At 42.3% G+C, this 72,089-nt stretch overlaps 4 protein-coding genes across 4 annotated transcripts in view; 2 read left to right on the top strand and 2 right to left on the bottom strand.

The window, feature by feature from the left end:
- The first annotated feature begins 29,103 nt into the window (after positions 1 to 29,103).
- ccni2 (cyclin I family, member 2) lies at positions 29,104 to 37,242 on the top strand. The gene is made up of 7 exons (XM_079171509.1): positions 29,104 to 29,328; positions 30,181 to 30,337; positions 30,537 to 30,671; positions 31,064 to 31,138; positions 31,296 to 31,436; positions 34,578 to 34,877; positions 35,524 to 37,242. The coding sequence occupies exons 2-7, from the start codon at positions 30,224 to 30,226 to the stop codon at positions 35,851 to 35,853; spliced, it is 1,095 nt and encodes a 364-aa protein (XP_079027635.1). The 5' UTR covers positions 29,104 to 29,328; positions 30,181 to 30,223; the 3' UTR covers positions 35,854 to 37,242.
- A 2,484-nt stretch (positions 37,243 to 39,726) lies between these two features.
- On the bottom strand, positions 39,727 to 63,383 carry septin8a (septin 8a). The gene is made up of 10 exons (XM_079171508.1): positions 63,248 to 63,383; positions 55,035 to 55,149; positions 54,702 to 54,897; positions 53,417 to 53,603; positions 49,410 to 49,571; positions 48,393 to 48,489; positions 43,398 to 43,566; positions 43,168 to 43,300; positions 42,731 to 42,900; positions 39,727 to 40,851 (listed from the first exon to the last, which is right to left on the bottom strand). Exons 1-10 carry the CDS (start codon positions 63,275 to 63,277, stop codon positions 40,848 to 40,850), a joined length of 1,263 nt encoding a protein of 420 aa, XP_079027634.1. The 5' UTR covers positions 63,278 to 63,383; the 3' UTR covers positions 39,727 to 40,847.
- A 1,244-nt stretch (positions 63,384 to 64,627) lies between these two features.
- Positions 64,628 to 67,080, top strand: sowahaa (sosondowah ankyrin repeat domain family member Aa). The gene has a single exon (XM_079171213.1). It carries the CDS (start codon positions 64,731 to 64,733, stop codon positions 66,144 to 66,146), a length of 1,416 nt encoding a protein of 471 aa, XP_079027339.1. The 5' UTR covers positions 64,628 to 64,730; the 3' UTR covers positions 66,147 to 67,080.
- Positions 67,081 to 69,964: 2,884 nt separating this feature from the next.
- Positions 69,965 to 72,089, bottom strand: part of shroom1 (shroom family member 1) — a 10,664-nt gene continuing 8,539 nt past the window's right edge. The window contains exon 8 of the mRNA XM_079172360.1: positions 69,965 to 72,089. This exon is cut by the window's right edge and continues 569 nt beyond it. The gene's annotated coding sequence lies outside the window, so the exon portion shown is untranslated.

Genomic DNA, 72,089 nt, shown 5'->3' with positions numbered 1-72,089 from the left:
TCTGTCAAGCCACCATTTTGGTCCAGACTGAAATATCTCAACAACTGTTGGATGGATTGAACTTTGGTCCTATCTATCCTACTGACTTTAGGTGATCACCTCATTTTTATCTAGCAACGCCATGCGGTTGACATTTGTGGTTTTTGCATGTGAAGAAATACACATTCCTGCCAATGTTATAACGTCGTTCCACTGATCATGAGATAACAGTAATATGCCCAACACATTATAATGCTGCACTGTGCCAGCAAAAGGCAGGGAAGAACACAGTTAGAAAGTGAAAATGGAGAAACATTAACAATGCATTTTTTTAAATAAATTAAAAAACCATTGCCAAGAGGAACGTGGAAGGTCAGGACATGCTCTACCAGTCCCTCAAGCTAACCAACGGCATCTGGATCTTAGCTGAGCTCCGCATTCAGCCCGGCAACCCAAACTACACGGTAGAGGATTATTACACTATTGGGCCTTCAGCTGTGCTTCATGCTTGTTTGATGAATATCTGTGTCCAGGTGACATCTACAAGGTTTAATGTAGAATTCCAATGCAGCTCAGTTGGTAAGAAAGGGAAAGAAAATAACAAAGAATTTAAAGTTTTTGTTGTTGTTATTTTTATTGATCACAATTAAACCTGGACAAACATTTTTGAGTGATTCGTGGTTGTATTTGGTGAAGTGCCTGCATGTAGTAGATTATAGCTGCGTCTCTGATAGGTAGTGAAACAGGTTTTTAGGTTTTATATACATATATTTAGTGTTTAATGGCTTTTTAATGTAAAGTAGATTGAGTTCACTTGTGCTATATAATGAGAAGAATTGGAACCAGAATTTATTCCACAAAGGACTACAACAAACATTTATTTATTTAATTTTCGATTTATTTATCAATGCTGTTTTTGATTAATAGGTTGTTAGTCTATAAAACAACAGAAAGTAGTCAAAATTAATATTCACTCTCTATTTCACTCTCTGGGATGTGAATAACATTTGGTTCAATTCAGGTTAAGGTTGGGTTATCTCCAGGAAATAAATGCAACGTCTTCCTGTGTGTGTGTGTGTGTGCGTGCGTGCGTGCGTGCGTGCGTGTGTGTGCGTGCGTGTGTGTGCGTGCGTGTGCGTGCGTGTGTGTGCGTGTGTGTGTGTGTGTGTGTGTCATGATAGTCCTTTCTCACAGCGGACATTTTGGTTTGTCACGGCAGGAAAAAGGCACAGGTGTAATTATACCATCAAAAAACGACAGGTGAGCTGTACTTCTACGGTTCTGGGATTGTACATTCTGGCTCACTGTCATGGCTTCCTGGGACACTTTTTTAAATGTATGTGTTTCAACTGTGCTTTTTCTGCTACGGCAAGTCAACATGTTTACCGTGGAAAAGGTCTATCATATCTGTGCTGCACTGAATGCATTTTTAGACTAATGGCCCACTGGAGCTAGCTTGCATGTGCTTTTGAGCACCAAAGCAAAAGATCTACCAGGGACACATGAATGATTTCGGTGGGTGTGTTTTTGCTGCTTACTTGACAGGCAAGGTGACCAATCAGAGCAACCTTTATGCATTTGCAATCATTTAACATGTTTCGGAAAAACGTTCAGACCACCTCGTCAATCTCAACCCGAACACCACATTTCCGTCCCGCCTCCCCTTTGTCCTTCCGCCTCTGTGTCCTTTTCTTCGGGTATCTTGTCGGGACTTTGAATGTTAAAGATTGCTAAAATGAGACAACCGCCCCGCCCTCTGTCTCGTCTCCTTGAGTACCCAATCCATTCATCCTCCATGCAGCGCACCCAACTTTCATTAATTTCATAACGCCATCACACCCCACTTTGCAGAGGAAATGATTCAGTAATCGCTTGAATCACTTGAAGACCAACACAACACGAGACACACATGTCAGAAGTTTGATACATTTTGTTTTAAAATGCAAATATCAAAACACAGGTGCTGCCGTTGTACTATACAGATCAATCTGTATCAACACAAGCTGATGGAAGCCATCCATCATTATGAAACTCATACATAACCATTGGATAAGTCGGCACAAACAATTTTCTCGAACAACACTTGCCTTCATGTATATGCAAACATGATGCACGGTTCCATATCCGTGCATCATGTATTGCACATGACTAATGAGCAGCAGCAGGAACTCCCCACTCTGCATTTGTCGTTCAGTGCTCTACTTCCAAATTCCTTTCGTTCTGCTCAAGGTTAATTGTTTTCTTGGGCACACACAAATGACTTGCAAGTAGCATGTTCATGCAGCCGTTGGCACATGTTTATGTGTGTTTGTGTGCATGTATACCGCTGTCAAACCGAATCAGCGTCACAATTAATGTAAAATCGTAAATAAAATAGGCGAGCATATGTTTACCCACCTCTTGTGAGTATAGAGTATACACAGTGACAAACACACACACACACACACGCACACAAATGCATTCTGTAAGTAAATGCTCAGCTGTGTTTTCGCATGAATAAACAATCAGTCCACGTCAATCCGTCAGACAGAGACATACAAAGAAGAAGCACATGTTGCTTTCAGCAGTGATGAGGCCAGTGTGAAGGTGAGGATCCAGGTTAGGGAACGAATAATGAGGTAGCAGTTCACCCACTTGCATAAATATTATTTGCATTTGTACATGCACCAAGTACAGTTTGGTGTTTTCTGATGTAATGCCACTATTGAACAGGACAACATTGTTTGTGAATGCCTTCCAAAACCTTTACAGAAATTAATAATTGTTAAGATCTGACAATATGTTTAAGGTTTGATTGGCTTGGTTAGGTTGAGGTTAAGGTTGTGGTTTATGTTAAAGCCACAACTTTAAGGCAAAGGATGGCTCATTGTTACAGCAATAAACACTTGGTTAAAACTCTTTTATTCGTCTCGTTTACCTGCATGGAATAACTATCTTTAGATATGTCTGTAGAGGACTCTGAGTCATGACTTTTGACCAAAATCCAAACTATTAATACCAGATGCAAACTGATACCGTGTTAAGTGGCTGTTCAGGACACTGCATCAGTTAATTAACACAATCTTAATCCCAATATTCCTTGCAACTGCATCAAAAAAGATATCAAATAGATAACCGTTTTCATTGTATGCAGGAGTGTCAGAAGTGAAGTATAGATGCAGCATTTAATGTAGCATCTCCATCCTAGCAGCACTCGTGTTTTTAATCAACCACCTTAGTGCGACTGGATTGCCTAGAAACATGTTTCCGAACACTCTACTCTGCAGGGATGAAAAGCCTGTATCAAAAGAGTGAAAATGGTCCATACATGTAGGTGCTATGCAGCCTGAGGGCAACGGCACACTATGAAAGGAAAAGTCATGCTTAATAATCAAATCCACTGAAAAGCTAACGGCGTCACATGTGAGAAAATGTTTATTGCAGCTATAAATTGTAGAAAACGTTTGATTCCCCAGTGTGAGTTAGTATCCTTTTGGCGTTGATGCTTTCAAGAGAAAATGAAAAAGTTGACGGTGCTACCAGATTGAACAGCGTTATAAATACTGTCGAGGGATATTTATTTCATCAGGAAGCCTGAATCTCCCCTGAAAGAACAAGACAAAATGTGATGAAAAACCAGAATGTGCTGAACAGAGAGAGCAGTGTAAATCAGCTCTGTACTCCACGTTTAATATTACACTTTCAAATCGCATTCGTTCTGTTCAAGGTTAATCGCAATCCGGGGCAGTCACAACCGGTTTTGTAACGGTGCGTATACTTGCAGGTAGTTAGTGTTTGTTTGTGGGTGTGTATGCCTGTCACACCAGATCTGCGTCACAATTAATGTCAAATTGTAACTAAAACTGACATAGGGGTGTGTGCCCTTCTCCTATTCATACACACACATAAGAGCAATGAAGGCAGTTCGCCATCGGCAGGGCTGCCTGGAGCAATTATTAGGTTGTTGTGGCCCGGTGGTGACTGGCACAGAAATGGAGCTCCTGTTTGGGGACTCAATCGACAGGTGAACTCTTTATTATTTTAACTGCTGGTTACCGCAGTCAAACAAATAAACACACACACACACACACATGCACACACACGTGCCCAGACTGCCCAGGCTGGACCTGACAGCCGTCTATACCCTCTGGTCCCCCGCCAGGTCAGACTCGTTAACTGTTTTCCACAGCCATTTAAAGCCACTTAGTGCGGGAAACAATTCCCTCACTCACTCCCTCCGTCTCTCCTGTAACTCGCTCCATCGCTGGCTCGTTTGCTCTCTTGCTCTCTCTACCACTCTTCATTTGTTTTATGACAGACTCACTGGGTTCTGGCCATTTAGCAAAGCCTATTAGAGTCCATTGTCTTGTGGGAGCAATGGCCAGTCCAACCAGCGCGGCCTATTTAGAGTGCAGAGAATTCATCACAATCTTAAGGGAAGTGAGCTGTTGAAGCCATTTGTTTTTCTCTCGCGCTGTTCAAGAGGCAAAAAAAGCGCACGCAGCTCAACCACACAGCTCCACGGAGACGGAGATAAAACAGGGAATTGTCAGGCCATTTCGACTCACACGATCATAAATATACAACTGCCACACTCCCAGAACTTGTCATCAATCACATTTAAGCTGTTAAGAGTATTACAAGCAATTGTTCCTGAATTGCTTCCTGATGCGCAGGTCATGGAGGGACGGATTAGCATAATATGTGCACGTGGCTATCAAAACGAAGCACTATTTTTTTTTCAGCGCCAGCCGCCACATCTGACGCGCAGACACTTAAATTGATTTGATCATGCCAATCAGTCACGCAGGCAGTCAGTTAGTCATTTAAACACAGATTAATTGCTGTGACGCCAGACAGAAATCAGGTCAGCGAAGTGCAGAGCCAGCAACTCTCTAATACCTGAACAAGACAGGAAAGTGCCACAGAAGACACTGAGTAGAAAACACGGAGGAGTCGGGTAGAAAGTCCACATGCTGATAAAACAACCAGTCATTTATTAATTCAGTCATCAAGACATCCTTTTAATCAACCGAGTTTGATTTAATTTGACAAATGGATGAATTAAAACTTAAATGTGGCCAAATGAATGGAGCTGACAGGCCCGTTTGTCTTGGTTTTGATTACAGGATGCTCAATTGCTTTTCATTATGAATGTAATTTGTTCTCTAATTTGATTGAATGGGCTGTAAACTTGGGGATGGAAACCTTTTTGTTTGTATTATCTAGAAAACACTTTTGAACAGCTGAACACATTACAGAGTGATGATTTGTCTTAAATTGACTTTTGTGTCAAGAAGTTTGTTGAAATCTATGCGACCACCTATATGGTAAATCATCGTATTATATGCAGAGTTAATGTTTCAATACTATCCTATTCCAAAGTCAGACAACTCACTGGGACTGGGTGACTACAAAACATGTAAAGGGCTGATATTTGGCCTCAAGGCTCTGACCCCTTCACCCGCCACGTGGTCTCAACCAAGCACGGCAACATTATCAAACACCAGTTATTATGCAGAATCTAGTATGTGGGCCAAACACCAATTATCATATTGCATTTCCCCAATCAAATCACCTCCAATCATCATGGGAAGTGAAATGAAACGTGTTCTACAGCGTGAGCATTAAAAGTTGCAGGTTCAGGTCGTGCAGGAGGCTCATTAAAACACAAAGTCATCTGCTCAGCTTAAGACACATCAGTTACGCAGCAGATAATAAATCAACTAAAACTAATTTAATCACTAAGCAAGTCGAGTGTGGCTGAGTGTAAAGCATAAAGCAGCAGAAGCTCAGGAGTTCATACTTTTTAAAGTACTTCTTTTTTATATGAACAGTAAAGACAGCGGTCATGTAAACCAGTTGCTTGTGAGCTTTGCTAATTTTGAAATGTGTGAAGAAAATGTGAACATGACAAAGCCAGGCTGAGAAGCCAAATAATGAAGAGAATGCTCTGTGTGCAAGATAATTACTTGTTAGGTTTACGTCCCTACACCAATATACAATAAACTCTTGGCTGCAGCTTGTGGTACCAGCAGGAAACGGTCCACTGAAAGAAAAAAACAATGGCAACAACCAAGGAACAAATGAGTTATTCAAAACGAGCCCAAAACACTGAAAATACTTAAACATGGGTATAGTGGCATTTCATCACTGACAACGTGAACGCATCATGAGTCACATGCAAAACAACCACCAGAAGCAACGTTAGCGAAGGCAAAGTCTCACTATATAATATCAACAGGCCTTTTTCATGTCAGATATTTTGACATGTAGGAAAAAACACGTGTGCACAGTAAGTAAGCCAGCATGTAGCTTTACCAGTTTCATTCAAACATGACTTTCTAACGCACAGTTATAAGGAATTAGTTTTGGCTATAGGCGTGCGTAATAAACTGGCAGCTGAGCGTAAACACAACCCGGGGGTAAATATTCTCAAAAGCTTAGTAGCAGCTCTTACCTTTCCGGGTATTTTCATGCCAACAACCACCAACTGAACCGAGCCAGGACAAACTCATACACACACCTGTTGGCACGAGCAGCAGACACTTACCTGGTGAAGGGATCCCTTGTGTCCGCTCAGTGAGGAAGAAGAAAGCCGCCCTGTGGAGAACCTCAGGCAGACCGAAAAACCTCCGACGTGTTTGAAAACACCAGCTGACAAGACAAACACCCAACAACCGTGCTCACATCTCAGTAATTGAGCTCACACACAACTATTAGCCTGCGACGTCCAACGTGTTCAAGTTGGGACTATTTAGTTGGGTTTCTTGTTAACAACAGGGCTTTTTCACCTCAATCTGGCCTAAAGAGGATCTGTTACTTCACAGTTTAAATGTCTTTATTTTTACTTTTGCATAGCCTACATTATGTCCAGTTGTTTTTCACAAAAAAAAAACATTTGAAGGTTATCAAAGATCAATTATGTCAACTAGGTGTATTAATCAAACAGAGGCTATTGCATTATCCAGACACATTATGAGTAATCTTTTTACGTGGCTGCTTTATGACACTCAAATTGAATCAAACACACTATCAAGGGACAGACCGGCCAGATTAGAATAATGGAGAAAGACAGTTGGCAGCTTTCCCTCCCTTTGCAGAGCAGGATGTAACAGGAAAAAAAACAGGTTTCCTCTAAGTGCATTTGCTGGAAAGTCTGTTCTCTCCCATAAAGACTGATTCATTCCAATATCCTCGATACACCTAAATATCCCTGGCATCCATGCTGTCTCTGTTGCACCCCCAGCAAGGTCATTTTATTCGTCTTTTAGATCAGTAAAATATAATACAAAGGAACTCCTCCTTACAGAGCCGCTCTTCAATCATTTAAGTGGTGGTGTGCCTGTGTGATACTGTATTGATTGCCTTTGTTTTTTTCCCCCTGTAATTGTTGCATCCATAGCAAAGGTTACACTTTAGGTTCGCTTACAACATGTCGCCCCCTGCAGCTGATAAGGATTCATCTGTACACAGGCTATGATTCATTCCCATAAGTCCACCAGCAAGGGTGGCTGCTGCTTGTAGCGAAGCCTGATCCCAGGCCTGCTGTGGAAAGGATGGTGTGAATTGCGGATATTAGATACTGGAAAATGTCCTAAACTCAAAAAGGATGCCGATAAAGCTTTGCGTGAGTTTTCCAAAGGTCCCAGAGAGCAGAACTTCCCGCTAGGCATATATGCTTATACTTATAAAGCGCGGTGTCGTGTGATCGATAGAACTGTAGAGCTGTGTTGTTTACAGTATGTGTGTGTGTGTGTGCATGTGTACTTTCTGGCTTCTGGAGTAGGCCTAGCGTGTGCACATGTTAGTCAGTCATTTTCATTTAGAGAGAAATTACATTCATGCAGTTTGTAACAATTAGCATATTTTTCATTTGTGGAGTAACTGTGCTCCTCAGGCAATTATATCAAGCTCTACATTCATTATGGGACTATCTTGCATTAATTTGGGGGAAAGACGCAGTTTTAAAAGCTCTAAAGCTCCGGGGCGGGGGGGGGGGGGGGGTGACAAGTGAGCTGTGATGTAACAGAAACGTGAACAGAGATGACGCAAGTGGGAGCCTTAATGGTGTCAATGAAGCAATACCTCATTTATATGTAGTGATTAAGTGAGTATGTTTTATCAGATTAAGCAAGCTCTGTTGTTGGGAAAGAAAAAAAAGGAAACTTAGACCTGGCCCATAGCTCTGATGCTGCATGATTAATTAAAGAAAATGCAATCATAAAACAAAAAAAAAACAGGATCACTTAATCGCTTCACCTATGGTAAACATCTCTAAATGAGATGAAGCCACATAACATGGCTTATCATCTAACACAGCGGTTCCCACTCAGCGTGTGACTATTTCATAGTTAAACGATGTCACCTCACAGCCCCTCTTCACGTTTTCTATGAGCTGTGAGTTGTAATGTATCCATCTCAGATTGTTTCATTGTTTAACCATTTTAGTGGGGGGAAAATCCAATATTTCACCAGAATTTTATTATAGAATAGAATGTGTAAGCTCTATGTCAGACTGCAGACGTGCACGTCAGACACCACAGATCCTCTGGGGACAGTCCCGTCTCCTTTTCCTGTTCCCCCTCTGCACCTGAGACATCATACCACAACACTCCATTCTCAGATGAATGTTATTGTGTGGGGTGTATGAGTAGGGGAGAGGTTTGTCGAGGAGTGTGTGCTAAACCACGTGCAGCTCAACATCGCTAAGAAAAAGGAGTTTTGAATGCAGATGCCAAGACTCAGAGACAGACAGGGTGAGTCAAAGTTTGCATTCACTTGTGGTTCAAAAACAGGCAAAAGTCAAAACCAGGCCCGATGAAAAGAAGGCAAATTAATAAGTTAAAAGTCAGATAGTCTGGGAATCTGACAAAGGGTGAATGGGAATGGGCTGGTATATGTACCGCATGGCTGATGGGGAACGTGTGAACACTTTCTCTGTCTCTTCATGTATCGACTCAAAGGTGGTTGAAGACTACACACACCCTGTAGTCCACTTTGACTACCTTTATCCTCCTTTAAGCCTTTCTGGATGAACAAAGGAGCACCTTTAGCACCTTTAGCTGACACCGACAAGGGTTATCATCACGGACCGTCATCATGAACCTCCAAATCAATCCACCGCTGTTGACTCCTATTTCTGCTCGAACATTTGACGAACAAGGACAACACCATCAGCTGTCGTGTGGCGATAATAGTTTATTGATTATGAAACGTATCGGAGAAGTAAGAAGCGGGTGGGAACGGTTGGAGCAGGATGACGGCTGCGATGTGGAGAAGGCTTCGGGGCTGTGGGAGAGGAGAGAGAGAGAGAGAAAAGGGGGAGGGAGCGCGGGGTGCGGAAAACGAGAACAAACAGGCATTAACTAAAGCTGTAACACAGTGACACAAATGCACCTTTCTGAACTTTTTTTTATTGCTTATCATTTATTACGCTGTGACCTGTACACCACACTTGTATTCCAGCACTGCAGCATCATTTGTCATTTGCACCTCCCTTTGTTCTTTGTATGTATCGTATATATATGATCATATATCTAACTATGCTTTATGGGAAGCGTACTGTTGTTTGTCTTGTGTTTTTTCTGAGAACATTCAGCACTTTAATGAGATGAGATCATAGCAACCGCTGCACTGCTTGGCAGCTTACGACTTCCATAAATCAGGGCACACTGGGAAAGGCTGCCCTCAAACATTTGGGACATTTTCGTCCGCTTTAAATTCACAGACATTTATAATGTTTCAAGGACATTTTATCCTCAAGCCTCATTAATTTTGGACTGTCAGCCAGGGTGCAACTTTTTTTTTCCTTCCCCCTACCGACTGTCTCCACCAACTTATTAGTAATCAGAGAGCGGAAAAGGGTTCACTTCTTCACAAGACGCACAGATTCAAACCAAAGTACACTCAACAATGTATCAACCGTTTCATTGTGCCTCAGTGACAGCTTCAAACCTACACAACACATACCCATCCACATGAGCATTCTGTGCAGGCCTCGCACATTTCCTCGTTTCACATCATTCATTCAAATGTGCTCATCTGTTCATTAATATTCTGAGAAGTGGGAGACCTTCGCATGCTCTTTATTCTCCTCTTACGTTGACTTTAATGATGGCGCTGGTGGTGGCAGGTAATGATTTTAAGCAAACAATATCATGATTGCTTTTTTTCTCATTAGTATTCATCCCGGGCGAGTCATTCCATAGCATTTCCCTATTTTCAATTGTTCTATCAGATAATTGGAAAAAATTGCAGAGAACGCAAACATTTCTTCAGCAGCAAACAGAAACACCCCAGTCCAGTACTGATGGAAAGTGTATAAATGATCTAAAATTCTTATTCAGAGAATATAACAACATGAATGCGTTAACAGAAAGCAAGTTATAAAACCTCTGCTTGAGATTCCAGTCTCAAATTAGGACGAACGTGGTTCTTTTTGAAACGCTGTCAGGAAATAAAGCTTCATTAAATGTCAGAAAAGAATTCCTTCAACCCAAACGCTCCCCGGTTGCTTTTTAGAATAACACAGCACCTCTGCAGCTGCTTCTCAGGCACCACGGAGACAGAGGGAGGGAGCAGTTTAAATCATGGACTATTTAAAACACAGGCACATTGAAGGCTGGCTGAAGCTCGCTTGCCGGATAGTTGGCAGATATTTTCCAAATCCTAAGCACTGACAACAGCGAGCTTTGGGAGGAAGACAGAAGGACAGAGGGAGAATAAAAATGAGATGGAGATAGAGCACCGATCTAGAGGATGATAATGCCCAGCAGTCAAACATGGGGAATGTGCTTGTAATTAAGAAAGCTAATTTATTTTATCACGCCAAAATGTAATATTGGTAATCTGCACTGTAATAACTTGTTCTAAAGCCCCATATCACAAGTCGTATTATTATAGCAAGCTACAACTTGTATCTTGAGCAACATGTTCGTCAAATTCTCAAATACACTGTAAAAAGAAATAAAGTCCCCTTAGATGACTAACCATAGAAAATAATCATCAGCAGATCTATTTGATCACAAGAAGCATGCAAAAGGAGGCTTTAGTCATGCTCCCGAGGTCATTCAGTATTCATATTTGGCAGATGAAACAGCTTTTAACCTCAACATGAAATCCAATGACGACACTTGTGGCTCTAACAGCAAAAACAAATGCCCAATCACAAGGTCATGATGACACCCCCCCCCCCCCCCCCCCCCCCCCCCCTCGCACAAACTCCACACGTGCAGATGTGTAGTCAGCGAACAGGCCCAGCACCAAGTGAATAAATCATCAAACAAATGTACATGGGACGGAGAACATTCCACTGACATGAAATTAGGTTTAGCCAGTGCTGTTGAATATTGTATTCTGCCACATGAAGTGGAAATGATGTTCACTGGTCATGTTTTCTTTTCTCTGGAGGTTACACTACAATGGGCTCCTGCAGTGTCCCATTTATTGCTTTAAATATTGCTATTAGTGTGAACGTTACCTCGCACGTTGTCCTACGACAGAATACATCTTGCTGTTTAAAAGGTCAAACGCCACAACTTCAGAACTACCACCACAGAGCACAATCCTGTCTCCTCGATATCATGTTCATGTAACGCTAATTTGCAACAGCACATTACAAGAGAAAGTATCGTCACCCAAATTACTCAGGAACAATATCACTATTCTAATGAACATATCTGTCGGAAAGTGTTACTGAAGTTATGAGTGAAAATGTTCGCTGACAATGTGTTTCATCTTATGCAAAACCAGCTCATAGCAACTTAAGCATGATTAATGTATTGTGGAAGCACAAAGTGGACATATTATCATGTTTAAAGTTGACATGGTGAACTCATCACCAAACAGTTGCTTATTTATACATGCAGCAGTTACAGAGCAACATTATGATTCATTATTCTTCGCATTCTGGCCGTCGATGAATGTAATGTAAGTCCAATAGTCACTCTCCTTTTAGCTCTGTTTTGGTCTGCACGAGCTCCTGAGGGAAATATCGGTTTCTTTAGTTGCTAAATGCTCCACTATGTTCACCACATAGTCACAAACTGTGTCTGTCTGCTGTTTGTTGTGACGCAAACCCCGGCTGTCAATGTCCTGTACTTTGTACACCCACCACCTCCACACAGCTTCTGTGTGGTTCACACTTCCTTTACTCAAAATATTATACATACAGTATGAACATAATAGAGCAGCAAATACATGTCTTAAAAAAAATGGATTTGGTGGATCGAAACTGTAGTTTCGGGAGACATGGTTGCATAAGTCATACATGTTCCCCAAACAAGTTGGCATCTCAGCAAATAAGTTGGCATCTCAGTTTTGTTTTGTTTTGTTACTCTTGAGAAAATAAATTTCTCAATAAAAAGAAATACATTCAAATTAATTAATCAGCAAAAGTTAAAATCCTTCTGAGCTTCCCAGATGGGTTATTATGACAAACTTACATATCGGAGAGCAGGGAAGAAATCCTAACTCCCGGGAACACAAATCCTTAAATTTATTCCAAAAAGCTTCACAGTGTTCTCACAAAATCAAATCCAAAATGCATAAATGATTTAATGGATGTAGTTTCTATGCATAAAGAGGCAGGTCTGTTTCACTTGTCTACCAGAAAAGAGAAACAGAAGGTCTTTCGGTCTTTCTTCAAGCTAAGATGGAAGGCAAGTATCTGGTCACTGGAGAAAACAACGTGGGACGATTATGTTCCCGCTCACCTCACACGGGGTTAGCGTGAGGACAAATCCAGCAGGGAGAGCATTGTGAGTTTATGCTGCTGGCAAGTCACTGTGAGTTCATTTGCATATGTTTAAGTCATGTGGGCCTGAAACTTTGAGGCAAAGGATGAATTAAGCTTTTACCAAAAGGGATTTGCAGATTTAAATCAGATAAGAGATGTACGGGAGGCTGGTTTGATGTGGACAACACACGAGCTGTTTAATGATTCATTTGTCATCATGCATCCTGATGCGCTCTACTTTAAACACTTCCTCTTGCAATGCTCACGTTACAACTTACAACTATCAAAGGCAGCCCGTGTGCATTGCAGCAGGGACAAACATGTTACAATGTGGCTGACAATATGAATGCCAAAATATCAGAATCAACGTGGTGAATTTTGTTATAGACAACCCGTGTTGACGACCTCAGATCCCACACACACACACACACACACACACACACAGTGATGAAATTTGTCGTCAAAAAACACACAGCCACCCCTTCAGAGCGTGTTTTTGGTTGTGCTCTGAGTGAGATGTTGAAGCAGATGTTGTAAAGCAATGACAACTTCCTGATAAATAGACAGGACCAAAGCTGTTCATGCGTACATTATTACTTGTGCTGAGTAAAACTGATTGAAAAGATAGACTAGAATCAATGTTGGTTGAGATTAACTAACCCAGACAATATTTTAAAACAATTTTGAGGTCAACCAGAGACTATTTGACACCCTGTCACTGAAAACTATTTTCTGACTCGTAGCACAATGTCGCTATTTTTGCCTGCATGACACATGGAAGCCTCTTGCACACAAAAGTGTAACTTTTAGCCTCGAGTCTGGGAAATGAATCATTAGTCACATCATCTCCTCCCCTCATTTGGTCAAGTTCAGGCCCCACACTTGTCATTCACTGTGATGAGCTGTCTACCTCGCCTACGGCATCCTTAAAGCTGCCATAAATGTTGGAGAAGGGATTCTTCAAGAAGACTAATGCTTTTTTAACACATTTAGTGACCTGTACACCCTGGGCCAAATACAAAGACACACTGGTGGCCTATTACACATCCTAATGTCTTGTCATTTTGAGGGGAGAAGTAACTATGTTGCAAAATAAAAGATGACATTGCATATACGCAATCTCTTTGATGAAAGTCAAGTATTAGGTTTATCAAAAACCTTTTAGAGCTATCTGCTGAGTTCTAGTTGATTTTTAGAGGTAGATTATTATAAGACTGTTCAACAATAAACTAATGCCTGTGTTACATGGCAGTGACATAAATATGTATTTATTTATTAACAGAACATCTCATCGAACATCTCTACATTGAAATTCAGCCTAATAAAGAATAAGATTGGCAGGCCATATATATGACATTATAGGATGTAATACAAGTGTAGATTAAAGTATGGATGAAAGCCTGTTCATATGAATGTAATTTGCTAATGTAGAGTATTATGTGCAACCGAAAGGCTGATTTAAAAGAAATGCAAGACAGGATTCTGTCATGTATTAATGACGGATTGTGAACACAGAGTTTATGCACTTTGGTGCACCGCAACAGATGTGCTTTAAACCAACATGCCGAACAGAAACATCAATTAACGCATTTGGTTATGTGTGTGGGCTCAGGGGAATCAGACTCCTTCAGTTTCGGCACCGAGCATCCTTCTTTGTGCAGACCCTTGCTCCCTTTTAATTTCCCCAGCTTCCAAATCCTTTGAACCAAGTGATGGTTAATTCATTAATATGTATTTCCCTTTACATCACTTTGATGGTGGAGCCTTTTAAATGTTTAATTTGGTTCAGCGCCATTAAACAGTAATGCCGGAGTCTTTAAATACTAATGTACACATTATGGCACAGCCTGAATACAGGCTGTGGGGGGATGACCTGTATACTTGTTCCCTATTCTCTAGGTTGCTCTGTGCCTTTCTTATGTGAAGCTTTGAATTGCCTTGATGTTAAAAGGTGCTCTGCAAATAAGTGTTTCTTGTTGTCTCAAAGAATAAGATACTTCTTCAGTCTGAGCTTCATAGAATATTGTCATCATAGCTGTTTGTTACTTAAATTCAGGAAGGGATAGTGTCTCCATGTTCGAACAAACACCAGTAAACGTGTCCTCTTGGATGCCCCTAAGGCAGATAAAACTCTAAGATGCCCTTCCAGTGGAGAAAATGTGATGAAGTGCCCTCTATGGTGAAGAAAATGGTTGTGAAATACGCCACCGGTTGTGTTTACCTGGATTTACCTCAAACTGTTTCAGGCCAAGCGTAAAACGGTAAATGGATTTGCATTTACAGAGCGCCTTTCTGGTCTTTTTAATTAACCACTCAAAGCACTCAAAGCACCACTACATGTCAACATTCACCCACTCACAAACACATTCATACACTGATGGCAGGTGTGCCGTACAAGGTACCAAACGGCTCATCAGGATCTCAACTAAATGCTCCTTCACTGGATCTTAAAACCACACGGTACCACAAAGACCTGAGACATATACAATCTATTTTTTATGGTTTTAACCAACTAGGCATATCAGCTCTGACGCAAACACATAGACAAAGCTGCCTGAGCTGCTAGTTCTAGAGTTGTCTAGTGTGTATGTGTGTGTCTGTGTGTGTGTATCTAGTTTGTGTGTACGTCCTTCAGGTAATACAATCTGTCTGCTGCCTTCCCTGTTCCCCAATTACCACAGGTAATTCCCCGACCCATGTGACCACATCGAACACATGTCCCATTAGCTCCCTGTTAGCCCTGCTCACACTTAGTCCCACGTCTCTCTCTCTCTCTCTCTTTGCAACAAGTGTTCTTCTCAGTTCTTCTCTATTTCATTGGATTATTTGCTCTAGTCCATCAGATGATGCAGACATCGACTGAAGTCCAAACATTACAATTGATAAAATGCTGTTCAGGGGAGAGAGGAGCAAGAATCCTTTCACGGGAGGCTGCAGCGAGGTCACACAAGTCCATCACACTTAGAGGGGCACTCATATTAGTCTCATGTGTCAGACTGAGCTCAGAGAAGGGAAAGCCTGCGCTTTATACTGTGGGTGTGCATTTAGAAAGACAAGTGTGGTCTGGCGAAAGAGGCTGTCGCGACACTGCATTATGGGAAGTTTATAGAACCCACTGTTGTTGGATATTGTCCCATATTAGGGACTAAAAAGCCAGTGCATCGAATTAAAGTCTGGGCATTTTGTTTGTTCATAAACCTCAGAGACTTTCAAAGAGATTTTACTTTTGGAAGTGGGTCGAAAAGTGAAAACAGTCATGTATGTCAACATGAAAGGATATATTAATTCTCCACTTTCATATCTGGCACAATTGAAAGCCCTTTTTCTAAAGTTAGACGTTAGACTCACAATGAAGGCATATGTTTTATAGGTGATCAATAATATTGGAATGGAAAATCCCACCACTGGGCAATGTATGTTTTATGACTTAGTTCAGAGGCATCAGATGGCTAAGGGCTGGAAATCTGCTCAGTAATTGGATACTGGAGCTAATCTGATGGGACAGTAAAATGATGATATAGATTTAGCAACATCAATAACATTTTAAATGTGCTTAAATCAAATAGCATATCTATTTGAGCTTGTGGGATAACATGCAATCATTGGGGCGTGTGAAATAAACATTCAAATCATTTGATTGATCTTGTGATTTCTATATCGCTGTTTGCTGTTCATGTGTGGATTTATTGGACGCTGCATGTCATATTGTTCAATTTAAAGAGACGGCATGCAGTGTATTTCACATCTTATTTTCATAACCGATCTGCACCACAGGAGGAAATTACTGAATGCAATTTGGCTTTTAACACACAATAGTGCATCTCCAGTGGTGGAAGAAGTAATTGGATTATTTACATAGTAAGTAATACTCCAATGAGAAAATAAACAGGAGTGAACCACATTAGCATGGAGGAGGCACCAGCACTGGCCAACATTGTATCACATCAAACGTGTACGTGTGTGTGCATGTCTTTAGCAATGGGCACATACTTGTCTTTTTAGCCCACAGGTCCAAACCGAGGTTGTAGCTCGCGGGGTCCCTTGGCTTTATTGAGGAATGCTAATAACACTATTACTCCGAACATGAGGTGCTTGGTCTTAAAATAAGCCAAGAAAAATGTAAAATGTCAAGGCACAATATTCTATTAGCAGTTATACTGACAGGCATGAGCAAATGTACGAGGATATCGACATTATAAATGCTTCTAATATTCTGTTCTTTTAATTCTGACAGTGTTGGAATATAAAGTACTATTTTTCTGAGAGGCGTTTGTAACCAGGAGACCAGTGTCCCAAAGTGTTTTTAAAGTTACGTTACGAAGAAAGTGACGTTTGTGATGTGTTTTCCTTTATGTTGTTTCTTTAAATATTTTACTTAGTTTACTCATTTTAAGCCCAACCATGATGTTTTTCCCAAACCTATTTGCTGACATCACCTTAGTTTTGCTGCCTAAACATAACTGCAACAGTTTCACAGTAACAGGCTGCGGAAAATGACGGAAATGTTGTGCTATTTATACGCCCACATGAGATTGTGTATCTAATGCTTCTATAAAAAGTTTAATTAACAAGAAACAAGAAAGCAAAAATGCAAATAGCTTACTTAAACTCCTAAATCTAAAGAAATGATGGCTGTTATGAAGTCTATCAGCACCAGCTGATCCCCAGGGCGGTGAATGCCAATAGGTAACCACATGATACTGATTGTTTTACAAAAAGGTAGACAAAGGTTGGAGGTGGAGGCTGGCCTTGTGCACCAATACCAACCAGCCTGGAAATAACCCTATTCAGTGAATAAACAATGCTGTGTTTCTATAATTGAAAATTGAAAATGAAAATAATAAAAACATGGTAGGTGTTTGGATTGACTATACTATCTTTCTTAGAGAATTTCAAGTAAAATGCATAAAAACATCCTTGAAACTGACTTCAACATTATAATTAAGATGTTGAGCCTTCATTTTGACTGTGTGTGTGTGTGTGTGTGTGTGTGTGTGTGTGTGTGTGTGTGTGTGTCGTCATGCTCAGATCGCTGGGGCAGGCGTTATCTCACAGCTGTTAAAAACCTGTCATTTAAAAACGGGATGAAAAACAATTATTTGAGCTGTTGGAGTAAATAAAGTAGAAAGGGCTCATGAGTTTAGATGCAAGTATTAGTGTGTGTGTGTGTGTGTGTGTGTGCGTGTGCGTGTAACTTCATTAATGAGCACCTTCCAGGCAGGTTGCTCTGATGAGGACTGGTGCTCTCTTTTCCACAGAGATGAGAGATGATGGTGGCAACCCAAAGTCTCATTATAAAGTGAGTCTAACAAACCAGCCGTTCATATGTCTGTCACTGCTTAATGGCTCTGAGGAGAAAAGCCTGAATTCCCATGTAATTTTCATTCTGTGTCTTTCATGTGTTTTGCTTCTTCGGAACCGTGATGGTTGGTTTGTCTTGTTCCTCCTCCTCCGCCTCCTATATTCCTCCACCTACGCAATGGACACTCTGTGATGCAACCTCCCCCAGGTGACTTTTTTTCCAAGAAGTAATGACACGACCAAAAGTAGCATGTTAGAGGATATTTGTGCACTGTGTTGTTTGTGAACTAAATATTCCTTCAAAACACCCACAGAGAGTAAAATGTTCTCAGAATAGCATATCATGTATTTTTGGTGGGAGCACTTTACAATGTAATGAATGTATATTGTTTGTGGCCCCAGCAGAAGAAATTCATTTCGACACTCTAAACCAGTGTTTTCCCAAACTGTAGGTCAAGGCTACTCAAGAGGTCCAATGATGAATTGGAACGGTCACAACACAATCAAAAAGGGCTTCTCTCAAAAGTGTTACTTTCACATTTTCAGGCCTCTAAAACTCCTTCAAATAAAACAATCTGAGGGAAAAAAATGGTTCAACTGATCACAACAAAAGCAATGACGTGTGAGAAGGAGTCACAATCAAACACTGCTTTGTTTTCAGGGGTTACAAGCCAAAAGAGTTACAATAGGCCAACTTTAGAAAGAAAACAAGACTAAAGCTGTATCCCAATTCCTTAATACATTTGTAAACATTATATACAGTGCTGGAAGCACTGTGAGAGTCATGTTTTATGACTTCTCCAGTGCCTTCAACACCATCCAGCCTTTGCTTCTGAGGGACAAGCTAGAGCAGACCGGGGTGGACCACCACCTCACTGCACGGATCTTGGACTATCTCACCAACCGTCCACAGTATGTGCGGATACGGGAGTGTGAGTCTGACCTGGTGTCCTGCAGCACTGGGGCCCCACAAGGAACCGTCCTGGCTCCACTCCTCTTCACAATATACACCTCGGACTTTACACACAACTCTCCTAACTGCCACCTGCGAAAGTTCTCAGACGACTCTGCAATCGTCGACCTCATTTCTGCCGGTGGTGACAGGGAATACAGGGAACTGAACCAGGACTTCATAGGATGGTGCCAGCGGAACCGCCTCCAGATCAACTCTGGTAAAACCAAAGAGCTGGTGGTGGACATCTGCCGGGGTAAACGCTCTCCTCCGGTAACAGTGAACATCCAGGGAATGGACATTGAGATCGTGACATCTTACCTGGGTGTTCACTTGAACAATAAACTGGATTGGACTGATCACACACACAGACTCTACAAAAAGGGTCAGAGCAGGCTCTATCTGCTGAGGAGACTCAGGTCTTTTGGAGTGCAGGGAGCACTCCTGACTCCGTGGTGGCATCAGCCATTTTTTATGGAGTGGTCTGCTGGGGCAGCAGCATCTCGACAGCAGACAGGAACAGACTGAACAAACTCGTCAAGAAGGCCAGCAGTGTGCTGGGGTGTCCACTGGATACGGTGGAGGTGGTGGGAGACAGGAGGATGATGGCTAAGCTATCATCCCTGATGAACAACACCTCCCACCCCATGCGGGACGCCCTGGCAGCTCTGTGCAGCTCCTTCAGCCACCGGCTGATTCACCCCCGGTGTGTGAAGGAGAGGTACCGCAGGTCCTTCCTTCCTACCGCTGTCAGGCTGCACAACCAGCTGTGCTCCCAGTAGACCACACAACATTAACAACACTATAACAAATCGGTGCAATAATTACACTGTGCAATAAAAAATACTCTGTCTGTATATATAATATTTTATTTTATTTTTATTTATATTTAGTTATTGTGGATTTTTGTACTTTTTTTTACTTAGTTGATCTTCTTAATGTTTATTACTTATTTATAATACTTGCTGCTTTGTTTATTTTTTACCATGTACCTTGTTTGCACTGTCTACTTTGCTGCTGTGATCCTGTAAATGTCCCGACTGCGGGACCAATAAAGGATTATCTTATCTTATCTTATACTAATCTTCTTGGTATTCTGGTTTTAACAGTAATATATAAGTAATGTAACTGTTTTATACTAACTGAAGTGATGCTGATGATCTGTGCGTTGTGCAAACTCAAACTATGGGTTCAGTAATACAGCCGAGGCTGATGGGAATTGTGCATGTATTTAGTCATGAACCAGTGTACTGGACACATTTTGACCTGGTGATGACGCTAATAAAAAGAAAAGGAATTACCAAAGTTATTCGAATGCATCCTGAGCGGGACACGAATGTCTGTACCAAAATTCATTCCAATCCATCTGATGGCTGTCAAGACATTTCATTATAAGTGACAAATGTGAGGATCACGAGTCATCAGGATTCAGCCTCTGGGAACCATGAATGTTTGTACAAAATTGCATGTCAATCCATTCCATAGTTGTTGAAATGTTTCAGTCGAGACCAAAGCGGTGGACAGACCGACGACCCAGACATTGCCAAGGCTAAAAAGTTAGGAAATTCTCCTTCCATAAACAGCTCCAAAAACTCTGAAGTCAATCAAGAAACCATATGTCAGGGCTATTAATGAGTGCAGACGACTCCTCGTAAAAAACGACGAGGCAAAGCGAGCAGATGAGAAACCGTTGGAGAGGGTTATGGTGCGGCATGAAAAATCAGCAGCTGCAACTCCTCCTTCACCTTGGTGAAATTACTTTGATATTTCAACACGGAGGTACTGCTGATTTCACAAAGGGAAATCATGCAGCAACTCAACAATGACAATGTAGATTTCATATATTAACAGGTCATTCTGACCACACCGTTCCATTGTTCAGTGTGGATTGTAAAACCGCTAATAATTCCAATGATGGGAAGACTTTGCTCTATAATCTCCAGTGAACTCAGGATAATAGTAAAGAATGCCCTCGCAGGTATTACCTCCATAATGATATGGACAATGGTGGACAATTAGCTGTGCAATAATGATTATTATACTCTAGGTGGTTTCAGCCAAGCAATCTGGTGCCATAAATCTTAATTTGTTTAATGCCAGAAGTAAACCCACACTCAATACTGATTAGGCCTAAATTTAATTCTTCACCCAAGGTGCAATACAACGGAGAAGTGATTTAAATGGGAATTAGCTTATTCCATCTTAAGCACTTGCATGATACCGGCGATTAGAATTTAATTTTAAAGTTAGGAGGTACCTTACAAAAGGAACAAAATATTTGTTGATTTTTACAATATAATTATAAAATATGAGTTTATGTGTGTGTATCAGACAGAAAACTGAACCAAAATAAACTACTTTCACAGAACAAAATATTGACTCTTAAATCTAAGGCAAGGAAGAAGTATGCTTGATGCACTCGGGGAGTATTTTGAACAAGGTTACAATCAAAAATCTAAAAAGGTAAACATCCAAGGGCTTCACTCCAATTACTAAATCAAGTACCAAGAGAGAAAGAGAGAGACAGCCAGCACGAACTGAACTCAATATCCACACTAAAATGAAAAGGTTTTTGCAGTATCGAGACAGTTTTAGCATGAGCTTGAAAGGCAAAAGGCGACACAAGAATCAGGGAACTCAAACTCAGAAAGACATTAAGTTCTCAGAAATTCCTAGGCGACCGCTGCTCTGCTCCCAAGATGATTTTATTATATAATATTTTCCTCTCCTTGTACTCAAGAGAGCTCTTGTGCAGAGGATATTGAGAGCATCACAGCTCCTGTGTAACCATACTGCCCCCTATTGATAAGAAAGACCACAGCATCACGCTTGGTGCTTCTCTGCCTGTTGCCAAAAGATAACCAGAACCCGGTCGATTCCAGAGCAAACTGCACTCTGTCACAGTATATTTCATGAAGTGTCACCTATCCAATATTTTCCTCCCAGAAAAGAAAATGTGACATTCGCTCCACTCGGTGAAGAGACAGAAGGTGAGCGCTCGTGAGAGGGAATAAGAGTGAAGACTGGCAAATATATGCAAGGTCATGCAGAGAGCTCACGCTACAGTGAATAAGTAGCTTAACATGAAACTACTGTCAACCGTTTTGTAAATGGTTTTGTTGTGTAATGATGATTTAAGAGTTTGGTTTAAGTATTTGGTTTTACAGCAAGGGAACAACTCTCTCCAATACTGTATCACTCAACACATTTTGTAAGACATTTTGTATTTTTGCTGAAATTAAGAAAAATCCAAATAGATAAACCAACATTTCTACAATTGAAGCATGGAAGCACCTGTACCATTTCTGATTTTATATAATTAAACAATGTGTTATTTTTGCTCTTTTATTCAGTTTTCTTGTGAGCCGTGACACAAACAACGATCATCAGAGAAAGAGCCCCTCTCATGACTTGCTTATTTTATGCTGAGATTTTAATTTATTTTAAGTCCTTGGATTTAATAAGACACGTGGATTGGGTGATGTAACCTCCCTCTGTTTTTATCTCCATCCATTATGCCACATCAGACACACCGACAGTACAAAGTAATAGGACAACCTGCCACTTTTCCATTAAACGGACCATGAAATTGATTGAGCCGGCCTCGACGTTATTATCTCGATGTTTTCCACCTTCTGCGTACAACCTTTAATAATGACATGAAGGCGGGGGGAAAGGAACACCGTGTTTTTGTATTATTCAGACCCACATTGAGAGGATGGTCAAGCTACGGCCATCTCTCTTCTGCTCCCACCTCTTCCTTTCTTCTCTAACCCTAACGATATGAAGTCTCCCCCCCTGTGGAAATTCTCCACTCAAGCTTTATCGGGTGGTCAGAGGTGAGATCTGACATCTGAGAGTCAACCACAGTGGGGTGCTTCACAGGAAGAGAAAGAGGGTGGACAGTTCACGACTTCATATCACAAGGAAGACGAATAAAAGGAAGAGCAAAACATGACCGGGGTTAAGGGAAGCTAGTGAATGGTCACCTGTCTTAACATCTATGATCTGGCCTCTGTCTCCCTCCAGTGGTATGATAAATCAAACAATCTTTCAAGATATTAATGTTTACCATCACGTCAGCTGGCAGGAAGTAAGTCAGTAAGACTATCTGGCTCTAATGATTCCAGAAGCCTTTTGATGCCCAACTTCCTGTCGCTCCTCCTGTATCTGCACTAAGAGGGGTCGATGGATAAGTGCAGAATACACAGTCAGGTGTGTCGGCCGGGAACCATCTGCTAATCTGCTTAAATGGTTTTACTGTATTTGTAAAGAGGATGCTTATAGCTGGGCAGGAAGGCTAAATATGTAAAGTATGAATCTGTCTTGTTGCATTAGAAGTCACATAGACATCGGCAGTGTAAGGCTGGCGTTGGTGTATTTGTACCAAGTACCAAATATGTTTATGTCATGCTTATCAAATGTGAGAAATATTCTACTTTTCTTTGCTTTTTGGACTCAAAATGAGCAACTTGACAAGGTCACCGTGGGCCCCAGGACATTTTTCTGACATTTTATGTACTAGATGATCAATTGATTGAATTTGATTTGGCAAATGTCATCAGAGTTATACGTTAACATAATCGTTAGTTGCAAACCTAATTGATTTTGTCTGATGACATACTCATTTTGACAAAGCAAGTGAACAAGGGATAAATTACCCCGGACTTGGAATGAGCCTGTAAATCGCTGCAAAAATACAACAGATACAAGGACAACTTCTTTAAGAAACATTAATTTTACAGAAGTTACAGAAGGGAGGAGCACTGTCCTTATACATGCAATTAAATGTTTTAGAAAATGATGTTTGCATAACTTTATTGCAGATGAGAGAAAAATGTGCAGGGGACTTGTGCACAAAGGCACAAAAGATGACTTTTCAGAGCACAACCTTTTCTTTGTCCTTTGTCCAGTAGCACGATCATAGAGTATGGTGACAGTGGAGACTAATAATCTGCCTGCATGCCTGAAACTGGAGTCTACAGCCATGCTAGTAGATCTATATATGTTTATTGTGTTCACCATCTTAGTTAAGCATGTTAGCATGCTAACATTTGCTGATTTGCAGTAAACATAATCACTGCTTTCCAAATTGCATACTTGCATGCATTGCATCTGCCCTTACAAAGGGTGTAGCCTACTGTTGCATGCAGTATGCTTTCAATTGTGACATACTAATTCCCCATAACATTCAAGGCTATTGAATGAAGGCTGGGACACCGTCTTGAGCTGTGGGGTGTGGCACATGTGCAGTGTAACAGGAGCTGGGATGATGGAGGGTTACTGCAGACGGCACTAGAAATAAAGGGATGAGCAGGTGCTCTTTGGTTGCACTACGCCTGACAGAACTTTTTGAGTAAGCTTGTACCTTCCGGGCAAGATTTGACTGTGCATGTGTTGTATCCCAATGAAATGAAGCGTGACATCTTCCCTTTTATACCTGCTTGATAACATGGCACCTTGAGCTTCGGTCTTCCTGCTCATACATTTGCTGAGCAGAGGATTATGGGTCAGAATAGCCAGAAAAGCATGCTTGCATACTGCAAAATGCAACCAGATGCAGTAGGACATCCTGGTATTTTTGGCATACTGCATTTGATATACTATGTATTGGGATATACTTAATCTAAATAGTATGATAGTATGGGTATTGGAACACACAGAATGCACACCTGAGGCTGATGTCTCATGTGATCAGGTGATCATGAATCAAAATATTGGACAAATCGAAATTCCGACATGCTGAGGACACATTAATGGATCACCAAAGTTAATACCATGTGTGTACTAAATGTCATGACAATCCATCTATGTTCATAATCCTCTGGAGATCATGAATATCTGGACAAATTTCATGGCAAAACATCTAATTGTTCCGTCCGAACCAAAGCGGTGGACAGACCTAGACACGGCTGAAAATACAAAAATGATCAGATTTCATTTAAATAGATTCGGTCCACCGACAATAGGACATACTGTACCCTGTTCTAAGAGCACATCCGACAGCATTTTAATCTGAAGGATGTGATCCAAGAACATGGTGTGAACATTTCTTCTTCTCCGTTGTCATTTACAGCTATCTGTACATTATGTTCAAACAGTGAATTCCTGAAAATCTGCAGGCACGTTTAGTTAAGCCAATGCAGAGACGACAGCGCTCGAGATGGGCCTCAAAAGATGAAAAGAAAAGAAAAAAACCATTTCAGTTTGGTCCGGCAGGCACTGATCAAAGTCAGAGATCAGATGTGACTTACGGAACATAATGTGCTCAGCCAAGTGCACTAAGCTTTCCTGACAGGACCAAGTTGGTTCAGGGTTGACATTGATTTACGGTGTGGTGCTGAGCATTCTTTGGCTAAAGGGGTAGAGAGGAGACACAGGGGGTCTGTAGACACATTGTAAGTTCTTGTTAAACTGATCAGAGCCGACTGTGTTCAAACCGTCACCGAGATAACAAACTAAACATGTAAAGTCTCCTCTGTTACATCCGAGAAGCTGAAGGCAGTGTTCCCCCCGAGGCTCTGTGAGTGTTTTCATGTCTTGTACAAGCCGTCCGACTTGGCTCCCTTGTGAATATAGGCTACTTTCGCACTATATATGATTATATATTCCTTTTGAGTTATTCATGCTTAAAGATTGTGAAGATGTGTAGATTTTCTGTCTGGATTTAGTATTACCATTTCAATAAGACAATGTGTGCTAAAGGCAATATGTTGCTGTTTTTATCTACACCATATCATAATCATGGCTTCAACTGACAATTGATTCGTGTTCAACCAACTTCATTTATTTCCAATATTTAGTTAATCAATCATTCATATGTTAAATGTCAAAAATAAAATACAACGTTTGGAATCACGTGTTACCAGGGGTCAAATTGTCTTACTTTATCAGGCAAGGAGCCAAGAAAAGCCCCACAAGTATTCATTATAAAGTCAGAAAAAAAAGCAGGTATTTGATATATTTAATTTGATAAATGCCAAACAAGATTAATTAACAAACTTAAAATTGGACCAAAATTAAATCAAAGCTAAAATCAAGGTTCACTGATTTCAAAGTCTCCCTCAGCAAATGGAGTTATAATTATAAAATGTATTTTATCAAATATTGAATCATATTTTAATGTATGTATAATATATTAATTATACAATGTAGGATTGGTTAGCTCTCTCACCAGACCAGTTTTGATTCTGATTTGAATTATTTATGGTTTTTACGGAAACACAAGACGTTAAAGGGTCTCTATGCGATATTCTGAGTTTGGCACCTTTAAACTGTTAAACACTTAAGACAGATGTGCAGAATGAACAAGTCAGTCGGATACAGTAAGCCTGGTGGTATTCTACCTTTGTCTTACTGTCAACAAATCCATCATCAAAAGTGGGACTTTAAAGATTTACCTCTTCAGTGTGAACAAATGAGTTGGAAAGTTCTGGAAACTATTGAGAGACTGGTCTGCTTATAAGAATATAGAATATCGTCAGCCTTATCCTTTAATTGGTTAATGTTTTTTTCTGTAGAATGACATTAGTGTGTTCTGGGAATTAAAAGTGCTTTAGTGTCAGAGTTATACAGAACTAACATGAAAACCACCTGACAGATGCTTATGTTGCTTCTGTGTACTAAGCGGGAGAGGCAAAACACTCATAACCGTGAATATCAACAGTTTTCTAGTCCTGAGAGTGATGGAATGTAAACACACACACGTAACTGTGCGAACACGCAAAACGTCCGATCAGCATTAGTTGAGGACAGGGGGATAAAAAGAAGGACAGAGTTACTGTATTTGTGCGTTCAAACCTTAGAATATGTGAGAATAACATAATCTGACTCGTATTCTCGTTTCAAGCACTCAGAGAAAACAAGATGTAAAAGTCAAAACACAACCTGACTCGATACAGGACGCAACCACTGTGTTCCCACTGCTTGTTATACTGTGTCAACATGCAGATATGCTGCACGCTGTGACCGTCTCTCCTTATCTGCATTCCAGTCGTGACCTCGGCTCAGACACACAGGTCAACTTTGTTTTTTTTATCAGCCAGCTGTGGTGACTGAGAGTGGAGATGCAAAAACTTTCCTCCCTTTAACGTCTCTTGGTGTTAAAGTTTGTTGACTCAATATTTGGACAGAGAATTTCTGGTGCTTCTGAAAGTTGGGTCTGACATTTACTGACAGCACAGAGGCAGAACCAATCTTTGTGATATAACGTGTGTGTACCTCTGCACAGTCGGCAGTTTGCACAGCAAGCTGTCTGATCCTTAAAGCCTAGTCAGTATAAAGTGGCATGAGGCAATCTATTACTTACTGCTGACCTCCATCTGGGACAAACGAGAACAGCAGGCATGTCCCTGGCAAAGCTTAATAACCCATAATGGACATAAATAATACATTCATATTCCAACAATGAGCAAGCTAGTAAGTCAACAATGAATAAAACTGACAGAACACAATTAAAAGTGTGTTTTTGTCCATGAATTACTTTAACCAAGTGTACTACAAACAGATGTTGTGGAGCAAAGAGGAAAGCAAGCTCCTGTACATACAAATAAATGCCATAGAGCAATGCTGAGTATGCAACATTTTGATGTGTTGAAATGTCAGTCCTGGCATTTGTGTTGTTATTTTGATGATGGAGAAAGTTGTGGGTTAACTTTAATTACCAGTGGCGTTCAATTTGTGACATCTTGGCACCCATATTCAGAAAAAACTGGGTGCAGCAGGTCATCAACAAAAAACAGTGTAAGTCGGGAGTGTATTGGATATATATCAATGTCAAATACCTTTTTCTTCTTAGTTAAGGCAGAAAAATAAAGAGAATGAAAGTAAAAGAGAACACATAGAAAGTATAAACATAGCTACTGTATATGTACTTCAGGTACCCACTTCAGTGGAAGTACATTGTTGAACACCTTAAAGCCATTGTAAACTGATTCTTTTTTTAATTTGCAGAAAACTACTTTAACTCCTCCATGCTGTACTACATGCTTTCTGCATTAATGCCACCCATGTGTTATCCGATGACAAGTACATTGACAACCACAGTTAAGTATTACAATAATGAATTCATCAAAAGTTGAAATGATTAGTGGAATAATCGGTTACTCGATCGGCAGAAAATGAATCGTCAACAATTTTGAGAATCAATTAATGGTGTGAGTATTGATTGAAAGCAAACATTCGCTGGTCTTCTATGATAGTCAGCTGACCACTTTGGGGTTTGGACTGTTAGTCAAACAAAACAAGACATTCTAAGAAATCTCTCTCTTGGAATTTGTGGCCATCACTGTTTTCTGATATTTTATAGACCGAACGATCAATCACAAATTAATAGGGATTGACCACAACCCCCTTCCTGTTTCTACGAGTGTCTGTGCATTGTGTCCACAAACCAAACACTAATCTCGGGAGATTACTCCCACAGAATTGCCTGTGCTTTCCATCCTACTACGACTAGACAGAATGTCAGCAGTGAGAACAGCCTGAAAGTCAAAATCAAAGACAACCAAGGCTGCAGGACCTGGCCCTGTGTGAAAAGAGTGAGGTGTGGTTGGGATGTGTCATCATGGCCAAACACCAGACTAGCTTTCACACCGCTGAAGGGGAAGAGTTCATGAAAGTCTTTCAAAGCTGCTGTTGTTAATGTGAACAAATGAGAAGGTGTCAAACAAGAGCTAGATCCATGAAAGTAGCCATTTCAAGATCAGATATATTTGCAATGATAGGGGGGGGGGGGGAGATATAGCCTGATTCAAATTCCCTGTAGAAGTAATGTATTCATGACAATGAGAGAGAAACAATCATCTTGCAGCAGAGACAGAGCTGCTGCTGCTGCTGGACCTGCAGTCTGGCTCTCAGCAGGAGGGTGAGCCCACAGTTATAGTTCAGCACCCCAACAAATACACTCTCCAGTCACTCACTGTAGAAATCTTCCATTTCCAGTGAAAGCTCGACCATTTTGTGAGAGGGGTCCCGTATGTCTGACCCACTAACACATTTCTGTTTCATAGACGGAGTGACGTCACGGGGGGGGGGCGGAGTCAGGCGCGTTCAAAACACAGCTTGCCCTCAATCCTCCCTGATTCTTTTTTTGTTGCTTCCTGCCTTCTTTTTTTGCGCTTATTTTCGCCCCTGCCACAGCTATTAGAAGTACTTCGCGCTTTAACGTCCTTTACTTGATTTGCTCTAGTTGTATAATGCGGCTGTTTTCCGTATATTCACCCCAAAACGAGCTTTTTTCGGGATTGTATTCTCTAACAGTAGCCTACTGTTTGCTTGTTTGTTGCTTTCGGTGAATATGGACTAATTGAACAATTTACAAAAAACCGTATAAATGCACCTTCCGTCGAAGGGATACCCTGCGTTTGAAATCAAAGAGGTAAGACTGCTTCAGCCAGAGAGAAATGTGTTTGACTGCAGCAGCAACTGTGCAAGAGGCTGCAGCTGCTGCAGCGCGTTATTATCCCGCCTGGATCCTGAAGGCTGTGTGTAGCATTTCACGGGTAGCAGACTCAAATAAAGTCACACACACACACACACACACACACACACACACACACACACACACACACACACACACACACACACACACACACACACCAGTTATTTAAAACGCTTTGCATTAAACGTAGCTACTCAAACCTGCGCTGCACCGCCTGGGGGAAAAAAATGGCGATGTTGTTCAGCAAACTGAGCGATTTCCTGCTGCATTCTTGGCTCTTTCAGCAGAGCGGCTGCTCTGTTTAACAGATCATACCAACTTTCGCCCGAAAGACGTCTTGACATCTAAAGGAGCTGTTCAAGTTTCTGTCAAAGCAACACGTTTCTTTAAAACTCCTCCCAAGTCTTACCTCTGATTGGTATTTACCTCTAAAAAAACGGGACGTGAAAGGCTACTTTGTATCCTCATCAAAGCTTTCATATGAAAATGAACGTGAAACTGTATAAATAGTGTGTGTGTGTGTGTGTGTGTGTGTGTGTGTGTGTGTGTGTGTGTGTGTGTGTGTGTGTGTGTGTGTGTGTGTGTGTGTGTGTGTGTGTGTGTGTGTGTGTGTGTGTGTGTGTGTGTGTGTATTCATGCCCCATATCAGCTGAAGGAGTAGGTTGTTATTATTGTCAATCCAACTCACTCTTAGTTTATATGAAGGCTGTGTGCACACCTCAATAGGTGATTAAGGTAAGTTTTGTCTCCAGTGTAAGATCTCTTTAAGTGTTTCCTCCTCTTCCTCAGGTGTGTGCACCCTGGGTGCAGCCTGGCCTGTGCTTTGGTGGCGATGAAGAACCCAGGAGCTGTGGAGAGCCGTCGGTTGGTCGGCCTGCTGGAGGCCGCTCTGGTCCGGGAGTCTCGCCTCTGGAAGTCACCCGTCTTCAAGAATGGATGCATCCAGGTGAGACAAGTGGGCTGTGGATTCCCAGCTTGTTTGCTTTTTTTTACAAAGGAGCCAAGTGTAGTATTTCAATGTTATTCAAATATTAACCCGGTCATTTCACTAATCCAAAACACAGATACGGATTTGCATGTAAAAAAAGCATCTGACTTCTAGTATTTATTTTGTTAACCAGTGGTTGTCTCCTGTGACCGCCCAGGGTGCGGACATTTCTTCAGCCCAATACCAAGAAATTATCGTTTGGCTCGGCGAGATGAACAGGCTGTTCCAGTTCTGTCCAGAGACCTTTGCACTGGGCGTCTGTGTCCTCAACCGACTGCTGTCCACTGTCAAGGTACGACATATGACTTCCAGCCTTTTTTTATCCGCAGAGCCACATTTGTCCAGGATCCAAAATGTACTGGTTCAGACCCTACTTAATGGATTCTTTATTTCCTGTTTCGTCTATTTACCCCTAAGCCAATGGTTCAAATCTGTGTTCAATGAAAGGAACACTTTGAATATGTTTTACATCAAATTGACCTCCTGAAAAGAGCTGTGCAGTGAATCATGAATAATCACATCTTTACTTGCAAATTGGACTGTATAAAGTAATTCAATTTGGTTTGACTCGGAACACTGCACTCGAAAATCTGACCTTTTTACAGCAATATACAACATGCAGCTTTCCTTTCTTCGCTGTTTCTGCTTCTTAAGAATCAAATGATGTCTTTTTTCCATTCATAGGCCCAACCAAAATACCTGCAATGCATAGCTTTCACCTCATTGGTCCTGGCTGCCAAAATCAACGAGGAAGATGAGGTAGGATATTCCTTTAAGGATACAAAAAAACCCACATCTGATAACAACAACAATAAAAGCTGTAAAACAAATAAATGAATAAGAAAGCACCCACATCAATGCTATTTCAAAACGATACGTTTATTTTGTTCCCTTTGTTGGTGTCTGTTTAAAACAGGTAATAGGTTCTGTTCAGGACCTGGTTGTGCAGAGCGGATGCAACTTTTCAACAGCGGAGATTCTTCGCATGGAGAGGATCATTCTAGACAAGCTGAACTGGGACCTGTACATCGCAACGCCAGTCGACTTCATTCACATAGTAAGTTAGCAGATAGACAGGCAAACGTCACTGTGTTTAGCCGGACCTGAGCCGTCAAAGAGCATCTCGTAGTGAGCTGGCTGGACTTTAAAAATGCTTTTCGTCAATTCAGGTCCCCAAAACACAGCAGTACAAAAGCACACATGACACCATCATGCTCGCTTCAAGATTGTGTTTTACAAATCCTCACACCCCCCCTGCCCTCTCAGTAAAGAATTGGTCCGAGTAGAGAGTGTGCATTTTTTTGGATTTGACTCATTGTGCCCATTATTATTATTATTATTATTATTATTATTATTATTATTATAAACTCCATTCAGTCCTGGTTGGAGTGTGTCCCCTTCCCTTTTTTTTAATCATCACCAATTCATTCTAATGCAAATAATAAAAACATACACACAGAGGATGTTTGATTTGGATTTCCAATACATCAGAATAATATTGTTTAATATGATCTATAATAATCTAATGCTGCCTGACCTCGGCTATAAAACAGATATTGTTTAACAGACAGATAATCGCCTTGCTTTAAATAACTGCTAACCCTAAGAATCACGGCTTTAGTGTAGACTCTGCATTGTTTAAATGCAGAGTCAGCGATCTGCTGCACTGATCTGAATAGAGTCGTGTGTATATTCCACCTATGACTGCAAGCTGCTAGCAAAATAACAGGCGTGTTGCATATCAGGCCAAGGCACTTCTGACTGACTCTTTCCTGCAGCCACTATGGGGGAGACCCAGACCCTGCTGAACCAGAGGGGCTGTGTGGAGATACAAGATCCTTTATTTATTTATTATTTTTTTTGAATGCTATCAAACCTCACGAGACTGAACGGAAACACAGACGATTTGGGTCGTTAGCGGATCTATAACATGCTGTGTGAATTGTTGACTGTTTCTAGCGTCGTCACTAAAAATCCCATGCTGTGTCACTGAGTTTATGGCACAATATTGTTTAACAGCTTGGATCTGTTCACAGTAGTTTAATTATTAAACGCTCACAAATCACTGACTGAGGCAGTAACCACCGACTGAACTGTCAACACACACACACACACACACACACACACACACACACACACACACACACACACACACACACACACACACACACACACACACACACACACACACACACACACACACACACACACACACACACACACACACACACACACACACACACACACACCATTTAGGTCCCTGCATGCTGTTGGGGCCCCGGGGGCTGTATTCATAAGGCGTTTCACTTCACGTCATCCAACGCGTAAGGATTTAAAGATTACTTAAAGAACCAGTTCACTACTACGGGGTGATATTCAATATCGTCATACATCACTATTATGGCAACATATTTGTATCGCATTGAACAAAACTTCGGTAACTAACTTCATCTAGCCGTGCGTGAGGAGGGAAAACAGGTTGTAGGCCAGCCGTTGGATGCTTCATGAATACAGCCCGTGATATTCTTGACAGAAACAGTTTCACACACACACACACACACACACACACACACACACTGTATTGATTCACACTATTCTATTGAGACGACTTCCTCGGTTTTAGGGACACCATAATTCCTGATACATCTTTTTTAGTGTGATTTTTTTTTTTTTTTAGATGATATTGATTTGCTTGCTGAAGAAAAACACCTCCGCTCTCATTGTGCATTCTGTGGGTCACTAACTTTGTCCCGGACCAAAGGACGAATAAACAGCCGTGTTAGATTTGTAAAAATTTAAATTCGGAGAGGACTGATATGTTTTTCTTAAAGCCACAAAACCAAAAAAGCGGTTTGGCACATTTTGGACTGATTCAGTGTCACTTTCCCGTACGATGGCGGCTCGTGGATCTGACTGATAATTGGTGTTTATAGGTTTACAGCGTGTGGAGTTATTATTGTCCTAGCACTTCACTTATTACAAAAAAAATCCAAGACTTTTAAAACAAAGACATAATATATTGATAAAAACTATAATAAAATAAAGACTTTCTCTTTATACTATTCAAATAAATATTTTTCCAATAAATACTTTGAACAATTCTGTATCTCACAATTACATTCCCCCTGCCCTGAAGAAATGACTCTGCATTCCCTTTGCTAAATAAAGTGTTATTCTCAATTGTCTATAAAACAGCAATCAATAAAATCTATTATTAATTAGTCACAGACTCTCCACCATGACACTTTGATATGAATAAATAAGAGGATTTACAGCGATGCTTTGTCTTTGCCTCTCAACACGCTTCAGTGAAGGCAGAATCAGCTCTGTGACACTCACATCGTTCAGGACTGTCAAATCTAAACACAATTTCTATTGTTTGCTACATCACCCTGAATTCCCACCATTTCCAATGATGGAGTGAAGAAGGAAAACTTGAGGAGGGACTTTTTTAAGTTTAGTTTTAAGACTTCGAGGGATTACTGTTAGACTTTAGCACCACATAGCTGAACCTACCTCCAGTGAATTCCCCTTTCTTTAAAACCCCACATGGCTTATTTTTGCTACAGAGTAAGAGACGAACTAAAGCAAGTCAACACATCATGAATAGAAGGAAACACAAAGACGTCTGACTGTAACAGAGAAACATTAGAAGAACGTGTTGATATTTCTCTTGTTTATCTTCGGAGTATGAAGAAATGGACTAAAACTCAGAGCTTCCTTCTAACATGGCGCCCCCTATCAGGTTGTGAGTCACAGTTCCTGCCTACACATGGGAACACAGAAAAGCACTGCACGTACGATACGAACAAGATTACCATGATTCCTTTAGGCAAACGGGTGGTAAAAACCTGATGGTGAGATTCTCTATCTGCTCAAAGTGTCCTCCTGCACAGAGCTGCAGGTTTGCTAACCGTCGCTTTTAATGCGGATCTGAACACTGGAGAAGAGTAGAGAGTCCCAGCCTGCAGAGGGACAGTGACCCGGGTGGATGAGAATGAAGGTCGGGTCAAAGGAAGGAAAGATGGCGTTGACCTGTTTTTGTCAGATATGCAAGGTTTGACGTTAAATGCACTGGTATATGTGATATGAAAGTAGTAGAGGTAAAGGGTGAGCGATGGCTGGATGGACAAAGAGACAACAATGACATCATTACGCTAACGTTTTGGTCTCGTTCCTCTTCCCCCTCCCCGTCTAGTTCCACGGCCTGCTCGTCTCCGGCCACCCCGGCCTCATTCCGTCCATCGGGCTCGGCTCCGGCGTCGGCTGGGACTCGGCGGCAGAACCCGGCGCGCTTCCCGCCGGGCCGGAGCATCAGAAGAGGCCCGTGGGCTTCCAGGCGGCGTTGTGGACCAGGCAGGTGCAGCACTGTATGGCCTGCCACCAGCTTTGGCAGTTCAAGGGTTCCACGTTGGCCTTGGCCATCATCACTTTGGAGCTGGAGGCGCTCACGCCCGACTGGTTCTCCGTCTTCACCGACCTGCTGAAGAAAGCACAGGTAAGAGAGGCGCACCATGCTGCAGGATTATGCTTTGAGTGAAGGGAGTGGGACATGTGTTTACTTCTCGGGAAATGTCTACTGGAGCTCGAATTTAGCTTACTGCTAATATAGTGGAATCTGAATATATGTTGGTTAATAAACAAGAAATTGCAGTACTATGCATTACATAGTTTGAGTACTGACAGGTATTATAGGTATTTTATTATCTGAAAAGTGTGTATATATAGATGTCCCACGCTATTGCACCGTTTGTCCTTTTCTTCCCCTCCAGTGTGGAGGGTGCTTTGGATGAAAAGGCACATATTGGCACTTTCAGGTCACAAAATCTGCTCCGGTCTGCAAAAATCCGATACACTACTAATGATTGACTTGAACCATGTTGATGTGACCGCACCGAGGAAACTAAGGGAAGGAATGGATATTTTAGTGAACTTTGACACAAAAATGTACAACTTTAAAAGCACAAACCTGCACTTAAAAGTACTTACACCCTTTTCGAATGTCAGTGAAGGCTTTCACGGTTGACCACAGTGATCATCTGAGAAATGATATTTAATAATCTCTTCCGAAAGGTAAACTGTGACTGTAGTTCCAGCTCGGAGGACTTGACGCTGTAGCTCTGTGACGTCTTTGCTCCTCCCAGGTTGACAGCGGCGATTTCATCCACTGCAAAGAGATGGTGGACGAGTACCTCCAAAGCCTGGAGTTCTCGCGGCCGGCCAACGCCGTTTACATCTTCGACAGCGCCCAGATCCAGGACGAGGAGCGAGCCTGGAGCCCCACGCAGCGCCACAGCAGGGGGCGGGGCGGCGGACCGCAGGGGGACTCTGATGAGTATTACGACGGTTTTAGGTGTTTGTATAACGAGGAGAAGACTCCGGGGCCGCAGGGAAACGACTGTGAGGGTTTCTCCGGTTCCCAGCAGAAGAAAAACGTCTCGCCCTGCCCGCCGCTGCACCCCGCCGTCAACTAGCCGGACATTTATTCACACCGTCCTCCTCTGTAAAGTGCGCAGTCCTCTCATTTCACAGTGAGAATGTTACGAAGTCCAATATGCTGTAGATCGGCACATTTTAGGGCCTCAACTGTGAGCTTCACAGGGTCTGAAGAAGACTTAAATCCAGATGTTGTTTACCTGCCGTACTATCTACACCTGATTTAGAAGCGGATATTGTTTGAGTCTCTTCCGTGCACTTGTCCACACACAAACGTGAATCTGCAGGTGTGTATGGGTCAGTGTTGAGCAGCTGAGGAAATATTGAGCCGGACTGAATGATTCTGTTTGGATTAGAGGTATTGGTCCATTTGAGTTCTACTTAGCATTATAACCAATGCCATATTGTTACTTCTTAACCTATCTGTCCTTTCATGTCCACCACTTGTTTAACAAGTTGACGGATAAGAATGAGACAGTTGTGATTATTTTATTTTGTGTGGTTGAAGCTAAGACTGGCTCTTTTTATTATGTTTGAGAGTTGATCCTGGTTTAGTTGTAAGGTATCTTGGTGCTCAGGTATCTTGGTGGCCCAGAGCCACATAGCACTTTGAGATAAAGATGAGCTTTTTCTTTTTTTTTTTAATTCAAATTATATATATATTTTTACAACCTTTTTTATTAGTATTTTAATCTCTTACTGACTTGTACTAATTTCTGTACTTTTTTTATTTAGCAGTTATTTACAAAAGCTTTGTTTTTACAAAAAAAGCTTTAATTTCCTGACTAAATGCTGCAAATGTTTTTATTTCATTAATACTTCAGTCTGTGTCAATTATGCAACTATTGTTATAAATTAAAATAAACAAGAGCACCTTTTGGGAGATTAGTTCAACACTAGAGCAGAATTAAGAGATAATGGTGGTTTTGAAATCATAAGTTTACCTGATTAATGACCCTGCATTGATGCTCTCATTTAAATTTTTTATTTTATTTATTACACACTGTATGAGAGCACCAATAATCACACTCCAAATATTGACACATAGTTTAAGTATAGGGATAAAAAGTATACTGTTTTTATTTTGCAAATACTGTTTCATCCCGATACTGACATGTAAACTGAAACGGTGACAAAATATTATGTTTTCAACTTAAACTGTATTTAATACTGGCTGACGTACATGACCATGCGGCGTGTCCGGAGGTTTGAAGCCTTTAGACATTGAACTGCATACTGTGGTCAGAGGGGAGTCAGCAATGTGATCTTTAATGTGAACTGGTTACTGTCGGTAAAGTCTGCTTCGATTGGACGCTACGCCTGTGACCAATGTAAAGGTTCTTGTTTTTCAGATTCCTTCATTTACTGAGGCAGCTATATCGTATTGTCTGGTCAACCACAGAAATAAAGCTATGACGATGATCAAATCTAAACACGTTGTCCTTCTTAACGTCTAGAGACAAAGTGTCCTTAACCAAACTACTGAAGTCCATATATTTGTGTTTTTCCTGTATAGATAAGACTATACTCATGATATATACGCATAATTTGGGCCTTTCCATAAATCATATGTCGTATACGCGGTAACAAATGTTAATGTCCCACTCACACAGGTGTGAGTGCGATTAGACCTCTTAAGGCTGTGGGCACGCACAAGTAATACTTTCTTTTTGAGGGCATTATACGGTGCCTAAATGTACGGTACATATAATGCACTGTATAGTAGATGAGTGATTTCCAAGGTCTAATCAGCTGGTAATTGAAGACACCTGTGTGGGTGTGCAGGGCCCATTACCAGCAGGAAAAAAAATCCATAAGGGTGGAAGATTTGAAATGATAAAAATACAGAAATACAAAGTTCAAATTTGGATTTTGTGAATCAGACTTTCACTTAAAAGGGAACACATCTGAAGTATATTTTTGTCTTTTCTGGGAGTACTGCTACATTCATAAAAATCACCTTCTGTAGTTCAGAGGGAGCAGCATGAAATCTGATAAACGACATCGTTTGGGTCTGAAGACAACGTCTCAGGGACATGAAGTTAGAAAGGAGCATACTAGACCTCTGTGGCTCGCTCCTCATGTCTGCTTGAGGCTAGCAGCTCAAGGCTACATTAGCCACTGCTAGTATAACACACCCTAATCGCCACTTTAATGTTGCATTGTGGGTTATGTAGTTGCTGTGTTTTGATAAGGAAGAAGGATGTGTGACTGGTTCTGATGGATTTTCTCAACTGTCCATCGTGAGTCCAACGCTGTTGTAAAAATGCAGAAATGTCAAAACTATGATTAATTATAATTGGATAATATTTTGTGTTGTGTCACACTAGTCACATATCAAACTAAAAACAATCTTCTGGTAACATACACATTAAAAGAAAAAGAGCAGTTAAAACATGAACTTCTAAGTTGAACTTCTTATAAGAAAAACATTCTGACTGAAAAATCCAAATCTTGCTTCAGTTAATTTTCTAAATTGATGTACCACAATAATTTGAAATTATTAGATAGTATGTAAAAATGGTAAGTTATCTAATACAGTTTAAACTTGATAAATCAAGTTTGATTTATAGTTTTGACTGACCATATGCATTTATGCATGTCATAATTCCTAAAACTGATGGGTGAAGTCTTCTCCATATGCCTTCAGTGAGCAGCTTAGCTTCCTAATGTTATTTCCTAATTCCTCAAGTGAACATCTTAAAACACTGACTACAGCACTTCTACCTCAGGCGTGTAGCACTCAGTGTGTTCCGTCATGTCCTGCATGTAGAACAGGCCGTCAGGAAGCCATTATCACTCAGCTTTATTAGCAGTGTGTCGGTGAACTAAAGGATGGAGAGAACAGACTGTACTGCTGGACAAGACCCAGCGAGCCCTGCAGGTGGTGGACAGAATAATAATAGTGCTGTGAGCCTTCACAGTAAAGACAGAACCATTAGTATGGGAAGAGCTCAATAGCGGGCCGTGACTTCCGCCGTCTGTTTCCAATGACTCACTCTGTGCCGTTAAATAAACACAATACAGGAAAATAAATGAATTAATACAGAAGGAATATTCTTCAGACAAAACAGGACCTTTGAAGATTGTGAGTGAGTCAGCAATTAATCGATTAAGTGAAAATATAACCGGATGTTTAGTTGAGAATGAAAATAATTGTTAGGTGCAGTTCAAAAAGATACATTTGTATTTATCAAATGAAGTATTTGGGCAAAACATTTTCTTTTTCTGGATTACAAGTATACAGATATTTCACTTTTTAGAGGTAATACATTGTCTTCATGTAAGGGACTTTAAATTATCCATAGTACATGTACCGTTTACCATGCCATAAAATAGTCAAAAAGTTATTGACTCTTTTCCTCATTTTTAGACTTTCATCGATAACCAATATCTAAATGAGCGAGCATTACGAAATCAGCTGGTCGCCAACCTCCATCATCCAATCTGTGTTGATGACTATTGGATCTGTTTTCATACTGCGATGATGAAAAGCTGACAGGGAGATGAAGTGAGGAAGCCGTTACTGAGTGCTACAATGCACCCTTGTTTTTAAAAAGCTGCGGATTGTGTTAATACACGTACTGTATACACACACACACACACACACACACACACAGGCCACTCACAAACGGAAGGATTATTTGCAGACTGAGCAAACATCTCTCAGCTCTTCGGTTAGGCATCACTAAACAGGAAACGCTGCGTCTCAAGCTGACAGCTGTTGTTGAGGTTACAGTTGAGGCCAACAGCATCTGCATGGTGTGTGTGTGTGTGTGTGTCTTCACCTGCCTGTGTTTCACTTTCATCTCCCTCCCGGCTGAATATCGTCAAACAAATGATGGCAGAGGCACATCAAAGTCGGCGGGGGGGGGGGGGGAGGGTTTGCATTTATTTCCAACGACAGACAGTAAATACAGCTGCTCTCTTCTCTCTCAGAGTGGAAAACTCTTCCACAGCGAGCTGAGGCTTGTATGTTTTCCTGAATCCTGTGTTTGTGTGTACGTATACATACTGGCTTCTTGTTTGTGTGCGCGCGTGTGTGTGTGTCCACTATCACAACACACGCATCAAGGCGGTCACTCATGGTTTACAATAAAGTTACATCATTTGTGGACAATGTCTACCATCATATGTGCTTCTTACAATAATATCATATTCAAAAACTAGTACATTTTGCATATTAAGCAGAGAAAGCTCTAGAAAATATTCACATACATTTATGAAACAGCACCAGAATATTGCATATATTTTTTATTGAGGGTTAAGACTAAGCTTTAGGTTGTACCTATGTATATGCAGTGGTTTATACAGTAAACAGGTACTCCGTTGATTGCCTGGCAATGCTATTTAAGTCTATTATTTAGGCTCAGGGATTATTCTACTGTGAAATGTACTTAAATCTAAATTGTCATGATTACAAAATGGTTAACAGGCACATCTCACCTGGCCAACATTTCAAACAGCTCAGGTATTTAAAAAGACTTTAGGAAAGGTATGATTTCACGGATATCTTCGTTTAGTCATTTAAATGTCAGTCGTTTAAAATCAAGCGCACCTTAAATTCTTTAAATACGTATTGAACGGTTTCAAATGACTGGCCCTCTGTGTTAGTACCAGAAGGTTCAACCTTTGTTTCTGTGTGAATAGTCGATGGAAAACACAAAAAATACAACACAAAGTCTTTGAATCACAACATAGAAAAACAAAATGCATATATATATATATCAATATATATATATATATATATATATATATATATAAAAGCATAAAGATCCTGAATAAATGAGATGGCCACTGTTGGCAAGTGAACATTGTTTTCCTCATAATCTCTCACCATCTTTCACTTTTTTTCTCCCCTGTGGCTTCATCATCATCATCATCATCCTCAGTGTCTTTGGTCCACGTGCACAATGTCAAGATGGAATGTAAAAACAAACAAATAAACAAAAACAAAACAGGTGTTGTCGTTGCAATGGTGATGGAGGACAAATCCATGGTCGTGTGTGGGAGGGGTTACAGCGCCCATAAATTAACTGAAAAACAATGACAAACAATAAACAAAATAAATTAAACGACTACTTTGAGGAATAAAGAAATGAATGATAAAAGATTTCTACAGAAAACTAATGAAGTAGAGGAGAAGCAAAGAGGTGCTGCAGTTAAAATAACTACCACTGCTCGTGTTAGTGAATAGAAAGGAATCGTTTGAGCCGGCACAACTACATTGGATATTAATCTGTCAGCAGGAGGAGCGCTACTTTTTCCTTCTCAAACATCGCTCCTGAATGCATCCTCTGCAATGCTACTTTTTTGTTGTATGTTTCCATATCAACAAGTTGCCTCGTGACAAAACTTTAGAGAGTAAATGAATCACATAAGAGGTCAAACTGAGGATTGGTGGGATGTCCTTCACAAACCACAAAATGGAAGATCAGTTTCCTCAAACGGCACAGAGAGAGCAAAGTGTGTGAGCCGCCACAAGATGGAGCCAAGCGCCTTCACTTCCATTCTCAGAGAGGGAGAAGGGCAAGAAGGACTGCATTAACTACCAGCCAGGCACAGTCCACTGAAAATCATTGTCCAGAGCTGAGCGAGAGATTTCATTTCATTTCTAACGTCCCAGACAGCCATCAGATATTCAGATAGCATCAGCACAGAAGACTAAAGATTAACGTGGAGACTTAAAAGCACCAAACGTATACATTTACGATGGTTTGCTTTTCTAATCTATCCAAAAAGAGTTGGATGAGGTTGAGGTCTATGTGCGAGACACCAAACTTGAAAATATTATTTATGGAGCATATTTTGTGCACCGGGGCATCGATATGTGGAAGCAGGAGAAATCTGCTGCAACAGGTTGGAAGAACTCTGTTTGAAATATCCTTGTGCGCTGTAGCTTTAACATTCCCCTTAATTTGATCTAATGGGACCAGTCCAAACACTAAGGACTGTTTGTTTTCTTATTACTTTCTTTACATTTATTATATTCTGCTCTGTTATTTTAGTGTATTGTATTGTATATATTGAGCATCTCTCATACTTAATATTTTATGTTTACTCTGCAACTTCGTTTGCTGCTGCTACAAACAAATTTCCCCCTGGGGATGAATAAAGTATCTATCTATCTATCTATCTATCTATCTATCTATCTATAGGATTTCTCTCCACACATCAACACGATGTTCACTGTGACGGCTTACTGAGTAACGGGTCTGCAAGTCGAACTACAGAAATGAACAAACCCCGTCTGGAAGGTAAAGAATGAATCTACAAACGTATGCCTTGTGAAATGCAGTACAGTGAAGTATACATGGTGTGTAGTTAATGAGCTAACACGTGAAAGGTCTGTATTGTTTTTAAACCAGAGTCATCATGAATACTTAGTATGCACCTAAAGAAAACTGTTCTGCCCTGTTTGAACTGTATTCCGCGTCACCTCTTTATAAGCTAAGCTTTAAATGGCTTCACTGCCTCCTCCCTGAATACCCAGAGTAATTAGAGCGAGGCAAAAGGAAAGAGTGAAAGGACAGGAAATGTTAAGCTTGGGCAGGAAAAAAGAAAAAAAAAAGGAGGAAGTTTCCTTGACACATGCCAGGCCTTTATAAACGCTGAAGCGCTTGCATACTGGAGATAGGTCGACGACTGCGCGGCTCATTAATGTGACACTGTGCCTCACTCTGACTGGGCAGAATGCACACCGCCTGCTTAAAGACTCGTAACAGGGGTTAGAGAGCAAAAAGAGAAGGGGGGAGATAAGAAACAGACGCTAGTGTACAAAAAGAAGAGATCATTTCAGAATTTAAGGCACAGGATGAGTTAAAGAAAGGAGCAGGGTTGGGAAAAAAAGCAGCTCCCCGCTATGGAGAAGGAGAGTGAGGAAAGTGAGCGACAGGAAAGGAGGGATCGGCTTACTTTTTCCTGTCCTTGTCCTTCTTGAGGGGCTGAGATAAGGAGAGCGTCTCGACCGCCACCTTCTTCCTGTTGAAGGCGTTCATCTCCTCCTCCAGGTCTCTCCGCTTCTCCTCCACCTTCCTCTTCTCCTCCTGGTGCATCCGCTTCAGCTGCTCGAACTTGTCATGCAGCTGAGGGAGGAGGAGGAGGAGGAGAGGGTGGTGATGGACAGACAGGACGGGGGAGAGAAAGGAGATTTTAATTGCTACGTGCCAACAGTTAATTTAACCCTTAGTGTTGAAATGGACCCAACAGTAGAATAAACGGACTCCATTATTTGATATGCGAGGGCATGTATTATCATCATACTTAGTCTCTGTAGTTGCAGTGTTGGTGTGTGACCATATCAACGACCATTTAAAATGAACCATACTGCATCTATAACCCTTGAGACTGACCTCTCGCTCCTTTTCTTTTAGCTCTGCTTCCGTCTCTTTTACTTTGTTGACGAACATTTGTCGCATTTCTTCCTCTTTGCGCTGCAGATCCCCCAAGAACTCTTTCCTCTTGGCCTCGTACGTCTCTTGAAGACTGGACAGAAGAGAAGACGGCGACATAGATCAGGTATTGTCTGTCAGTATCTCTGTGGTTTTGGATATTGTGTGTTCTCCCTCTCCTCTCCCTCTACCTGAACGGCTGGCTGTCGGGGTCTGTGTCTTTGAAGCCCATCTCCTCCAGCTTACAGCGTCGGTACAGCTCGTAGTGGCGAGCGTGGGTCTGCTCCCTCAGATCCTCCATGTTGACCCTGATCAGCATCTCTCGGAGTTTCACAAAGTCGCAGTGGCTCTCGTTCTCGACTAAAAAGGGAAAAACGCACACCAGAATTAGTTAGTTAATCAACTCCGATACATGAAGAAGAAATTCTGATATGGTGTGTGAAGATTTGGTTTTGGCTGACAGAGTTTGGAATGTGCAGTCGCATCTCGGTTCCAGTTCCGAGTCTTTTTTTCTCTCTTTCGTTTCGGCGGCTGTCTGTCTCCTTCACTGCTTCGAACTTATTTTAACAACCCATCTGTCACCCTCCCTTCCTCTCCATCAGAAGCAGGAAATCACACCACGTCTCTACAGGAATGTGAAGTTGTCACAAAAACTAATGAATAAATCGCATTTGGCATCCATTAAATAAGAATAAAGAAATCTATCACAGTTAGCTGTTGATGAATCGGAGATATTCTGCACTTTTAATGTGAATGTTTCATACTGGAGCAACTTTGACGTCGTCACTTTAGTTTCCTGTCTGAGTGTCTCTCACAGTTAAACGGTTTCACGGTGAGGAAAGGGCAGACAGCGCTTCCTGCCTGACAGACACAGCTGAGGGGAACGTGTCCATTCTGATGAAGGCTTTTCACCCACACCTCACCTCGTTTACTCCGTCGCAACAACATGGGCTGTTCTGCTTGTACTTCTGTTAGAGGCCACGACAAAGGTCAGTGTGGGAGGAGCAAGAGTGTGGACTGAACTATGAGGATGAAGTCTGAATTAGTCGTTCAGCTCTACTGCAGACATCCCTGCAGCCAGAATCCGTTCTGCTCCTCTAATCAAGAATAATCACGCCTCTCTCTTTGAAAATAAAGTTTTTTCGTCTTGACGTTATTTTTTCCCCTCCATTCACAGACTTAATAATACCCAGTCTATGTGGAAACTTGGAAAACTTCGAACTATTTGATATGCTCAATCTCCTCCAATCTTTAAATTGCTGCAAAGCCTGGCGCACAACCTAAAGCAGCTGTGACTTGTTAAAATGGGCACTTGTTGTCAGAAGAAAAAAATACTTTTTATGTGATCAACCTGTCAGCAAACCTCAGAAACCTCCGTCGTCTCTTGTGGTGACAGAGGGCATGTGCGGAGCAGAAGCACGTTGCCTTTCAGGGCTGAAGCATATGCCCGAAACCCCCGGAGTGGAGAACGGGATGCGTATTGAGTTTAAATACCACCACAAGCTGTGAGCTCTGAGGACGTAAAGACGCCGATAATGATATATAAAAAGCCCCAATTAGCTCGGCATTTAGCTTCTCCTGATGGAAAATACTGGGAAAGCAGCCTGCAGTGCACGATAGCGGCATCAAAAAAGTGCAACATAATACAGTCGGAGTCCCTGAACACCCAACGAAAGAACACATTCCTTCATTAGACTTAGACTCACCCTCGTCTACTTAAACGCTTTTGGACCCAGAACACGTCTTAAAAAGTCGTGAAATTGTGGCAAACCTGCAGCTGTCTGCTCTTATTTTTACTCAAATTTGCTGGTAGACCACACATCGTTAGTGGGAGTATACAAGTTAAAAACAGACATGAGCTGTTCTCTGAGGCTACCGACATTGCCTGTTCATTTGGCATTTAATAGTCTCTCTGTACTGGCCCCCCCCCCCCCCCCCGCTGAGGGCTGAATGAGGGCCAATCCTCTGACTGAGCCCTCAAGATATCAAAGCACAGGGCTCTGCAGGACGCCAGCATGAGAACAGAAACATTCAAACCGAGACACGGCTGCAATAAATCTGAAGTTACAACAAAAAAAAAAAAAATGGAAATAGACAACTGTGCAAAATGGAAACACATCAAAATGATCCATGTGTCCCAGGCTGATCATTTGTTCCTGTGCTTTGGGTAAGGCGAAAGCATTTATTAAATGGCAGAATTATTTACATGATAGCAGCTGCTGTAAAGCTACATGGTGAATAATGTTACCATGTCTGGTGTCTTGTGTAAGATATCGGCAACATTTACAGAAAATATGAAATAACAAAACTAAGAGTCTACAGCCATACTAGAAGCTCTGTGAGGCATAAAATATCTTGTAAAAATCCCTCTGATAGTTGTCTAGACATTTCACTTCAACCCAATGTGGACCTCATGGTGGTGCTAGAATAAAAGGTCAAAAGGATTCGTCGGGGAACCATTACAGTCTGAACAAGATCCTGTGACAATCCATCCGGTAGATGCTTAGATGTTTCACTGGATGAGTGACAACTTTGATCTGCTGGTGGCTCTAAAGGAAAAGTGTGGATATCTGAACCAGATCTCATTGGAATCCAGCCATTAGTTGTAAACAAGTCAATCTGCTGGTGGCACGAGAGGAAAAGTCAGGGGATCACCAGAGTAACCATTCATCCTCTGGGGACCATGAATATCTATACACAATGTCATGGCAGTACAAATTGTTGTTGAGACAGACAATGTCTTGATTTACACATCACTTTTGCAATTTAGATTTTTTTTTAATTCTAGAATATTAATTATTTATTTTTCCCCTAAAAAAATATTTATTATCATTGTAATGTGTGGCGGTTTATCTCCAGGTGGGTTTTGGGGGTCCAGGGCCGACTTTCACTCAAAAGCTACAGAGGACACATGGACGATTTTATGATTCTTAGCAATCAATTCTTAAACATGCAAGTTGACCAACAACGTAAACATATCGCCCAGCCCCAACTTCAAGACTGCAGTAACCAAGGGGGAAAAAAATGGACGACTGAGACTCGAATGCAGAGTCAGTGATTGATAACATCCGTGTTCACATACAAAACAACATGTGTGCACGGTTGAACAAACAGACGCTAGCTCTGCTACATGTCACAGATGTCTGGAGTTCAGAGATAACACAGCATCAAGATCCTGAGGGAAGATAAACACACACACACACACACACACACACACACACACACACACACACACACACACACACACACACTCTTATCAGTCGACAGTCCTTCCTTTGTCTTCCTTCCAGTTGATGGAAATTTCCCATGGCTCTTTGAGAGGTTACCATAACCCGTCTATATGACATCTGGCATCTGCAAACTGTTTCCATTGACAGAGGCCGTCCTCTCAGTCGGAAAACTGGAGTAAAAACACTAAAACGTCTGTCCTCTGATACTGTGACATCAAGTGTGTTGTATGAATGGTGGGCCATCAGTTTACAAGCAGGCCGACTAAAAGCCAAGTAGCTTTCTTGTAATACATCCCATCAGAGCCGTTGTTAGGCAGAGATGGACAGGGCCGATAGGATAATTAGATGCAGATAATTACAAAACCTAAAAACAGATGACAACGTAGAAATAATACATTCATCTTGTGATTCTCATATGTAAACATCGGCCCAATCGGTGTTCCTTTTATGCAACATCTGGCATTGTGTGTCTCTGAACGAATCACAATTTTAAAAAGGTAGTCTGGTTCTACTCTGAAGTTTTACTACTAAATTATTTTGCATCATCAGAGAAAAGAAAATGTAAAATGTAAATTCATTTGTTTAATGTTGTTGGTTATGTGACGATCTGCACCGTGTATTCTTGACATTCCACAATCACCGTTTTGCTGTATTTATATCAGCTTCAAGATCTGTTTTCAGCCAATTTCTACCACTTGTTAATTGCTGCTGAAGAATAACAAGATCACTGCGATGGAGACGAATTCCAAAGAAGAGAGTTTATAGTGAACCCGAGATAACTTTTTGCAGAAGGCTTCATGGTGACTGATGGAGTCAGAAGGAATCTGTCCCCCAGGAGACACACAGCAGGCTTTATAAATAACCACAGAGTGATCCTCTGAGGGTTGGGGAATGAGAGTGGTCAGGGGAGGAGAGGAGGACGGTAGAGCGAGGAAAGGAAGGAAGAGAGAGAGAGAGAGCTGGAGGGAGGGAGGGAGGGACTCAGTGCAACTCCCATCTGAGCAGTAATATTCCCACAGCACAACTCTTGGTGACATTATTAAATTAAAATGTTTACTCTCACTGACAAGCACAGAGGAATGAGCTGTGGGAAACAAAGATGTCTCCATGGACAATTCTTGCGTGCAAACATACAGGCATATATGCACGCCCAACACACACACACACACACACACACACACACACACACACACACACACACACACACACACACACACACACACACACACACACACACACACACACACACACACACACACACACACAGACATTTAACACCGTTCACATCTCTAGCACACACAAAAGCACGCCGGCAACTCCCTAAAACAATCTCTACCCGCTCGTCCTTCATCTGGCTTCATGTGTCACTCTGCATGAAGTCACACTGGCAGCGCCGCATGGAGAGGGAGGGTATAAATAAACAGGAAAACTGTGCGACGCGCTGGCCACTCTGCCCTGAGCAGGAGAACATCTTTCCTCATGGAGACCGATAGATGCCTTGCTGCTGCAGCTGCTGAGTTATGCTGCATGCATGTATTGTTTTCTCAAAATGCTCTTGTATAGAAGTTTAGTTAATATTTTTATATATACATTAACCTCTTATTATCTATTTATTTTACTTTCTCTTTTTATCTGTGCGTATCGCCGTCCGTGTGCTGCTGCAACAACAGAATTTTCCCGCTGGGAATCAACAAAAGTTGATCTTTTCTAAACTGTTGCAGCTCTCGTTTTTATTGTCCACTTCCAATCCACACTTACTGCTCTGGCGTGGTCCTAAATATGACGAAAGCTCCACATCCAAAGGGAGGCGGAGTAAACCGAGCAAGGAACGGAAAGAGGCTGAGCCATGTACTTCCTCAAGAATGATACACCCATGACCGCTTTCGGATGAGGGAAGTGGTGACACTGGATGGCGATCGGCAACATTTTTCTAAGTAACTTGACAATGGTTCTCACCTTGCACGATACCCCAGGGGTACTGTCTGGCCCTCACGGTTTTGTTACCCACTTTGATCTCTTCCACGCTCCCCACCACAGCGAAGGGCAGATGGGCCTACACAGAAAAAATAAATAAAAGATGCGTGTTAAAAAGGTCAAGAGGCCTCCGATGTAACTGGAGCCATTAAAAAAGGGGCGGAGTCCCAGCTCCCTCTTTCTTAAAGAGCTTCTTCATGCTGATATTCTTTGTAGCGCAACAAGCATTTCACAAGTTAAATTTCTCGAGACAGAAACACTTTATGTACAAATGACACAACAAACAAGATCAATGAAGATGAAGTGTTTACTTCCAAATAAAACTTCAATGTGGCTCCCTATTATCGTTCACAACCAGACCACACCAGAGAGAAGTGTCACCACGCTGTGTTTTAACTTTAACATGTGGCTCAGCTGGGGCTGAGAGGCCTATTTAGGTTAAGTGATAAAATACACACACACACACTTTCTTATTGCTCTCAGAGCTACTACAGCCTCGTTAGGATCGACAGTGAAGCATCATGGGGAAAAACACGCCCGATACGCAACCTCAAAAATGAGGTGGCGGGTTGAAAGCAGCTGGCTGGTTGCAGCTCAGAGGAACAAGCTGGTGAGTGTGGGCGCTGATGTAGCGACTATGAATAGATGGGGATACAGTACGAGGACTGTGTCTGGGCAAACCAGATTAAGTCTGATTTATCCATGAGAGAAGTTTGTGCATGCGTGGGTGTGTGTTGGAGCACAGTGTGATTATATGCATCATCCCCATTATAAAACCGGAACTAAAAAAGGCCAAAAGAACGTGTAGATTCAGTTTTCTTGCTAAATGCATATTTCTATATAACTGGTTTATTTTGACAATGGAAAATGTCAGTGTCACGTCCACAGAGCATAGTATCCTTTTACTTTTAACACATTCATGTGCGTACTAAAACACATTTCTAGTAAAAAAGTGAAATGGTTGGAAGAGAAAAGTGCGAGTGTCACAACACGACGTACGTTCATGGAGGAGTTGATCTCACTGACGGTGTCGTCGTCTGTTGGGAACTGATATATCTGGACACCGTTGCTCACCAGCTCACTCATAATCTTTATTTTGAATTTATGGAGCTCACTCTTGGAGATTGTGTCCGCTTTGGCAATGATGGGAATAATATTGACCTGAGGAAAGGATGAGAGAGAGGGGGGGGGGGGGGTTTAATAAACAGAGTTATTGAATGTGTAGCGCACCGTCTTAGTTTGTTGCCAAAAATCTACATGCATTCGTGTATTGAAAGCTGCTTTGTGTTAAAGCGAATACGTGGAATTCATTATGTAATGGGGTTTTTTCTAGTCTAACATGCATCTTCATGACAAGACTAAATGCACTTGTCAAGCTTAATATGATGAGAGCAGATGCACAGATAATCAACACAATGTCTTCAGATTAGAGCAATTAACCTCCCTATGTCAGCGGGTAATGAACAAACACTCTGAATAGAGCAATGAAGATATTGAAGACCCAATTACAATAACAAAAAACAAACTCCGCGCATTGCTATTTATGGCTGACGAGGCCATATGCAGCAACACTGATACAGTGAACGAGCTCAGTCAGAGCCCCGACAGATACATAAAACAAACAGTGATTATGAAAACAAACTAGACTCCGATCAGCAGCAGATGTGCAGAAATAAACACACAGTTTGTCTGCATTCCTTTCTGTGAGGCTGCATTACCCCCGATCACTAACCGGGAGGACGAGGAGGATCCCCACAGATTCACTCATCACTTCCACAGTGTGCCTCGGAGGCACAACCGGAGCTTGTTAGGAGTCACATTACAGGCTCATCATACTTTATGGGGATCATTAATTTACAGCAGGGCAGCCAGTATCGTGATTTAAGCATTATTAACAAACCACGTTCACTAATAGGGATCCAGCGCTGACGGAAGACTCGGTGAGGAGGAGGAGGAGGAGGAGGAGGAGGAGGAGGGGGGTGGCAGTGAGATTTGTTCACTTCCCACAACCCAGTTTTCCCAGCTGACCACAGAGTATTCCCAAATAGTTCTCAGTGTTTGTTGTGAACAGCTAGGAGCACCAGATGGGCAGAGCAGGTTGCATGTGACATCATTATTGAAGAAGAAGAAATTAACATATCCTGATATTCTGTCTTCTTCTCTTTTTTTTTAAATCTTGCACAAGTAAAATATCTGTATATGAACAGATTGAGGAGTGTCTCTTTTACCTCACACAGTGTCTCATAATTAACTAGTAATGATTTCCTCTTATTCAGGAAATAAATATTTAAAACAAAAAGGACGACGCCTTCAGGACCTTTATCTCTTTTCCTGCCTTCATCCACCACAAACCAAACTCACTCTAGTGGCCTTCAGCCGTCCTCTGTGTGGGGGGGGGGGGGGGGGGGGGGCAGTGAATCAGACTCCATTTACTAGAAAAACACCATTGTCTAGAACTCTCCAGACTGAGGGAACAGTTGTCTTTGGTCTGCTGCCCTGGCGTTTCCTGCTGCAGGGCTATCTGGTAGACAGCTCTCTATTATATTTATCTTTAGTTTCCAGATAAACATTCATCAGAGTAGAATTAAGGTCTAGAGTCATGCTTTTGACTGTCAATGGGAGCGCATATATATATATGCCTCCAATGGAAAATAAATATAAAAGTGTTAACTTGAATCACCCCTGAATGAACTAACAGCAGTTACAGTTCCTTAAATGAGAGGATTTGCTGACTTTCTCTGTTTTACAACAGCAAAGTTTTAAGTTTTGGACAAAACAAATGATTTTAAATTTTCACTTTGGGGTCTGGGAGCATATCGAGGGCATTTTTTCTGTATTTTTGACATTCTACATACTAAACAGTGAATCGGTTCATTGAAAAATAACTAATATGATGAAAATAATCATTAGTCGAAGCACTAGTTACTTTGTGACTTAGTCGGGCTTGTTTAGGCCTATAGAAGCAAAGCAGGTACTTTTGTGAAGGACCTGTAGCCATCTGGAGCTTATAGAGATGTGCAAAGATTGATAGTATGTGGGGAGCAGCTGCAAATATTGCCGGGCAACACATTGTTATTTAATGTAGAATGAGACCACTGCATAAAAACACCCCATCAAGGCTGTAAAATGAAACAGCGTCGCCTCCACGCTGCGATCCCTCAACACTGGCATGCTGTCAGATAAAACACTGTTCATATTTCACATCGTGGAAAGATTGCTGGGACGGAGCCGCCGGGGACGGAGCGGTGTTCACCGCGGCCACCCACTCAGCCTAAAAACTCAACCCACTGCTCTCTCAATGCCGTCAGTGCCCGCCGCCATCATTGCTGTTATTTTACACTTTCAACACTTCCTGGCACTGTGCAAAAGTCCTGTGCTTAACCAAAATGTTCCTCACAGACATATAGAGGGTTCACAAGAAAGAGAGTTTGGTTCACACGAGTGGATTATTACGAGAGAGGCTAGCAGGGAAGCTGCTATACGGTAGCTAACACAATTAGCTCATGTTCACATATGGATGGTCTCTTTAGCGCAGGTGATGAGGATGCAGCAGAGAGTTTGGATGGCGTCAGGAGACGGTTGGCAGGCGCATGGTGCCAGGTTCTGATCACTCTATTGGCCGGTAAAGGCAGCACAGAGGCTCAGCGGTCGGTGCTGGCGCCTCACAGCAAAGAAAAGGGCTGAATTTGGATCCGGGCCCTTTTCTATGTGAAGTCCTCTCTGTTGAAAGGCATTCTGGTCCCTGACTCTGGCCTTAGAAATACAGCTGGTCCTCAGGTGAAAACCAGTAAAGATGGCTCAAATTGGAATAAATTACAAAGTATGAAAACTGTGTTCGATGAAGTGAAAAATTAGCCAGGAGACATTTGGCAGCCGTGCGTCGATAGCTGGCGGAGGTGAGCCGGCAGCTTTTTTGGTCACCAGCTGACCATCTGCTGTGTTCTGGACTCATTATCATTGCATCACCAGACACAAGCAGAGCCATTTATACCACAGTGTGATCAGTAGTTGTATGTATACATTTGACTGTAACTAAACTTCAACCATCAGTGAAGCTTAAAGTGCCGTTTTGCAAAACATGTTATCAAAATGTCAACAGTTTGGATTTAATTAAGCGTATAATAAAAACTGTTGTTTGATATTCATGCCTATGTGTTTCTTTGGATTGCAAAGAAAGGAGTCTGGTAGGTAGCATAAGTAGCAAGAGCCACAAGAGGCTCAATCTTCAACTGGCAAAGAAAAAGATGGCCCCAAATATTAAAATAAAAACTCTTCAACATGCCTCCAACTTCGACCTCAGAATTCGCTTTCTAGCCCTTTCTGACACGGCCCTCCCCCACTAAAACCCACTCTCCCCCCCCCCCCCCCCCTTCTTTCACGCTCCAAGCGCTGCTGTGATGAGGTTGTTTCTTTTCCCCGGCAGATTTCTAATTGAGGCCAAGCCAGTGATTGCGCCTCTACTGGGCTGCCCTCATCGGACGCACAGCAAAACACAGAACCACGGATCAATAATCTGTGGAGTAATACTCACACAAAAGCAATCAAAAACTCACAAATCAATGTGGCTCTGAATGGGATTATCGACTGCTGTCCTACTGCAAATATGTCAAATGGGAACTCTGTATTAGTAAGATGAGCATCAGGAGGGTGTACTTTAGGATTTTCTAATTATATAAAAAATTTTATTATATGGTAATTCAGAAAGTGGGCTGGACCTTAACAGAGGAAACAAAACATCTTTACTTGCAAAAAATATGCAACACGATGACTTTTAAGTCTGAAAACTCATATAGGGCAGGTTTTGTGAACTTTTCTTAAAATCCAGTCCACACCCAACCAAAAAGATCAGCGATCTCTCAGTGAAATGCACACCGGTCACAGTGAAAGGGAGGACGGGTTTCAGCAACACCGATCGTTCCTCACAGACAAAGGGAAAGGATCAGCGGTGTGCGAGTGTGCTTTTTGCTGAAGGGCACAGCGTATGACGGTGGCTTTTTTGGGCGTACCTTGCTGTCCAGTTTTTTCATCGTGACGAGGTCCAGAGACTTGAGGGAGTGTCCTGTCGGGGCGATGAAATAAAGGCAGATGTGGATCCGGGTGTCGTGGTAGTTAAACAGCGAGCGCTTGATCTTCAGCTCTTCCTGGAGATAGTTTTCAAACTCCGTGTCGATGTAGTCGACGATGGGCTTGTAACTGTGGAGACAGCCAAAGAGAAACTGTGAAGATTTACGTCTGTGGGTAGAAGCGTAAATATTTGTCTTCTTGTTCATGCGTTTGTGATGAATGTGATGGGAATATGGACTTGTCACTGGGGAAATGAACAAAGACAGCTAGGTTTTCAGTAACTGTGTGATCTGGTTCACAGCTTAGAGCTGTACAGCTCAGCAAGGCAGGAAATGTGTGCTCGTGCTTATGGGAGTCTGACTGAATCAAATCACAGAGGATGCTAAACATCCCGTCCTCTCTCACACACACTGCTCTGGTGGTCTTTGTAGCCTTCAGTGTCACCAGTAAACCACAGCAATTAGGAATGTGCGGAATGAAAACATCAACGTTTTGTAGCATTTTTGCACGTGCAGCTGAACAAACGAGACCAGAAAGGAAGGTCAAATTCAACGCATTGCAAGACGAAACTAACTCTGACTTGAACCAATACTCAGGAAAATGATAGACCCCTCCTACAAGAAGTACCTGCTACAGTAAAAGATCCACTCTGAGCACACCTACAAGAAACAAGCCTAAAATATGCAGCTTCAGGGCTATGAGGAGACTGATCTCTAGATTGGATAACCAGCTGTTTCTGTGTGAGCCGGTGGTGGTTAGTGGCAACGATTGCTTAATCTAATAGCAGTCTTTCCACATTTTACAGCTCAGAGTGACACATAAGTCCACATATATATTCTACATCCTCATCCAGCAGCATGTTTACAGTCATCTGTCCTCTGCCTACACATCTCTCTGCACTCTTCTCTGAGGAATGCAGCGACTCTGACCTTTTTGAGTCTCTCTCTGTGTGCGTTTACAGTCCACTGCCGGGGTCCGTCCTCCAGCCCGTTGGTTTATACGGCCTACAGAGAGCGCTGCTATCAAAAGGGCGTGAGAGTGCTGCTCGCTGGCTAGGTCACAACAAGAACACTACATTCCACAGCTGCATGTCAAAAAAAAAGATCTGCTATTTCCTCTTTATTGCTGTCCCTCCTCGTCTTAATCCCATCCTACAGAGAAAAGCCAACCCCGGACTGATATCAGCTTGTGTTCTCGTGCATTCAGACATCATCTCGCCACCCTCACCTGTCGTCTTTGTTGATCTGATCGCCGAAGCCGACGGTGTCAACGATCGTCAGTTTGAGGTTGACGTTGCTTTCTAGCAGGTCGTATGTTCGCGGCCGCAGATACACGCCGTTCTGGTAATGGCTCGCCTCCTCGTTCTCAAACATGGTGTTGAAGAGCGTGTTCATTAACGTGGACTTGCCGATACCAGTCTCCCCTGTGGATGGGAGATAGAGAGAGAGAGAGAGAGAGGGAGAGGGAGTTCAATCACGCATTCTTTCATGCCGTTTGGGAGCAAAACAAATCAAGTAAAGATGGAGGGAAAATGTTCACACGCTGCCGTTTGGTACTCACCTACACAGAGAATGTTGAAACAAAATCCCTGTGTGACCGATTTACTGACCAGTTGGTCGGGGAGGCTGTCAAATCCAACATGTCCGCCCAAATTGAGGTTGCGCTTCTCTTCATTCTGAGTGACACACAACAAAAACAAAGCATTGAAAGTCCGGTCGCATGAGAGGAAGGCCCACATGGGGAAGACATTAGTCGGAGCTGAAGCTGAAGCAATCCCATTCCGTTGCAAATGAAAAGACCCAGCATGCATTGTGCAGATGTAAAACTCATCGCCCAACATTATGAGATAGATAAGCAGGGCCTGAGAGGATGCGCTTCAGGAATAATCTTCCACAAGCACGAGGAACTAAAGACATTTCCACACGGGGAAGAGACGCACTTTATAGCAACCAGAGAAATTAACTCATTCAGACATTTAATAGTGAGGAAAGTCACTCACAGTGTGTAAGCTTAACATTTCAAAGCTACTCCTTTCTGTTGCTTCAGCACTGATGAGTCCCAGCCACATAGCACAAGTAACGTGAATATAAAGATTACCGATACACAACCAACCACAGACGGACAAAACTATTGAGTCGTAAGTGTTTTCCTCTTTGATCCCCCTTATCTGACCCATCTGAAGGATAGACGGTCGGTGACAAGAGGGAGCGTGTTGGAGACGGACAGCACCTTGAGATGAATGGGGCCACCCGAGCTCGCCTGGCTCGGCCCCGAAGGAGCGCATACTTGAAGGCTGATGTCACCGAGCACAAGGCAGCCTGAGAGCTCAGCTGAACGCAGCCCGACTCTGCTGAGCCGAGAGGTGGAGGCCGGCTCTGCATGAGCTATAAACCTCACTGAACTGCACAAGAAAGGATGACCACTGCACACACGTGTGTGTGTGTGTGTGTGTGTGTGTGTGTGTGTGAAAAAGAAGAAGGAAAAAAAAAAAAGAGAAATGGGGCTTAATGTGTCAGGAAACACCACTGGAGTAATCTGCCGTGAGCTGAGCTAGGCTGAAGCACACTGTGACTTTATTACATTACATTACCATCTGTGTTCAATGAAAAAGAAAAATCTATACAAGCTGTAAATAGAGCGATGCACTTCCAGTTCCCTCGTCTCAAAGTCAAGACGAGCTTAAGACATTTTAACGCTTTGTTCTACGATATAAAATAAGTCAGTAAATACCCCTTCTCTAGAATTTGGAATCTTTTACGTGTTTACAGCCTTGTTGTGTAAACTAACTCGTATAGCGTGGTGCGGTTTGTTTACAGCCTAACGTGAGCTTTTTACTTCTGCCGATTGCATCCACGCTTCAAAAATCATGCAAGCGGCGTTTGGGAAGATGATCTCGCTAAACTAAACTTGTAAGTATCACGAACTTGCGTTTGCTACAGAGCTTATTTTCTGCAATAATCCAAACTTCCAAACAAAAAAAAAAATTCCGGTGTCGGCCTACAAAAGAATTGCAGCAATCTAATGCTTTAAGTTTTTCTACATGTGATGTTGTTTGTGAAACCGAGGAAATGTGCTTTATGGTAAGTCAGGTAGCAGCAAATGCTCATTTAAACATTGGAGGGTTGCAATTCCATTTTTTTATGACATATAGTCTGAATAAACCTCGTGAGTCCCTTTCAACAAAAGCATCGACCAAACTAGTTACATTTCTGGTTCTCAGTGTCAGTAGGTTAGGGATGAGGAAGAGGAAGTGGCCAATTTTTTAGTTTGTCATTCACCATAAACTAAAGAACATTAATGCTTCACTGTGGTATTCAGGTTGCTTGTGAGCTGTTCGGACAGATTATTGCCGCCGGGGGGGGGGGGGGGGGGGGGGGGGGATGATCTCTGATATCGGTCTAGAAGGAAACCGTTGCAATGACTCGCTGGATGCCCGAGTTGTCCACGATGCATCTTAGCCTTTATTTATCCAGGGAAAGGTAAATAAAGGCCTGCATGTTCTTTTCCACTTCCCCACGTGAAAGCTGCCTACCTGCACACAGTTGGGGATTAAGCGTCTTGCTAAAGGGCACCTTGAACTTTTTTTGTCTGGGATGAGATAATTGTAGGTTGACCAGACTGAGCCGTCAGTAATGTTTGTGTGTAACTCATAAGAGGCAGACGGGTGTGAAGAGCACTATACTAACACTTGACACACGTTGGTTTTGCATTGAGAAGCACGGCTTTGCTGGCAGGTTTCTCCACTTATTAAAATAAAAACATGATTTGCAGAAGCAGAAGAAGAGGAAGAAGAAGTGGATCTATGAAAGTTCTTAATCTGCAAAATATCCAGAAACTTGCGTCAACGAAAAAGCAGGAAAATGAAACACTGACCAGACTTAAGTTTCATGTAAGTCTATGTTTTCATGCAGATATAGTACGGGATTGTTGCTGCATGTTCTTTTCCATCTAATGACGCTCCCGTCGAGACCAACCTGATTACATGAACCGTGCATCACAAAGCTAAAGACAAACCTGACTGCCGTCGTTCCTGAAACATTTCAATTTAATGACAACAGCTTAACACCACCCAGTAGCTATAGATGTACAACCAGCAGCTAGTAGGGAAACTCTGAGGCATCTGTCTGCTTCAGAGAGGAGAGGAGAGCAGCGGCGTAAAGTATGACAGGAATGAGAAGCTTCTGCTGAACAACAGGCCGCTCTCAGGCCACGGTATCACCGGGCCAACAGGAAGTGGCCTCACAGAGGGGCCCCGGGTGGCTCCAAGTGAAATGAGGCACAAACCATAGAAGCTGGTATGCTGGCTGATGGGAGCTGCTTTTTGATGTCACCACCAGTAGGCCTTTTGTCCTCTCACTTTCATGGCACTGAGCATGCGGCCTCAGTGTCTCACTGTCACACTTGAATAGAACAGAGCCGATCGTTAGCGTTATCAGTAACACCTGTGCTTTTCCTACTACGACAAGTCAAAAATGTCTGCTGTGAAAAGGCCCCTCAATGTCAAATAAAGGTATTAAGATATATTTCCGCAGTGCAAATGGCGGGTGCTACTATACACATATCCAGCTTACAGAGGAAAAACTATGAATTTATATGAATCAACCAAACAGTGTGGTCACAGTATGTCTTTCTACTGAGCAACACAGCGTATAAATACTCCCACGCTCTTAACAACTATTACAGAGTCAGCTGTCATTGTAGAGCGTTCAGTAAATGGCTACATGTAATGCATATTTTCATTGTCGATTCATCTTTCCATTAAGTTGCTTATTAAATGAATGTTTAGTCTATAAAATGACACATTTTATGCTTAAATCAGTGACTGCGGCCCCTCCCCAAACCCAGGAGGTTTACTGTAGCCATGTGCTCAGTGAGTTACGCTGTAGGCTTCAACTTGGGCCATTCTTTTAAGCCTATATTTGTTCACATGCATTCAGCGCTTGTGAACTTATTTTTCTGTGATTCCTAGGCAGATATACGGATGTTTCATTGGAGAGAGTGATATCCTGAATCTAGAAGTATCGTTATGTATGTTTGCAACTTCAGATTTGACTGAGTTACGACTTAATTGCCTCTGTGGGCAGTGTGTCACGGCCACTGTTGCAGCTCATAAAGCAGCCAAATCAATGGGCCAAACTGCAAAAACAAACTTCCAAGTATTCACTCGTCCCTTCCACCTCACGAAGGATCTTTAGCCTCGCGTCTCTCTTCGTCACACCTCACAGCTTCAAAACTATTTGCTTTAGTCCAGGATTTAAAGTGCAACTCCAGAAGCGTTTCAAACAAAACGTCAACTTAAGAAGTTAAGTAAATATGTCGCAGATCCGACCAGACATGAGCCGAAGGCAAAAGCAAAGATGTTTTCATTCCAGCGAAACATTTTTTGGCAAACAGTCCTAACATGACCTGATGTTGTCGTATCAGTGATTCCGACCGGCTGTCTTTCTGTCCCCTCTACAGCTTCCTTCTCGCCTTCTGGCCTCCTTTCCCACCTGACTTGTGTGTTTTCAGCTTGTGTCTGCTTCAGTGAGTTCCACCTGACAGACAGAAGCAACCTGACAGACTGAGACAGACACACACACACACACACACACACACACACACACACACACACACACACACACACACACACACACACACACACACACACACACACACACACACACACACACACACACACACACACACTGAGGGAAGGCCTTTGGAAAGGCTTCAAATATTTACACTAACTTGAGGTGCACTTTGTGTAGAACTAGTTTCCCTTCGATGTCTTGTTTTCACATTCAATTTTAAAGAGGACAGATCAACTGCTGGATAGTATTCCATACATTCAGGCATTTTCCACTCCCTACATCTATTATTTATGTTCATTATTTTAAGGCATATATACTCAGACAGGATCCTAAAGAATTTATAATAGGAATTTAAGCATGCTAGCTTTTTAAGAGCACGACATGCGCGGGGTTCAGACTTGCAAAATCGGTATCTTCCTTTTGAGTTATTCTGGAAAAGAACATATGAAACTACTGACGTCTATTTTATGACTTCTATGACGAATCCTCAGTTGTTTTCTTGAAGGACGAGTGCTCTCAGCTAAGCCTAAGCGTGCCCACAGCAAGCAACAAAGCTTGTGTTTTGTGTTGAGAGCAGATATATTTTGGGGACTTCTGGGGCCGAACTCAAAACCCACGAGCACATTCAGTGCTCTTCAGATGACGTGGCCGCTGCTTCCTGTCCAATGACGGTCACGCAGAGTTATGAAAGCACCGGACGACCTTTGAATTATAATAATATTCTGAGTGAACGAGCACATTATGCTTTAAATATGAAGGTTTTTGTTGTATTATGAAGTGCAGCACAAAGGATTTTTGCACCACGCCTACAGATTATGTGTCCTGCAATAGTGGTTCTCCTGCTGCTGCTACGTGTGCTAGCTAGTTGCTTGTTGTAATGGTAAAAATGTTGACGGGTGAGATTCGGATGAGGTGTGTGCCATCAGATATAAAACCAGCTTTCGGTTTTATTATCCTACCAAAGGCCTAGTCTCTAAACTATCTCTAGTCTCAATGGTACGGCCCCATTACTGCTCCGCCTCATCACTCGTCTGAGCCCAAAAGGACCGACAAAACAACACGAGTGAGACGGACGGGAGGGAGACAGACAGGAACCATTTCACGAGACAGACGCACGGCTCAATCATCTTCACGGGGCTTTTCAGTTTCCTTACTATCACTGAGGGGAAAAAACATACGTCATGACAAAATGATTTTTATAGTTTTGTCAGTTATGTTACTTACAAGCTGAAACCTTTATGATTTCTCCATGGTTTAGAGGTAAAACTTTGATCTCCCATGAATGTAAAAGCGTTCACACGTGCTACGTATTCCTAGACTAGTTAGACTAGTTGTGCATGTTAATGGATACTGTTGAACAATACTAACTGAAATCAGACAGCTCAGGGAGTTAGACTTATTGTTTTGTGTCATTCAAAAAGTGCTACAGTACTGAAGAGAAACCTGGGGTTGTTCTTGTTTTTCTCAATTAACGATGAGTAATAGGCTGCTGTTTTGTGTCATTTTTGGATGCAGCAAATCCTGTTTTCGTTTTGTGTTTTGATGATTATTCAGAGAAGAAACCAGAGAGACTTCTTGCATTGGGCCGTTTTGACCTGAGAAAACCATAATGCATTTCTCTTATTTTCCTTTTTGCGTCGTCTTCGCCCTCATAGAGCCGTCTCTGCCAAGTCAGCATTCACAAGCCTCGCACAAGCTGCATGGTTCAGAATCTTAAATCAAGAGTTGGGGAAAAAAATGGGACTCTGTGCAGCCTTTTTACAACCGATAAAAGAAACGCATCCAAATCCCACGTGAGGCAAATAAACTTTAGAATTAGGGCACTTTGAGCTGAAGAGTCTTTCAACAACACATGGCTGCTTGCTGAAGGATTCACCGGGTGCTGTAAGTATTAAAATTGTGAGGCTGTGAAACAGTGTCGAACATCCAGGCTATGCGCTCCACAGCTGTTTAATGTGGACCACGTTTTATAGTGAACTTTCCTGACTTTGTTCAAAACAGAGAGAGTGTGCTGGTATTCCAGCATCCCAACAAACACAAAAAACTTCATTCAGCTTTTTTCTACCATTTTTTTTTTGGAAAGAGCATCACAATTTGGGCTTCCAGACGTGTCTTTGGGAAACTCTGACCCAATCTATGGACGGATATTGACTCATCGCCACAGAGGCTGCGGCTCGGCTGTCATGACTCATCAACAGCATGGGATTTGACAGGCTTGACCGGAGGCACTTCTGTCCCGTATGTTCTATATGCGGCTAGCATCAGTGCAGTCTGTCGTGAGCAACATGCGGGGGAGCAACACGGACAAGGCTCTGGCTTTAAAAAGGGAAGGACTTTTAGAACGGGTTTAAAAAACGTACACTGAATAAAGAACATATGCAGATCATGTATTTGCAAGTTAATATCCCTCACTCACTGCACAAACCGGCAAAGTGTGCAGTTTCAAAGAGCAAGCGACCTGCCCCCTCATTCCTCGTCTCCCGCCTTTAAGCACTTTGTGAAGCTAATTCCATGTTATGCATGCGGGCCTCACCGGAGAGACGATGCTCGTCGGGGTCAGTAAGCACTGTACATGCTGAATGTGTTGCAGGGCGTTTCATTACATAACCGTTTAAATGAACAGCGTCCTCATTCTATATGCTACACACTGGGATGCGACCAATGGGTCGAAAACAATAGATGTGTATTTGGCTCCATTGATCGCCTCGTATGGCTCCGACCTGGAAAGTTATCCCGATAGCTAGCGTGTCCGTGGGACGGGATTGACGCGGGCCAGCAACGCAACCAACCACACATCCCTATCGAATAGCTGCAGATAATTAACAGCGTGCCCTATAAGCACACTTCCAGGCGAGCCCGGCAGTTTGTTCAATATGGTCTCACTTAGTCCCGAAAGTTAGACAGGAAGTCGGACAGACGGTCTGCTGTTGTTCCACCGGCCTGTTTCACAGCATTCTCAGCATTTTTCTAACAAATCGATAACCTAATTTTGTATTCCAAAAAGAGACATTTTAGAAGTCACAAGTAGGCAACATCATCTGCAACCCCCCCCCCCCCCCCCCCCCCAACTCCTCTTAAACAACTACCTAATCTAAGAAATGCCAAGTGTGCAATAACCCGTGCTCCTTCTTTTTGGATCCTTTGCTCTATAGCAGACGGTGAGTTGCACCAAGAAGTGACAGGAGTGTGTTCTTAATCCTTTTATCCCTGAAACTCAGTGCTGCTTACTGTCCAATTCACTACCACAAAGATCTCTTCTAGCATCTGCCAAAAAAAGTTAATCACCGTCTTTAAATCCCCTCCTATTTATTTTTGCCTTGTCGCTATAATATTGGTTTTCCAACTGGCTTTTCTTTTTTTTTGGGGTGTGAATTCCTGAAATACTCGAGAGCTGACTTGACTATCTTGCTTTGTGCCATTTTCTTAAGCCTGTATTGCATCACCGACCTGTACAGGGGTCACACCTGAACGACAACAGGGCTCGTCACTGTGAAAAACAATGCAGGATGCATTTCTCCCTCCCACTCATTCATGCCCAACCTGACACACAGGCCATCAGCAATACAGCCACAACTTGTTTAGCATACGGCCCTGGTTATAAACTGACATGGTGTCAGTGAAGAAAGTGAACCACATGTTTAATTTTGCACCCTTTGAACAGGAAGTTAAAATGAAACCACATGGGACTGAGGCCCATCACACTGTAGTTACTGCTATATACATGTAGTATTACAACAGCAAGTAATACACCTTCAACAATGAGTTTATAGCAACTGTGAACTTTTAAGTATTTGTTTCTGATAACTAGCCACTGTACTTGAACAGTGATGCGATACAGTAACGTTATCCTACATGTTTTCTGTTTACAGCCTTTTCTAATAATGTCAACAGTAAACAGTCTCAAGGTGTCATGTGCTGCACCCATATGTGCAGCAACGCATGCGTTGATAAAAACGAAAATAATCGTAAAACACGACATTAAAATAGTCAACAAATAGCAGCTTCATCTCAAATTGTGTCGTCAAGTCACCAATCACAGAAATCGGTTTCACCACCATGTCGACTGAGCCCACATTACAAGGCTTCAAATGAACCGGGAGGGAGGCTTAGCTTCAGCTAACACAAACACTTTTACTAATCACAACCCAGGTGATTCCCGGCTGCAGAGAAAACCAGAAACCCCCCGTGGCTTTTACTTACCGAAAACACGTCAACGTCCGTGGCAGCCATGGGTGCGGAATGTATGGTGGTGCAGACTGAAGCAGAGGCGAAAGGGAGCAGCCCTCGTCTCTCCAGTGCAAGCCTGCTAAACTACTGAGCCGAGCTGACGGAGAGCGGAAGAGAGGGACACAGGGACGAGACGGAGACGAGCTGGTGACTGGGCGGGGGAGGAGGGCTGCTAGCTGGGCGGCGAGAGGACTCACTGCTGCTTCGCCCCTGTTTTCGCTCAGTCAGGCTAAATCTTTATATTTTTCTTCGTTTCGACATTGGCCAGGGAGTCGATGACTGTGCAAAGGGGCTTGCTTTGTTATCTTAACGGTGTAGCACGGGACAGCAGACGAATACATCGGCAAATAGCGTTAATATTGGTTTTAATGTACTCCTATTTTGCGCATGCGCATAAATGCGGATGTCATACATTTAATGAATATATGCCACGTTTTTAACTAGCTTCTGTTTATAATAATGCTAATATTATATTATTGCCATTAATAATGTAATAATATTTGATATAGTTTAAATTTGGAGCAGTTTAAAGTCGTTTCCCGGCAGTGTAACGCTCAACGTTTATGCGTACGTTAAAGTAGGGAGTGAACTATCTTGACGTTCAGGTTACATCTTTGGGCGTGACAGATACGTTCCAATATGGCCACTTCTCAGGAACTCCCATTCAGTCCAGGAATGTCATGTTAAACACATTACAAGCCAGGACAGGAGAGAGAAGCACCGCAGAACGACCGAGGGGGAGCACAAATATGTGTGTTAGCGTTGGAGATAATAAAACACATAATCATCACTTCAGTGTATCCAAGTGTGTGTGTGTTTAGGACCCGACCCATACTGGATTTTGAGGGTGTTAAAATAAAACATGGTAATGATTAGCCTAACACACGTTTTTGATAATTTGGTAAATTATGGCCATAGCCCTTAATGTGAGCCAGAATTACTCAAACGTATAAGTAGTCTATATGTAAATGTAAATGCACTAAATATTTTATATTTCAAATGGTTAGTCTCTAAAAGGGAAGGAGACTATCGGGTAATAGTTTATATGTGGTCTTTTGGAGTAGGCTATTATGACTATTAAAACATACATTTGTTTTATTTAATTCTATTCATTTTAAAAAGAAAGAAAACACACTCAGACTACTACTGATGAGTTGTACCAAAGTCATTACTTTTATTGTGACAAATAATAAACAATGCATTATTGGTCTTCAGTTTCAAACTATTTTCCACTTTCACTTTGCCTGTAGGAAAACAATATTCATATATTATTCAAATTGTGTCCACGTCTGCGTCCTGCCCCGGAAAGGACTCCACCAGGTGGGGAGGAGAGAAGTGAGCGGCCAGGTGAGGGCTGCTGAACTCTCACCGGGACAAAGGTATATCAGGAAGACAGCGCGCGGCTCTTGGAGTTAGAAGTTTTCACTTTAACCTGCGTAAAGTCTATATCGTAATAATGGTTTTGACGCAAGAATCCGTCCTGTTGCTGCTGATAGCGGAGGGGGGCAAAGTGAAGAAATCCGACCTGGTGGGGAAATTTAAAGACTCATTAGACTGCGACGATCCCGCGGAGAAAGAACGGAACAGGGAGCTTTTCAAGACTTTCGTCAACAACGTCGCCTTCGTCAAAGAAATCGACGGTGTCCGGTACGTAGTCGTCAGGAAAACGCATAAGCATTTGCTGGACGGCGCCCGAGAGCCTGAAAATAAAGAGATCCCGCTGACAGGTGAGCGGCAGAGCTCACCTGTGCCAGGGGAGAGGACCGGAAGCTCCGATGATGCACGCAGGCAGAGATCAGCTGTTTCTGAGCCCGATCGAGAGCTGGCAGGTGAAGGTGCAGACAATCCTACAGAATTACTTACTCCTATAGAGCTGGCATTGCAAAGGAGCAAATACACGGATGTTGGAGTTAAAAGAATGCTGAGTTTTGAGATCCAAAGGCAGGACAGGCATGGAGATACTAGTTCAAGGATGGGTGCATTAAAGGAGCCCACCAATGCAAAGAGCAAACCATATGCCTTGCCTCTGAGGATGCCACCCAGCACCACCCAGGTGCAGATCCGCAAACTGAAAAAGGACCCGGACGACCCACCTGAAAGCCCCGAGCCGGACTCCTTCCGGAGCAAGAGACGGGCCCCTTCAGTGGAGACCAGCGTCGGCGGCTCCCCCCAGCTGAGAGGGTCAGTGAGGAGCACCAAGGAGTCAGAGGAGCCCAAAGAGACGAGGGGCCCCTCCTCGGTCCCCCTGGAGCATTCGGAGCACGAGTGGCTGGTCAAGTGCGCCGCCGGCCTCTGGAGCCAAGTTTACGGTCTGCTACTGAGAGACAACCAGCTGGCAGAGAAGAGGGACTTCATGTCGGGGTTCACCGCTCTGCACTGGGCCGCCAAATGTGGAAACAGTGAAATGCTTGTGAAGATTGTCTACCTATCCAGGCAAGGGGGGGTCGATATCGACGTCAACGCCAGAACACACGGCGGATACACCCCTTTGCACATCGCGGCCCTGCACGACCAAGAGTACATCATGGAAAAGCTGGTGGGGGAGCTCGGGGCCGATCCGGGCGTCAGGGACAACTGCGGGAAGAGGGCCCACCACTATCTGCACAAGGGCATTTCTGAGAGGGTGAGAGAGATGCTGGGAGAACCCAAAGCCCGGGAGGCTCAGGACCGGGCCCCGCACGACAGAGAGGAGCTGGACCTGGTCCCGGATCTCTCCAAGGGCCTGTATTCAATAAGCCGCCTCTTCCAGCCCCACTTGACGGGCAACAAGAAGAAGCACAAGAAGAGGGCCGGATTTTACTCGGTGAGCGACGAACCCAGCGAGGACCGAGAAGACAGCACCTTCAGACACCGAGTCATGTCGGAAGCTTAAACTCTGAGGACTTTCCGGTTCTCGTATTCATGAGGAATGAGCGCCAACCGTTCCTCTGTTTACAGGCCTTCATCAACGAGGACAAAAACTCTAAATATAAAACTCTAAAATCAATGACTTCTTTCTTGTTTTGTGCTTTGTATATTTTTTGACATTTGTCAGATGACATTCTCATCAGCAAGGATGACTGAGACCGTTTTGTTGGGATGTGTCACCTGGATGAGTTGCAGCCTAAGGCAGAGTTTACAGGTGTAGGATAAAACATGACTCAGAGAATATTCCAGTGGGTCATGTGGGTCGTCTCATTACTCACCGTCTGTGGTCTCTCAAAGGCCTCGTCTTCAGTCCTCAGACATTTCTTTTATGTTTAATTACTGATTGTCATGAATTCCTGTTTTTCTAAATTAAGAAACGCACACACGACTTGATTAAAATGTATGTTCTCTTTGTGTCTATTTTTGATCAAAATGGGACATCGATCTGCCACAAAGACATTCTGTTTTATTCAAAATAAAAGTCCTGATTTATGGGTGATTTAAACCTCCTGAAGCAACATAATTAATATAATATAATAAATACAAATCTGTGCCTCTCAGGAGGATTTCGAGGACTCTTGCCTCTTATTGTCACGGATTAATTATTAAACACTGTGAAGCAAATAGGAAACGCAAACATCCCAATTAAATTCCCTGGTGGAAGACAAACATTGGTTTTCTCTGGATTACTATTTTATTTGAAAAGGCAAAGGGTGTGTCATTCATAAAAGAGGTGTGCAGGTGCCCCATAAATCCTTTCAGTCCCTTTGCGTGCCAAAACCTGTGGCTTGAATCCATCCTGTGGCTTGTTGAGACAGCTGGGATCCAGTCACACGAGCAGCTGACTGGGAGTGAGCGCATGTTTGCATGTGGGTGCCTGAAAGTGTGTGTTAATGCTGCCTTGTTTCCTGTCTGTCATGGTCCCTGGTTGACCAGAGTAGAATTAAAGTAAGGGTTTTGAATGTGTCAACATGGCTTGTTTGGGAGATTAAAAGAGTTCTGGGTTGAGAAGAAGCTTGTGTTAATAAATAGTATATAAGCACCCTGTGGTCAGCCTCGTTCTCAGACTGCTCGCCTTGTCCCCCGCCTCGAGTCGACTCCCTCTGTTTTCTTTCGTGTCTCGTGATGTCACTTCCCCAGCAGCTTACATTGTCTTTACGTCAAGACGATGTTTCATCTCAGAGCCTCTGGGTTTTATTAAGCAAATGTTCTTTTCTGCTGCTGCTGCTGTGAGGAGAAAGGCCAACACAGGGTCAGGAACAAGACCCGGAGTGGTTGAGAGAAGCACTCTTTGAGATACAAGCAGCAGAAATACTGTGATGTTAGATGACAGTATTAAAGGAAACTTGTGTGTGCAAGGTGGTTGTCAAAATCAGAATATGGAAGTGTGACAAAGTTAAAGGTTGCATTTTATTATGGCGTAATTGTATTAAAGCACTTCAGACTTTATTACTTAGAGCCTCTCTGAATTTGTGGTGGATTAGAGCTGCCATTAAGAAAAATAAATGACTCAATAAATTAACAAATAAACTATGGAGCTGGAACCAGGGGCAGTAAGCTTAGCTTATAGCTGGAAACAGCTAGCCTGGCTCTGTCCAAAGGTAACAAAATGAATAGCTGCTTCACCTTGTTTCCAGGCTATATATGCTAAGCTAAGTTAACCGACTGCTGGCTGTAGCTTCATATATTTCCGACAAACAACAGAAGTGGTGTCACTCTTCTCCTCTAACTAATAATCTGTGACTTTTATTGATGTCCGCTGATGTTGAGTAAGATTTGATTGAACTTGTCTCCTCTTCTTAATACTCATGTCATGGCTGTATTTGTACAGATTAACAACACAACATGAGTTAGGCCTGCCGCCTGGTGAAGAAAGCTCCACATGATCCTGGGTTTACTCACATTTCAGTTTTAATCATTAGGCTACGTGTCATAAAACCGGAGGCAGTAGAGGAATATAAGGGAGTGCCTGGAATGCATTTTCATTGTGAACTATTGTCCCGTGTGTGTGTGTCAGGTGGTTACAAACGGGTTAGCTTAATTAGAGCAGCGCTCCGACAGAAACAATCTACTGTAACGAAGAGGCGATAAATCTCGGCATTAAACCGGCAGAGTATTTTGGCTTGAAAACAATTAGGGCTTTGTTTAGTCATAACCGTGTAATGACCGCCTGAGGTTAGAGCTAGAGGAGGAGACTGAAGGTGTGCTGACATTCCCGCGGGCGGAGAGTTCAGAGTTCAGGTTCAAAAGCGAGATTTGGAGCCACTAATCTAATCCGAGCACTTGGTAGAATAATCACTGAGTCATGGACGTGATCTGCACACCTTCCTGTGAATCACGGCCAATTTAACACTTATTTGGTTGCATGAAGCGAACTAAATCCCACTTTGTGCCTCGTCATGGTTGTTGACGTTGCTTGCCAGCTGGAGATGTATGTTTCGAGCACCATTTTCTGTCTCCTCGCCTCCCTGATGAGGCAGAAAGACACAGTAAGTGATTATCAGCAGCAAAGCTCCTCATTACCCAGCAGCACTGTGCTGCAGTGTTTCAGACCATCCTATTTTCTTGTCTGCCGCTGACACCACAAAACGCTCCATAACTTACACCGCCTATGTTGTGACGCAAACACCTAATTACCATGCAATTAGTGTCTGACAAAGACCTTTCTTGTTGAGAATTTCATGAGTTGTGTTTTTTGTCCCTGCTGCCTTCAGCGGGAATCTATTTCTTTATTTTGTGAAGTACCCTAAGTGCTGTCTGGTGTCTCTCACTGTCTCCATGGGGGTTCATCTGCACATGGGAGAAGTTTGCCTTCGGGGCTACTTTCTGCCAGAAATCTCCTTCGGTTTAAGGCAACAAACCTTCTTGGTTTGTTTTAGAAAATGATCATGGTCTGGGTAAAAATAAACACTTTCTGCCCTGAAGGGAAACTTGTCCCGTGCGCATTTCATGTGCCACGTGCCAACTTGAGATCTGTTTTTTTTTTTACCCTCAGTCCATTCTTTTAGTGAGCATTTTATTTTGCTGACTAACACACTGGACGGCATTCCACTGTGAGGTTGAACAAACGAGGGCAGAGATGCATGAAAGAGACAAGAGAGGAGGAAGAGACTGCTGACAATAACTCCCCTTAAACGCATCATTTAGTCCCTAAAATGTTATGTTTTTCACAGATTATTTCGCTAGGAGCCAATTAGTTTAGCGAAAAGCACCTGTAAAGATCACCAATTAAACACTTATCTTTTTTGCTTAATCTGTAAGAAAATAAATTGTAAAGGTTACAATGTTACATTATCCCCCAAACTATTTCTTCTGTTTTCCCTTTTCCAGTCTTTATTCTAAGCTAAGCTAACTGCCTTGTTTTGTGGTGAAACATGACAGTATTTAATGTGAGGCAGATTTGATGCGGTGCAGAGTTCAATTACATAACAACAAATCCCACTTGCAACAAAGTAGATTTAATCTCTGGTTCTCATTGTTTGGTTGGTTGCACCAGTGTTGCTGCTCCCAGCTCGGTGCCACACTGCTGGACTCTCAGCAGCAGCGCGTTGATTCGCCTGCAGAGGGCAGAGACGAGCTCTATGAAGAGCAACTGTTACTACTAAGAAAACTTTATGAGAAATAATGTGACAAAACTGTCCAATGTGACCTGTTCTCGCAGCTTAAATTGCTATAGCAGCACAAAACATAAATCACTCTTTGCATAAGTAGTTAATGTAGCCTCGACTTGGAGTAAGACAAGTTCACTGTGGGGAAAATAAGAGAAATGTGGAACACTGGAGGGAGAGGGAGAGCTTAATTTATTCACAAAATTACAAACAGCGTGGAATTTACAACTCCAAAGAGGCACAAAGAACAACTCAAACACACGTGTGAAATAGAGCAGAAAATGTGGATTTAGAAATGTCTCTGCTGACATCCCAGCAGCTCGAACTCATTGAAATATGTCTTTCTTTCTTGGCTTTGAAACAGATTCTGTTCATATCAATGTCACAACGTCTCCGGTATTTAAGAAACAAGCTAAACAAACATAATCCTTCTTCAAAAACAGGCCCGTGTTCCTGCGACCTCAACAAAACACTGCTCTGATCGAATGACAGAAACAAGACATGACTCAGGAAGTTGTCACTTCTTTGTTAGTGTGCGCACATAGCAAGAGCTAGAATGAGTATCCGTCCATGTGCTGCTCCTCCTCCTCCTCCTCTGTGGGAGCCTTTTCCTCACTCCCCCCCCCCCCCCCCCCCACAGTCTTTCTTTCTCCAAAATGTTGCATACCTAAGGAATTCCAGCAGGCCGCGAGGAACAACGTGAGAGTCTTTCTAACCCTTCAGCCTCGCGTCAGCACAAAGGCCAAAACAAACATACATTTGTTTCGCAAACGGAAACGGACAGGGCCGTAAATCTCCAGAGAAATGTTTCAGGGCTGGTGGGGGGGCAACGGTTTAGCAGAAGAAATTGAAAACATCTTTCAACGTAAAAGAGTTTCCAGTTTATCTTTTTTTTGACAATTTGAGTTTGTGAGTAAATGTTTTTTTTTATGGTTAGAGGCTGCTCATGATGCTCTGCCGCTTTGTGGTCATTTAAACATAAATATCATACACACAACAAGCAATCCATACACTGGATCAGTTTTTTTCAGTACAGCCAGCAGGGGACGGTAACATTTTTGATCACTTTATGACTTCCTATGGGTTTTGTTGACAACTTAAAAACGGCAAACACCGAGAGGAGTTCTGTCTTTCTGTTCAACAACTAATCTCTACACACATGACATTAAGACATTCATGATTTCAAGCACACACAAATACACACGCTGCACACAATCTGGCGTAGAGCAACAGCTCACATCACCGATGCCTCTGGCTGAAGATTCAGTTCAAAGAAATTAATACTTCTATAAAAACGAATGCCAAATATTAACAGATGCAGTTCTTAAAAACGTGAGATTCTTTCAAAATTAGAGAGAAAGTCATTTGATTCAAGAGTCTGTCTTCATTCAAAGCTGTTTAACTACCGTGTGCTTTTAAATAAACGTAAAGGTTACATATGTCTAAAAAGGGGCTGAACAGTGGAGGTAGAGAATAGAAAATGAGTTTAAGACACCTGAAGTGAACATTGTGGACTTTCCTCTTTCATAAAAAAGTGTTTCAAGTATCACGTGTAACCTCTGCGACGAAGGGACATCGGGAGAAAATACTCAGTGATATAATTGTTGCGTACTTCTAATCCTCTTTCAAGAGGTTTAGCACCTCCTTATGAGGAACCGGTCCAGCATGAAATCATCGAGACTTAATAACATTAAGTATGAAAAGAGCTGGAAAGGTATTTCAACACAGTCCGTAATGTTGCTGGGTGTGCCCATGTTCCTGTTTAAATAAAATGATTAGCTCAACATTCCTATTTAAAATGAGTTCAAACGGATGGAGTAAGGCTTTCAACTGAAGTGACTTGAATCTGATTTGAAGAAATGTGCATTTATGTATTATTACAAAGTGCTTTTTTTTTTTTTTTTCCATTCACCCTTTTTGGTTTTTAGTGCCTTAATTTGAAAAACATTCAAAAAATAAAACATTCACAAAACAAAAAGATGAAATGGACTACATCTATTGTACATTTTAGCGACATGACACAGCACACCGCCCCCTCTCCGACTACGCTGCTCCATTGAAGCCTTCTCACAGGTCCAAATACAATCTTAAAGCTTATAATAGGTTTCCACAGGTGCAGATACAGGGCTGTAGCACTATCGTCTCATTGAAGAAGACAGTTTGCTGAATTGCTAACGGGGGGGGGAAGACGCAAAGTTTCCACACAGCAGCTTCTAATTGGAAAACGTTCCACAGCAACACCAACGTCAAGGCACACAGAAAAAAGAAAAAAAACCTCTCCATTCCTCTGTTCAAAGTCA

This window comes from Pholis gunnellus (assembly GCF_910591455.1).
Source record: "Pholis gunnellus genome assembly, chromosome: 13".
NCBI classification, from domain to species: Eukaryota; Metazoa; Chordata; class Actinopteri; order Perciformes; family Pholidae; genus Pholis; species Pholis gunnellus.
This window is presented reverse-complemented; position numbering and strand designations above follow the sequence as displayed.

Coding starts and splice junctions, on each gene's coding strand:
- septin8a (XM_079171508.1), bottom strand. CDS start 63,277: ATGGCTGCCACGGACGTTGACGTGTTTTCG. Junction 54,898..55,034: donor TTTCAACATTCTCTGTGTAG/GTGAGTACCAAA, acceptor TCCCATCCACAG/GGGAGACTGGTATCGGCAAG. Junction 48,490..49,409: donor AGATCAACTCCTCCATGAAC/GTACGTCGTGTT, acceptor TTTTCTGTGTAG/GCCCATCTGCCCTTCGCTGT.
- ccni2 (XM_079171509.1), top strand. CDS start 30,224: ATGAAGAACCCAGGAGCTGTGGAGAGCCGTCGGTTGGTCGGCCTGCTG. Junction 30,672..31,063: donor GACTGCTGTCCACTGTCAAG/GTACGACATATG, acceptor TTCCATTCATAG/GCCCAACCAAAATACCTGCA. Junction 31,139..31,295: donor AAATCAACGAGGAAGATGAG/GTAGGATATTCC, acceptor TGTTTAAAACAG/GTAATAGGTTCTGTTCAGGA.
- sowahaa (XM_079171213.1), top strand. CDS start 64,731: ATGGTTTTGACGCAAGAATCCGTCCTGTTGCTGCTGATAGCGGAGGGG.